The 72,089-nt window shown below is 29.8% G+C and overlaps 6 protein-coding genes and 1 long non-coding RNA gene across 15 annotated transcripts in view; 1 reads left to right on the top strand and 6 right to left on the bottom strand.

Annotated features, from left to right (window-relative positions):
- Positions 1 to 3,340: 3,340 nt before the first annotated feature.
- On the bottom strand, positions 3,341 to 8,491 carry LOC116403791. 4 transcript variants are annotated; one of them, XR_004216627.1, is made up of 8 exons: positions 8,181 to 8,491; positions 7,928 to 7,995; positions 7,710 to 7,744; positions 4,835 to 4,879; positions 4,659 to 4,748; positions 4,433 to 4,552; positions 4,274 to 4,350; positions 3,341 to 3,762 (listed from the first exon to the last, which is right to left on the bottom strand). It is a non-coding gene; the product is annotated as an uncharacterized LOC116403791 (long non-coding RNA). The 4 variants fall into 4 exon arrangements; XR_004216625.1 differs by lacking the exon at positions 4,433 to 4,552 and having other exon boundaries at positions 3,350 to 3,553; positions 3,645 to 3,762; XR_004216626.1 differs by having other exon boundaries at positions 4,433 to 4,748.
- Positions 8,492 to 17,076: 8,585 nt separating this feature from the next.
- Positions 17,077 to 22,989, bottom strand: LOC101221574 (V-type proton ATPase subunit C). The gene is made up of 11 exons (XM_004150691.3): positions 22,767 to 22,989; positions 22,597 to 22,665; positions 22,312 to 22,439; positions 22,106 to 22,205; positions 21,261 to 21,328; positions 21,046 to 21,187; positions 20,702 to 20,818; positions 20,478 to 20,603; positions 20,311 to 20,394; positions 20,145 to 20,224; positions 17,077 to 17,527 (listed from the first exon to the last, which is right to left on the bottom strand). Exons 1-11 carry the CDS (start codon positions 22,878 to 22,880, stop codon positions 17,425 to 17,427), a joined length of 1,131 nt encoding a protein of 376 aa, XP_004150739.1. The 5' UTR covers positions 22,881 to 22,989; the 3' UTR covers positions 17,077 to 17,424.
- Positions 22,990 to 24,928: 1,939 nt separating this feature from the next.
- LOC101221800 (DNA-directed RNA polymerase II subunit RPB7) lies at positions 24,929 to 28,779 on the bottom strand. Of its 4 annotated transcripts, none has more exons than XM_031886450.1 (7): positions 28,374 to 28,774; positions 27,861 to 27,987; positions 26,944 to 27,109; positions 26,822 to 26,872; positions 25,986 to 26,051; positions 25,825 to 25,893; positions 24,929 to 25,320 (listed from the first exon to the last, which is right to left on the bottom strand). In XM_031886450.1, the coding sequence occupies exons 2-7, from the start codon at positions 27,974 to 27,976 to the stop codon at positions 25,258 to 25,260; spliced, it is 531 nt and encodes a 176-aa protein (XP_031742310.1). In that variant the 5' UTR covers positions 27,977 to 27,987; positions 28,374 to 28,774; the 3' UTR covers positions 24,929 to 25,257. The 4 variants fall into 4 exon arrangements, with proteins under 4 accessions (XP_031742310.1, XP_011655125.1, XP_004150740.1 ...); XM_011656823.2 differs by having other exon boundaries at positions 27,861 to 28,005; positions 28,374 to 28,768; XM_004150692.3 differs by having other exon boundaries at positions 27,861 to 27,991; positions 28,374 to 28,759.
- Positions 28,780 to 37,160: 8,381 nt separating this feature from the next.
- On the bottom strand, positions 37,161 to 38,322 carry LOC101221339 (nucleolin). The gene has a single exon (XM_004150690.3). The coding sequence runs from the start codon at positions 38,154 to 38,156 to the stop codon at positions 37,554 to 37,556; it is 603 nt and encodes a 200-aa protein (XP_004150738.1). The 5' UTR covers positions 38,157 to 38,322; the 3' UTR covers positions 37,161 to 37,553.
- A 4,620-nt stretch (positions 38,323 to 42,942) lies between these two features.
- Positions 42,943 to 45,870, bottom strand: LOC101222512 (B3 domain-containing transcription factor FUS3). The gene is made up of 6 exons (XM_011657897.2): positions 45,652 to 45,870; positions 44,516 to 44,605; positions 44,274 to 44,374; positions 44,070 to 44,116; positions 43,724 to 43,800; positions 42,943 to 43,492 (listed from the first exon to the last, which is right to left on the bottom strand). Exons 1-6 carry the CDS (start codon positions 45,868 to 45,870, stop codon positions 43,187 to 43,189), a joined length of 840 nt encoding a protein of 279 aa, XP_011656199.1. The 3' UTR covers positions 42,943 to 43,186.
- Positions 45,871 to 52,340: 6,470 nt separating this feature from the next.
- Positions 52,341 to 55,828, top strand: LOC101215795 (N-alpha-acetyltransferase MAK3). Its single transcript, XM_004151291.3, has 4 exons — positions 52,341 to 52,711; positions 52,802 to 52,922; positions 53,385 to 53,440; positions 55,247 to 55,828. The coding sequence occupies exons 1-4, from the start codon at positions 52,508 to 52,510 to the stop codon at positions 55,454 to 55,456; spliced, it is 591 nt and encodes a 196-aa protein (XP_004151339.1). The 5' UTR covers positions 52,341 to 52,507; the 3' UTR covers positions 55,457 to 55,828.
- Positions 55,829 to 69,224: 13,396 nt separating this feature from the next.
- The window catches only part of LOC101203529 (calcium-transporting ATPase 4, plasma membrane-type), a 6,706-nt gene continuing 3,841 nt past the window's right edge, over positions 69,225 to 72,089 (bottom strand). For all 3 annotated transcript variants that reach the window (XM_011656821.2, XM_031886246.1, XM_031886245.1), the window contains 5 exons: positions 71,764 to 72,089; positions 71,480 to 71,638; positions 70,695 to 70,866; positions 70,092 to 70,390; positions 69,225 to 69,849 (listed from right to left, as the gene is read on the bottom strand). The exon at positions 71,764 to 72,089 is cut by the window's right edge and continues 1,614 nt beyond it. In XM_011656821.2, coding sequence (XP_011655123.1) covers positions 69,541 to 69,849; positions 70,092 to 70,390; positions 70,695 to 70,866; positions 71,480 to 71,638; positions 71,764 to 72,089 — 1,265 coding nt within the window. In that variant the 3' untranslated portion in view covers positions 69,225 to 69,540. The remainder of the gene's footprint in view (positions 69,850 to 70,091; positions 70,391 to 70,694; positions 70,867 to 71,479; positions 71,639 to 71,763) is intronic.

Here is a 72,089-nt window from a genome sequence, read left to right as displayed (position 1 = left end):
TTCCTCTTTCTCCTTCCCCTCTCCATTTGCTATTTTTGTCATGATTCATTTTTCTCTCCTTCCTCTTTTTTTAGTTTATGTTTAAGATTTATATCTATTATATGAATTTACTCTGTTTTGTGCCAAATAAACGATGATAGCCGGCAGCTCGAAAAGTGGTTAAAGTGGTTCATATTGAGATTGACCTAGTGGTTCGTATTGGGATTGACCTAGTGGAATTTGGACTTGGGGTTAAATAGAATTTTCTTGGCAATTTTGTTTGTGAATTATAAGCCATTTCTTGAAAAGCAGAGAGTGATAGAGATGCTGTGTTTGGAGCTCTATTTGATGGAATTTTGTTGAGATTATTGGGTTTTGAATATTCATAATGTGGAGTTTATTGATGGTGAGAAATGGGTATCAAAAGAATTTGCTTTCCTAGGAATTTCTTAGTACAATTATATTTTTGTTTTGTGTAAATTCACATTAATTTGAATTCGGTGTGTACCTATTTTAAATCATTTTTAGTCTGATTAATAAAATGAACAAATGTATAACTAAGTTTCTCTGTGGATATATAGAAGGAGAGGAAACCTTTGTTTTAAGGTATAATTGATGTTTGATTTGTAAGAAGGGAAGAAACAAGGATTATTTTTTAGGGAAAAATTCCTTCTTTGTTGGAGTTTAAGCAAATAAGATAAAATGAAATTTTAAAAAAAATATATGAAGAAAAGTTGAGCAATTTGCAGTTCAATGAATATTCTTAATTAAATATATAAAATTATTTTGTCAATTTAATCAAATGAAAAAGTCTTGCCTACAAAAATTAAATACATAAATAAGTTATGAGAGTTCACTAATTTTAATTGATATGAGAGTTAATTGTTTAATAAGATTGGTTGAGAATGTATTTATTAAAATCACTTCTTAATTAAACCTTCATTCTTAGAAATTATTCTTATTTTCATAATTTGTCGTTCTTTAAACATCTAACCTAAAATTTAAAAATAAACTAAAATATTGGATTTAATATGAGTTTTTTAAAAAATATATATCATAGCACTACCTACATATTAATCATTTCTCCAAACACATTATTATAAAACTATCATAACACTACTCACATAACTCTACCCCCAAACACATATTATCATAATACTAGCTTTATAAATTCTTCCCCCAAACACATTTTATCATAATACTACTTTTATAAACTCTTCTCCCAAACACCTCTTATCAAAAAACTAGTTTTATCATAACACTAGTTTTATCATAACTCAACCTTTCCCCCAAACGCCCCCTTATAAATTATTTTAACCGAACTCCTGTCAATAAATTTTCTAGATCCACCATTGTGTATATCCATATATATGCATGTATATACATACATATGTATTCTATGAATAAGCTAGTTTTTATTACAAACTCGATAAAACATGCATGTATCGAACACTATTGTTCAAAGTGCACGTGTAACCTTTTAATTTTTAGTCAAATATTTGAATTTTCATCTCTCAATTATTGCGATGTAATCTGATTTAGACAATAGGTAATGGCAAGATCTTTTAGGCATATTTATCATATAACAAGTAATATTTAATTTAACTACGAACTGAAATATAAGTTAAAGTAGAAAATAAACCATCAACTAAGCATATCTAATCGTTGTAATATTGTCCTTTACTATTCATAAATCTTTACTATATTAAAAGAAGGAATATGAGAGAATCATTTTTTTTTTTTTTTTTTGCCTTCTTTGTCTCTCCTATATTTTGAAATTTCAATCATACTCATAATCAAACATGTCTATGTAGGTTACATCTTGAAAGTGAATGTTTCAATTAATATTGATCCACCGTATGACTTAATAATAAGTCATTGAAAATGTTACAATTTAATTGATGCATTCTTGTCTAACCCTTGAAGTCAATTGAAAAGACTTATTATTATTATATTATAATTATGTCTAGTTAATGAAATCTCTCCACATTCTAAATCCTCTAAATTTTCTCTCAACTTTTTAAATTGTACAACAAATTGAATAGGGCATATTGTTCTCTTTCATCCCTATAAATAGTTTCACATATCTCTAATAGTTTTATTCCTATGCAAAGAAGAGTTATATCAAATGGCTTTGATTCAAGGTATATCTCAATCTTATATTTAATTTCTTTTTTTAAAAAAATATATATATTTATGTATTAAGTTGAAAGTACACTTAAGAAAATGTCTTTTTTTTTTTTTTGTTAGTTTTATTGTATGAATTTGTTGTATAAAAAGGTTTTATCTTGCTTCTTCACATGGAGAATCATTTTTTTTTATCTATTTTGTCCAATGATCTAATTTCAATATAACACATTTTATATTTTTATTGATTAAGAAGTTTTAAAATTAATTAACGTGTTTCTTAAAACATTTAGGCTGTGTTTGGGCCCCATAGAATTACTGTGGGCTTGGGTTATAATAACCCTAAACCACGATAGGGTTTCCATTATTCCATTTTTGTCCTTGACTCATCGTCTACTTTTCTCAACCATTCACAAATTTCGTATGGTATTCTTAATCTCAACTCGTCTTCACCCTTTCTCCACTCGCCTTCAACACCCACTTCGCCTTTCCTCAACTCGTTTCATCCTTTCTCGATTTTCATACGAAATCATTCCTTCATTTCTTGAATCGTTATCAATCACCTTGTTTTCGGTTTAATGGCTGGGAAGAATAAATCCCTCTTTTTCCCTCAACTCATCTTCAACCCTGTATATTGTTGTTCTTTGGTATGTGTTTCTTGTATCACTACTACAAAAATTAGTTTACTTGACGTTAATACAGTGTCAAGTAAACGTATACTTGACGTTTTTAAAAGCGTCAAGTAATCGACTGTCAAGTATAGTCACATTACTTGACACTAAAAAACTGTCAAGTATACATTTACTTGACACTATATTAACATCAAGTAATCTATCGCACTTGACGCTTATTATCTATCAAGAAAAGTCGTATACTTGACAGTTTTTGCACGTCATGTAAGATCTTATACTTGACACTATTTACACGTCAAGTAAGATAATATACTTGACACTATTTGTCTAGTATATTTGACACTATTTATATGTCAAGTAAAATTGTATATTTAATTCAAATAAGATAGTATACTTAACATGTATTTAACGTCATGTATACAATGTATTAATATATTAAATATGCAAAAAAATTCATTTCCTGTAATGCACGTACATTCATTTCAATAAAACATATATATCAACAAAATAAACTTTTTAACCAGTAGTTGAACAACAAAAAATAACAAATAATTTAACATAATAAGTAAACCAACAATAATTTTATTAATCTCAACAATGTCATCAACAATTACACAATTCCAATCCAATATAGTCAACTAAAATTTTCTAAATGTGGCCTATTTCAAAATCAACAATAATAATAGATATCTTATATAACAAAAAACATGTGTGGTATACTAAAACTAAGGAAGAGATTGCTTGCAAGTGAACAACTGGTACACCAAAGATGTTGACCTCTGTGGCATTTGGATATCTTCCACACACATCCTCAACTACAGTCAAAATTTACAATCAATTGACTAAATAGTATTACAAAGTAACATAGAATAACATACCAAATGAACACGAGATTATAAATGTTACCTTTTAGGAAAAGTTTCATAGCCTTGGAGTGTGTATGCTATATCCTCATCCTCTTGGTCACCAGAGGTCTGAAGTCTTAAAACTGGAATTGTTTCTTGTTTAAACTTCCAGCTCATAACTGAAATGAGGAATGAAAACTTTCAACAATGTACACGAGCTATACCATCTATATACTTTGATATAATGAGAAATTTAAAGTTTTTGATGGAATATGAAGGCCCAAACTTGTAGATTTGAAGCAATTAAAGGGTTAGATTTGAGTATGAAGTTAAAGACAACTAAATAACCATGAATAACTGCAAAACCTATTCAAATACTCAATAAACAATCTAAAACCATGAACAAAAAAACTTACCAAAAGAAATTTAAAATACATAAACCAAGGTTTGTTCATATTGGTTTAAAATGTTGTAGATGTGTGATGTTGACACAAAGGTTTGTTCAATAAATGCAGATGTTGGAATGCATATATCTTTTTACAATGCAGATGTATCAACATGAACAAGGCAGATATCTCTCTTTAAATTAATAAATACTCAAGATTTCTTCATGTTGATACAAAGGTCTGTTAAATAAATTAACATCATTTCATTTTGAACAGAACCAGTAAAAATGGGGAAAAAATAAACCTGCCAGTTCCACCAGATCTGAAAGGCTTCACTGACTTGAAATGTTTCAGTCCTATCTGTTCTCCGCCATCCAAAATCTGTAGCACAGAAGAAGATAACATCAATTCTACTAAATTGACAATGGCAGAAATTCAAGAAAAGATTACACAACGAGCTAACTTATTTTGTATAGGTGCTTCTATGTCTTAGAGAGTGTTCAATTGAACCGTTATCTACATTGCCAGTAGCAGTTTCTATTTCCAAAAAGGTCCATAATGAGCGATCATGAATCATAATTTCCTGCACAATCATAATATGATTTTTCGTTTTTTTCCCTTTTGTTTTTCTTGAATGTCGAAGGTCTGCAACAATAATAAAATATCAAATAGATTTCTCTTCAACATACCTTTAATAATTTTTTGAATCCCAGGGATGTTCCCATCTCTTAGAGTTTCTTATGCATCATTTTCTATTCCAAGGATGAAAAGAGCAGCAGCTTGAACATACACTTTCTTATTCAGTATGCTGATATCTAAATACATTAATAGAAAAGAAACCTAAATATATAAGAAATAAAATTACCTGAAGCTCTTTAGCCACCACTTCATCAAAGTTTGCATTAGTTTCCTATGAAAATAATACAAATACTAGAAGCTTAGTTTGCAAAATTAATGTGGTCACAATATTTCCTCTTAGAGACAATTAATATACGCTTTGAATCCAAAACAATACAGTGAATAAAGAAACAAAACCTTCATTTTCTTCCCAAAAATTTCCTCAGCCTAGTTATAAAGTAATAAATCTCAGTCTGTTTATAAAGTAATAAATGACCAAATAAAAAAATAATTCATTGAAAAACAACATAAATAACATAGAGCTATTGATGTTAATAAGGAGAGAAGATAAATGCACTACAATAAACTGCACAAGTTAAAATGAGCAGGGAAAAAAAAGACAATGTATTAGTAAGAGATTGTGTAAAACCTAACCAATAACAAGAATGAAAATTAATCTAAAAGCATTACTACACGCCACATGCTCTTCAAAAAATTCAAAGTGTGAGAGTACAAATGATGTTTCCAATTAGTACTGTAGATACCGTATTTTGTCCTGCCTTTTTATTTTTTTCATTAATTAATTTATTATTTTTTTAAAAGAATTTGAATTTGAATTTAAATTTAAATCTTAATTTTTAAATTTAAAAAAAAACAATAATAATAATAATAAATAGATTTAAAAATAAATAATAAAAATAAAACTAAAATGTTTGATTTCCTTCCTATTTTTTCTCAACCATCCCCTTTTCTTCGTCATCACTCTCCCACTTTCTCCCACTCTATCAGTTTCTCCCACTCTCCCACTTTCTTCCTATTTCTCTGTAATCTGCACTCCATCTCGTGATCTAAAAAAAACAATGGAGTTTGCCCTATAAAAAGGAAAGAGGAAAAAGAAAGAAGGGGGATCTTTTTTTTTTATTATTGGAGGATTTAGAAAGAGGGGAAGAGTGAAAGAAGATAAAAAAGAATAACCTTTGGCATTGAAGGGCAGACCTGCTGGTAAGTTTTTTTTCTTTTTCCTCTTTTTATTCTTATTCTTGTTTAATGATTTTTTTTTCTTCTTGTTTGATATACTGCTTTTAATTATGAACTATCGTGTTCATCATTTTACCATCATTTAACATGTTAATTTTATTATTTGTATCTTTCTTAATACTGAGCATTCTACCTTCCATTCTATATTAAATTTTTTATTTTTTAATTTTTAAATATTGAACATTCTATTCTGTGTTAATTTCTTTTTAATTGTTGGGTATACATTCTGTATATCCATTCTGTGTTAATTTTTAAATATTGAGCATTCTGTTATGTGTTAATTTTCTTTTATTATTGGGCATCCATTCTGTGTTAATTTTCTTTTATTACTGGGCATCCATTCTGTGTTAATTTCTTTTTAATTAATTAGCATCATATATTTGTATTTGGATACTCATTCTTCATTGACACCCATTTTACAGTTAATTACTTATATCCATATGGCATGCCTTAATAATTATGCATAATTAATCAATTAGCCTTTTGTATTTGGTAATACTCATTCTTCATTGGCATCCATTTTACAGTTTTTGTTAATTACTTTATCCATGTATCCATATGGCATACTCTGCATACTCTGTTAATAATTACTGTTATCCATATATTATCCATGTTAATAATTATGCATGATATAATTAAATTTTGGCAACAACCATTTTTCATTTGGCCTATTAATTAATTAGCAACTTGTATGTGACATTTTCATTCCCTCATTCTAATTATTTGCATGATGTATTAATTAATCAGTATGCATATGTGGCTATAATTATTTGATATTTATTTTGGTGTGATTATTTATTCGCAATATTATTTATTTGCATATTGGGCCAAACCTACTTTAGCATTCAACTGTTAATTATTATTTGATATCCATTTGGCCTCGTTTAATTATGCATTAATCAATTATTTTGCATCCTGCATTAATCAATTATTTTGCATCCTGCATTAATCAATTATTTTGCATCATTTTGAATTAATTAATTATGTTGCATGTGTTGTATTAATTAATTATCTTGCATCCTACATTAATATCTTTTACATTTTGCATATATTATCAATGTATTTATTTTATCTCAGCATATTACACCTAAGTATTTTTCAAATTTCATAATGTTTTGTCATTGTTATTATTTTTTTTTATAATAATGTAAATTGGAGAAAAAGTATTGTTTTTTATGGATTTTATAATTTAAAATCCATAAATACATGAAATTTTTCCGTTTGAAATTTAATTAATAGATTATTTTTTTTAAATTAACACATTTCATATTTTAAATGAAACTGAGTAGTATTTTCTATGAATTTATTAATTCTAGATATATGAAATTTTTCATTAAACACCTATGATAGAGATTAAAATATCAAGTGTTGGTATCTTAATATTCTTAAGGTGAATAAAAATATTTTAAAACAAAAATAAACTTAATTTTTCTAATGGCTCCTATGCCACCCATAATCATCAATTCATGCTTAGGTTTTACTTTCTTCGATATGAATTGATAAACATGGGACATTTAAACAAAACCTAAATAAAAACTTTGTTTTGTGAACCTCTATAATTTAATTTAAAAGATAAAATTGGGTAACCATTTTTTGGGTGTTGTAGGGTGCTAACACCTTCCCTACACACAACTGACTCCCGAACTTAAATCTCTGAATGTACGCAGACCATTTTTTTTTTCTTTCTTTTTTTTGGGTGACCAATCACACCCTAATATGGTTGGTGGCGACTCCAAAACTATTTATTAAAATTAAATAAACGGGGAGGTCGGCCGCTCCGCGTAGCGATCACGTCGCGACAAGTACTGAAGAAAGAAAATTAGAAAAACTATAGCTTTGCAAAATCGATATATCCTTACACGTACCCAATGTAATCTTCAAAAACATATAGCAGTGTAATCTGGAAAAACAAAAAATACAAATTCAATTACTGAAATACGTTAACCTTGGTTTCACACACATAACAATATACTAATCTATATCAATATCTTCTAAAAAAATATTTCCGAACAAAGAACAATGAAATCATAGAAGAAAGATTCCCAACAAAGAAGATATAAATGAGATTGAATTGAGAAATTACATAATATCAGACTCCTCATATCAGTAGTTTTTGCTTTGTCTTTGAATCTTCCTTTTCGAAAGAAGAACCTAATAAATGTTGAAGAAAGAAAAGTTAGAAAAAGCTCAAAAGTACTTCTCCTATAGAGTCTTATGTAGTGCCGCGTAGAAGGACGTAGGTGTTGATGATTTACAAGACTATTACAAAAAACCTATGGCACAAAGAACAGAGAAAGAAGAAGTCTAGGGTGGGCAGTGGCGAATGGAGCACTTACGACGAGTTCGGTGAGCAAGGGAGCAGCGGCCTCCAGCAACGAACGGATGGTAGCAGGTAGCAATGGCGTTCAACAACGTTCGAATGGTAGCAAGTAGCAGTGTCCTTCGAATGGTGGGTGGCAAGAAAAGGAAGAGGAAAATGGGGAGGGTAGCGGCGATGTTTGGATGGTGAGTTGCGAGAAAAGGAAGAGAAAAACCGGTAGGGTAGCGACTGGGTTGCTTTCTATGAGAAGAGGAAGAGGCAAATTGGGGGAAAATGTTGTGTGGGAGAGAAAAATGTAGGAGGGAAATGTTGGAGGGAAATGTTGGAGGGAAAGGGAAAATGAAAGGAGGAAAAAGTAAAAAAGAAATTATGTTTTTTTAAAAAAAAATTATAAAAAATGAAATTATGTTTTTTTTTAAAAAAAACTTATAAAAAATGAAATTATGTTTTTTTTAAAAAAAAAACTTATAAAAAATGAAATTATGTTTTTTTTTAAAAAAAAACTTATAAAAAATGAAATCATGTTTTTTTTATAAAAAAAAACTTATGCCCATGATATTTTTGTTGCTGCATAAATTTGATGTCATCATAAATGCCTATAAAAAATATAGGATCTTTTGCTACGTAAATTATGTTTGCATAAATATGTCTAAAAAACGTGGGGTCTTTCACCACTTAAGCTACGGTGGCAAGCATTTAAAATATTTGTCAATGATACCTAGCCATAAATTAAAATAAACGTTGACAGAAATTCAACTTAAAAAATTTTCTTAAAACCACACAACTTTTTGTCCACGTGTATATTTTTGTTGGCAAAAACAATGATGTATCCACGCAATACACAACTTTTGCCCACATATATATTTTCGTCTGAAAAAACGAAGATGTGCCCACACAATGAAAACTACGTCGACACATCATATCTTTGTCCACATTTTTTTATGTTGCTAGAAAAAATTGTCACCACAAACCAAAATTCTTATAGTAAATTTTTCTAATAAGTTTATTTTAATAAAATTATTTAATGAAAAGAGGGAAATAAAAAGTATTTTTATATTTTTATACTTCATAAAATAAAAATGTTAACTATACTTGATATTGTTTCTGCGTCAAGTAAATATTAATTATACTTGACGTGAAAAAAATGTCAAGTAAAAGTTGCACTATACTTGACGCTAAAACACTATCAAGTAAATTATGCACTATACTTGACGTGGAAAAAAATGTCAAATAAAAGCTAACGTAAAATAATTAAAAAATCAATAAAAACTTTGCTTTCTTCAAACTATACTTGACGTTTTGTTCGCGTCAAGTAATAGTTGGCTATACTTGACGCGAATAAAACATCAAGTAAAAGCTAATGTAAAATAGTTTGAAAACTTTTGTGAAAACTCTGTTTTTTTTTTAAACTATACTTGACGTTTTTCTTTTAAAATGGTCAATATTTGACGTTTTTTTAATAAAAACGTCAAATATATAAAAGTACCTAGTGTCAAGTAAAGTAGATTTTGTAGTAGTGTATATTTCTTTCTTCCACTCGTGTCGGTGAACATGCAATTTCAACTTGATTTTCTCCCTTCCACTTCCCCTTGCCGCTTGGACTCCCATTTGCCGAGCGGATTTCTTTTCCCACCGATTTGGATACTTGCTACATTATTTTGTCCATATGGGATGTTCGAGCAAGGTATGGTTGGAGGTAAGCAGTCGAAACTCGAGTTTCTTCAAAACATAGCCGATGATGAGAATTGATTTATTTTTTCTATTAATTTTGTTTTCATTCATTTTGCTTCCAACATATTTGGCCATATGTAATTACATTGTTGTCTTTTTTGTAATTCTTTCAATCAAATGTTTTTTTTCCTGCTATTGCAATTTTGGGCAATTTTTTTATGGGTGTCCCTGTTATTCCATTTTATCCTTCTGCCATTTGATGCTTCCATGTTTTCGGTTCCAATTTAGTTGCAATAAATATGTATTTGGTTACCTATGAAGTCTGTTCTACCTATTTCCAATGAACTCTCATCCATCCATAACCCTGCAATGTATTTGTTGAATCATGTCAGTAGCTTATGCATTGTCTTTCTTTGACCTCACTGTGGTAGGTTTTGACTATCGTTTTCCTTTTCGTTGTCTCTTTGCAAAAATTCTTTTATTTATTTATTTATTTATTTGTTTGTTTTGGGGTCAATAAAGCATAATTTATTGACCACCTATCCATCTATATATACATATTCATTTGTTGTTTTATGGTGTGCACTTTTTGTGCTATTTTTCTTCTTCCTCCTATGTTGTTTCTTATTTTGCTAGGTAAGTTACTTTTGCTTTCTTTTTTTTCAAGTTCCAATCATCCTTCTACATTTAGTTAAGATCCATGTTAGGAATCATGTGTGTGGCTGCAGTTGATTTCAGTTCTGTGTTTTGTTTAGGGCATAGTATGTGTCATGACTTCCTTTCTTTATGCAATGATATACCATGTTTTACACAGCCATATGAACTTGCAAATCATAATGAACTATTTGTTGCAAACTCTAATTTCATTAGTGGTTCATTTTCTAAGATTGTTTGTAAGCATTTCCATCCCCATACTTCGGTTGTACCTCCATTTCATGCATACTTTATATTGATGTTTCCATAACTAGATCTAGTTCGTTATATTGAACAGATTTAATTCCTCTAGGGCACGATCTTTTTGAAAATAAAATGGTGTCATTTTCTTAATCCTTTGAACGATTTTTTTTTCATTTCAACATCAATATTTTATCAGTTGTGCATCATTCTCATTTTTCATAAATACTTTTAGGAATATGTAGAAAGTTTGAGAATTAAATGGATTTTTTTAGTACATGTCTAAAGTGTAAAACAAATATCAACAAATTAAATATGACTCCACACTTTATTTGTTTGTATGTGTGTGGGTGCTCATTTATAAATTATTTTAAATAAAGAAATAACTAAAAACATATGACAAACGTGAAAAGAAAAAAAGTTAGTGTGTGAAAGGTTTTAATAGACCCAAATAAATGTGTTACAAGAGTGACAGAAATGTTATCTCATCTATTGAATATGAAAATTAAAATATTGTTGTATTTATAAATAAATTAATTGTGATTGAAAATTATTTTATTTGATATATTTTTAAAATTTTAAATTTGTAGATAATAAATTGTTGCTTAAATTCAAAAAAAAAAACATACAAATATAACATATGGTAATGTGGTTGGAAGAGTTATTAAATAAAATAAAACGAAAGAGCAAAAATATTTGATTAAAAAATGTGGATGAGATAGGATTGCACCTTTTTTTAGGAAAGGATAACTGAATTTATCCAATATTGTCATATCCACTCAAAAGTTGGCAAATACCCTAATCTATGTGAATCTACTACTATTCTTTTCTACCCAAATTTACGAAATATGTGTAATCGTTTTAAAATAAAACTTTCGAAATTTATTTTAAAAAATGTTCACCACTATCATGGATATTGCTGATAGTAGTAATATATTTATGAATGTTTTAATTTATTTTGCAATATTTATAATCAATCAATAAACCATTGATCAAAATATCGTTATTTTTTATTTTGAATTCACTCTATTTTAGTTTATGTTCTTTTAACCTATTCGACTTTTTTTATACTTTTAATAGATTTTTAAATCAAAATTAAAAAATATTTGAGATTATATTGTAGAGAAACATATTCGACTTTTTTTACCAAATTCACATGACTAAATTTGAACTTTAAAAATCATATTTACTTAAAACAGAAGACTATGACTTTGAAGAACTCGTAGTTACGCATAGTGCATACACTTTTTAAATAGTAGACTATATCCTAAGAACAAAAAAATATTTTTTTAGTATTCCTAACGCATTAAAAATATTTTCAAGGAACTAAAGGGTTCTTTATTGTCTTTTTTTTTAATAATGGATTTAAAATTTCCGATTTCAGTTACGAAAAAAGTATTATATTCTAAAGCATGCACTGTATGTCTGATAGCATTGTAGTCAGAATAATAGATCATCAATTTCATTGTCGCTACCATCAAATGGACCTAGAAAACATACGCACAATATTAACGGTGTTCATAGTCACCCAACGTCAGTTACTGCTGATTTTGGAGGCACTGAAGAACGACAATAAGCGCGTGACACATACACCCTACGAGACTAGGCATCAAATTAGACAACTTGCCTACTTTCGTATGGTACACGCCTCCGACCTCGTTTGTCGTCAAAGTACTAGAATGGACAAAAGAACTTTTGCCATTTTATGTCACTTACTAAGAACAAGGGCTGGTCTGACGTCGATAGAATGCATCGATGTGGAGGAGATGGTCGCGATGTTTCTACATATACTAGCGCACGATGTGAAAAATAGAGTCATTCAATGAGACTTTGTGCGGTACAGGGAGACAGTTTCTCACCATTTCAACCTATGTTGTTAGCTATGATACAACTACACGATGAGTTGCTGAAGAAACCACAGCCAGTAACAAACACTTGCACCAATCCACGATGGAGGTGCTTCGATGTTTGACTAGTCTTCTAATCCATTCTGATAAGGTATCCCGAGGTCATAGTACTTAGCTGCATTTTTTTTCAATTAAGCTGAATTGTTTCGGGGCATTGGATGAGACTTACATCAAGGTGAACGTGCCCATTTTTTATCATCCCAGGTATAGAACATGTAAGGGCGAAGTTGCCACGAACGTGCTCGACGTTTGAGGCACGAAAGGCGACTTCGTATCATGTTGGTTGGCTGGGAAGGATCGGCAGCAGATTCTTGCATACTCCGTGATGCTATATCACGACCCAACAAACTGCAAGTTCTGAAGGGTAAGTGGTGTTCGTTCTCATACTACATCAAATCTAGGGATTTACATATAGTCAAATTAAGTAATGTCGTTATCGTGACAGGGTTTTACTATCTATGCGACGCGGGGTATCCTAACGTCGAAGGATTTCTTGCTCCATACAGAGGACAAAGATACCACTTGCAAGAGTGGCAATGATCTGGTAATGCGCCAAGTAATGCGAAAGAGTACTTCAACATAAAACATTCGTCAGCACAGAATGTTATTGAGCGAGCATTTGGGTTGTTGAAGGGTCGTTGGGCAATCCTACGTGGAAAGTCGTACTATCCCGTGCAGGTTCAGTGTTGTACGATTTTGGCATGTTGCCTTCTACACAATCTCATAAATTGAGAGATGGCGCATGTCGGTTTTTTAGACGAACTGGACGAGGGAGACTCGACCTTTGCGATGACTGGAGGTAACGACATTCACTTCATTGAGAACTCTAATGAATGGACTCAGTGGAGGGATGAAATGGAAACAGAGATGTTCACTCAATGGCAGTTGTGTAATTAGTAGATTCTATGTGTCCATTTAGTATTGTTGTATTATAATTAAGTTCGATAGGGTTTGTTGTCCTTTTATTTGAATGTATGCTTCCATTAATAATATTAATGGTTACATATGAAATAGACTATTTAAATTGTCATTTTATGTTGTTAATTTTGCTTTTGTACATATTTAATTTACGTATTTGTGTGCCATCATTTCAATTGTTAGTATGGCAACTTCATCACGTGCACCGAAGCATGTGTGGACAAAGGAGGAGGCAACCCTCGTAGAGTGTTGGTGGAGTTGGTCTCAATGGGTGGATGGAAGTCGGATAACGACACATTCAGACCAAGGTATCTGGCATAACTTCTTCGAATGATGGATGCAAAGTTATCGAGTTGCAATGTACGTGCCACTACTGTTATTGGCTGTCGCATTAAGACGTTGAAGCGCTCCTACCAGGCAATTGCAGAAATGTGAGGACCCTCATGTAGTGGGTTCGGCTGAAATGAGGATGCAAAGTGCATAGTTGCTGAGAAAGAATTGTTCGACAACTGGGTTAAGGTATGTGAAAAATATAACTGTACAATGTTATTAATTTTTACTAACATCTGACACTAGTCTTATGTATGCAATTTTTGTTCATGTATGCAGACTCATCCTGCGGCCAAAGGGCTCCTTAATAGGTCATTCCTATTTTACGACGAATTGTTCTACGTCTTTGGAAAAGATAGGGCAATTGGAGCGCGTGCGAAGTCCTTTGATAACGTCGAGTCGAACATTTCGTTCGGGTTTAAGGATTTTGCACACGTGGATCTTAACGATACATAAATTCCTTCCATGTCCTGCCATGGGTTTAACATGTCCCCTGTCGACATCCCACGACCTAGTCGAGCAAGCGATTCTAGGGCATGTTCGAGCAGCTCAAAGCGAAAGCAGAGAGGGCTGAATTTGGAAACAGTTGATGTCATTCATGATGTCATGGCCTGCCAAACCGACCAGCTGAGGCTCATGGCAGAGTGGTCGTGTTTGGCACTCGATGATGAAAGCACTACTCGTACGGCTGTCGTTCGAGCATTGCGTGTCATACCTAAGCTAAGTAGGTTGGACAGAGCGCAATGTAATTGAATACTGATGAACAATTTAGCTGACATGAAGGGTTTCCTCAAATTGGCAGATGACGAGAAACTTGACTATTGCACGGTGATCCTACGAGGCGCTACCTAATTGTTTCGTTTACCTTCCACGGGCTATTGTTAATATTTTTTTATGACTCTACCTGTTATGTTAACTGTTGTTGAATTATGTTTGTAATGAATTTAAACTTTCATGTTTTTAGTTTCGATTATTCATGTTTATGTAATGCAGTTATGTATGGAATAGTTTATTTCCTTTATAATATTTGCAAACATGTTTCCGCTTTGATGTGGTGTCACAAAAAATAAATGAAATTTTGAATATAATCAAACGTAAAAAATAATCGCAAACTAGTTCATATGGACATTACCAATGCACGAATTAGGTCAATTGCTTCACGCAACGTCGAACGATTTGGTAAACAAAAAAATTATTCACTTTGTCTATTCGATTTTAAATATGAATTTCATAAAAAAAAAAAAAAATTAATTGCAAATAATAAATACATCATATTACTACCAACTAACCCTTCCCTCAAACACATCTTATCATAAACCTATCATAACCCCACCCATATAACACTTCCCTCAAAGACATCTTATCATAACACTATCAAAACTACCTAAATAACTCTTTCCCTCAATCACATCTTATTATAACACTATCATAACACTACCTAAATAACTATTTTCCCAAACACATTTTATTATAACACTTCCCACGTAACATTTCCCCCAAACATATCTTATTGTAACACTATTATAATCCTACTCATATAACCATTCTTCCAAACCTCTTATCATTAAACTAGTTTTGTCATAACACTAGTTTTATAATAACCCTAACCCCCCATAACCCAACCCTTTCCCCAAACACACCTTAATCTTAAATTTACAATAGTAGTATTTGTTTTTTAAACATAAAAGTTGTTGCTATTCAATATTTTAGGGTTGGTTGGTCATTTTAAAAAAAACCACATGTGTCCAAAATGCAATGAATCTCTTTTTTAAAACAATGCAATGATCCTCTTTTTTTTTTTACAAATAAAAAACATTACTTATGACATATTAAGGTTTAAATGATTTAATTATGAATCATTATGAAAAATAAAATAAAAAGTTACTTATAACACATTAAAGTTAAATGATTTAATTACTATTAAAATAAAATAAATTATTTATTATTTATTATCTTTTAATTACATTCTTACAAACTTTCTTAGCCTATAAAGATTTTAAGAGCTAAAAAAGATAAAATGCTAAAAAATCTTTTTCGAAAAGCTGTTTTACCCATTTGTCAAAATCTAATTTGCTTTTAGACCTAAATTGTTTCTATTACTTAAGTTTTTCACCCACCACTCAGTAAAACCTTTTTTTATTGCACCTAAAAATTAAAAATGGTTTATTATTGATCTAACTATTTATTTTCTTTTTATATTCTCTCATCCTCACATTATTACTTAAAAATATATTTACACAATAGTTTACATAATATACAAAATGTAATATATTTTCTTCTCCAGATACCAAAGTTTAAATTAGTCTATAAAATGGATTTGATAAAAAGTTCAATAATGTTATAAAAAGAAAAAGAAATTTTTTATACAAATTTATATATTAAAATTGCAACAAAAAAAAAAAACATACATGCTATATAAATAAATACTCATTTAAGCAAATTTTAGTTTAAAACGTAAAAATTCTTTATAATTTCAAATGAAAATTTGAACCTAAAATAGTCCAATCATTCAAATTTCTACTTCATCATATCATATTAGATCTTGATTTTCATCCAAATTTTAGAGAGAAAAAAAAGTTATACACCTACGTAGTTTTGAAATGTTTAGGCAAACAAAGTTCAAGAGTACATTCTAGAATTTAATCAAATATATACCATTTTATTTATTATGTCAATTTAAAAATTTTGACATCCCCTTTGAATAAGCCTAACATTGTGTACATCAGTTAATTTATTATAAATTTAGATAAATTACTTTAAATGTAAAACCACTAAAAAAATTTTCTATGACAAAATGAAAATTTTGTAAATAAGTTAGATATCTTGCCCCGTAAAATTAATCCTTGAAATCATATACAGAAGAATATCAATATAATATATTATATATAGAAAAATAAAACAGTAACATAGATAATTGCAAATATAACAATCAAACTCAAAATATTTACAAATATTGCACGATCCAAAATAAGTTATAAATATAGCAAAGTTTAATCTAGGAGACGTCATAAGTTGAAAAGATCTTCACAGGAAATTTTTGAATTTCACCTCTAAAAAATACCTAAGCATTATTGCCAAACATATTTAAGTTTAAGACCATTCCAGGTGAAAGTATAACCAAAAGCACAGATATCTTTCATATTCTCTTCACTCACCACAATTCTAACTCTTCTAATAAATGACTCCCACGTAAAACATAATAAATCACAGTGCAATAAATTCAAACATCAAGCACGCAAAGACCTTATTTGAAAAAGATCTGTTATATAGGTTGTACATCTTAATTTTTGTCGTACCTTTCCAAAACTGCTGGAGTCCTCGCACAGTAATTCTCGGACATAAGATTATTGACAAAACCTCCAATAAATATGTAAGCTTCATATATTTCACAAAACCCTCACATCAACAAATTGAGATGCAATTATTCATAAACAACCACAAATAGGAAGGAATATGAGAGTAAAATAATTAAATGTAGGGTCTGGTCAACTCCACTATTATTGCTCTATAGAGAGAACAAACCTTCAGAAATTTGGTGGATTAAGCAAGATTGATTGTGAATGAGACATATGGGTGTGCATCAGAATCTCCTCCAAGACCAGCCATCCCTCCTCCCACTTCATCTTCAGTTTTCCAATATGTACTGCCACAACCAAATAAATTTCTATATCATTAAAAACACTTGCAACCATGTCCATAAAATTCATTCCATGTACACAAAATCAGAAGAAACAAGATCCACTCAGTTTTACGTTAATAATCAACACATCCCGATACAACAGTAAAGCCAAGAAGGGTAAGCAGAAGGCTACTCCTCAAGTTCCCATTGCAACAAATCCACACATCGAAAATTTCAATTCATTAGTTATTAAGGGCATCCCGAGAACTTTCAGGTTGAAATATAACTTTCAAATTAAGTTCCAAATTAGTGTTGTGGATGCTTCCAAAGGAAGTCCACAGAACATGGAAGATGGAACAGAGACAAGTGTTTCCCCTTGAGTTAAAAAATGGTAAGGGTAAAATCAAGTCCAAATAATAGGTGTTCTATCCATTGAGTTATAGTCGAATTAGCAAGATAAAGACAAGTTGGTAGAACAGAGAAATGACAAGGATATGTTTATTTGATTATATGCTCAAATCCTACTGCAGTCCCTAAATTTACACATTTCTTTTGTTATGGTTTATCATACTTTCAAGTGATCTATTTCTATACTCCATGGCAAACGTTTCATACATAGAAACCTGAGACTAATTGTTTCCATACCCAGTACTAGACCAAATATATACTATTTTTTGTTTAAGTAACTTCATATTTTGTAAAAAAACAATCTAAAATTATGTTGAGTTTAAGCCTTTTTTTCACTCAAATTTGATCTTTTATATCCAATGTTTATTTTAGGCCCAATAATCTCTTGAATACGAAAAAAATCATCAATAATGTAGTCCAGAACGTTAGAGTATCCAACATATATTGAAACACATCATCCAATCCATGATGTATAGAGTAAAACTGTTCAATGAACAGTAATAGTTGCTATCTAACTCCGAAAGCACAGAGAAGGTAAACTCTAAATCCAACAAGGCATTTAGTTCATTATTGTTACAATGGACAAGGCATTCACTTAATAGGGTTTGTTTGATAACATTATTTTACCATTTTCTTCTAAATTTTCTAGGCAAAAGGATTAGCTTACTAAAAGCTTCTTTCTATAATCAACTGTTCGAAATGTTATGAAAATTCTAACCACTTCAAAATTTTGAAAGAGTAATGTTTAGGAGATAGTTTTTAAACTAGTTGTGTTTTACTGTTCAAGTAACTGATTAATAGAAGTTTTTTCTCGTTTTCTATAAAATTGTTACCATATCATAGATGACCATTTTCTGCTACAATTGTTTCTTCCTCATAAATTCATGGACTTATGAATGGTGATTTTGAAAGGGTAAAATCCTCTTAACCTTTATAAGCAACCGTTAACATCTAATCATAGAGCTCAAAACATGATTTGGAAAGCACAAAAATGCTATGGATATAGTTTTGGAAAACCTACTTTTTGCTTATGAATTTTGGCTATGGCTTCACAAATATTCTAAATGAGTAGGATACAAAACAAAAATATGTTGGTAAACAGGCTTATTATTTAAAAACAAAAAATTATGCCCTCCTTCGATAATCGTTTGGTTTTTTGAAAATTAAACTTAATTTCTTTATTACTTAATGAGTGTTTTTAAAAACTATGCCAAATTTGGAACTAGCCAAAGTAGTTTTTAGAACACTTTTTATTTTTAAAATTCGACAAAGAATTCAAATATTTACTTAGAAAATATGAAAATCACAGTAAAGGAATTGTGAGAGAACAAACACAATATTAAATATCGAAAAGACAAAAACCAAAAACTAAATTAGTATCTAACGAGACCTGAGCAGCCCTTTAACTAAACAAGGATAGTAAACAATGAAAATGGTTTCCATGCATACTGATACAGATAGCAAGGATCCAATAAACGTTAAGAACTCAATTTTTTATAGATATATAGATGCTAAATTACAAATCCATCAAGACATCAGTTAATATGGAACTTCTATAACTCTTTGTTAGGAATTTTGAATTTAATTCTGCCTGAAGTGTCATCATGGGGTGAAGAATTGTCTTGCATATAACAATGGTAACAGGTAGACCTTGTTAATGATTTAACCATCTATTTTCAAGGAAAAAAATCATCTAACCATCTAAATACGGCATTAGCAAGTAGAAAATGCACATCCTTTAACTAAACAAACATGGAATCATAGCACAATTGAGGGGTTATTTGAGGCACTTAGTTGGTTATTATATTCAGTAGTTATTATAGTATGTGGGTCTTAAGACTCAATATTTAGGGTACAAACTATTTTACTCTAGGTTATAACTTATAATAATTTGTATTTGGAGTGCAAACTATTTTAGACTGAGTTACAAATGGAAAAGAAATGTGTTTACAAAATAGCAAAGATTATAGAACACAGAGATTTTAGCTCGTTTTACTGTAGCTTAGTGTGGGTTATAACAATTAGGTATTTCAACTATTACTCTAGGAGGCCCAAACATTGAGTGTACTATATAATAACCTACTTCAACCGAGACAAGTTGAGGGCCAAAGGCCCCCGAACCTTTAAACAGTTACTGTCAGTCAACATAACATGACAGTTGAATTTTACTGAGAGCAAATTCTGTAAACATCCATTAAACGCAAGTTGACCATGAAAACACTCAATAATTTACCTGTTAGCACTGTCGCACAAACCTTCAAGGATTGATCTTACTTTCTTTTCACTTTTAACAGAAGGCGCCAAAACAGATGCCTGCAAATCACCAATGAAAGAATCATCAACTCTGTCGAAAGAGGAAGTGTTTGGCAGAAACCAGGGAACAAATGCAAGATATATACCAGGAACGATGGTGGTAAACCATATCTCAGGATACTCTCAGCAAAGACACGTACGGCACAAAAGTGCATCCAGGAAATGAAAACCTGCAGATTTGTAAAAAACTCATTCAGAGGAAAGGAATAAAATAACAAGCATTTTTACAGTAACACCTGGAAGAAGAAGCAACCTCAGCATAACTAGCATAGGACCACTGCAATAAAGAACTTCTAAAGCTTTCCTGGTCCTGCACCAACTTTTCTAACTCCTGTTTTCTACTCTCTTGTGCTTCTGGACTATATTCAAATTCACGAATCTCCAACACATTAAAAATTAAAAGAAATTAGGCCTGAAAAACTACTGTATGTAATAATTCAGTTTTAAAATATGATTCAAAATGAATTAAATATTCACCTGGAACCCTTTTTCACGTGCACTTGTTTTGAAATTGTCTGCAACGCGATTAAAGAGTGTTACAGTGTAAAGGGCATATTCATTATCCTCGTATAACTTCTTGGAAGACCTGGGAACCTAAAAAAGCTTAGCATAATTATGAGAACATAGAAAGAACAGAACAAGAAAAGAGAAGTAGAAGCATTATAGTCCCAGCTCAGCCATTTCAACAATGTGAAGCTACAGTAGTTCATTTCACCTACTCTAACATATTCTAAGTCAGCCATTAAAAAGTGACCATGCAAATCATAATCCCATTAAAATGTTGTACCAGAGGGAGTTAGAAGATAAAAACACAAACTTACTACATAGCTAGTCAGTGTCTCATAGCTAGAGAGCCACTCTTTCTGAGAGTACTTGGGAATAATCACGAGAAGGGTTGCTAGATGCTCTGAGGTAATTATGTCCTCTGGTTTTACAAGATTGGAAATATCACGGACTGCCAAGCTGATGAAAGCAAGATCAATTAGAAATATCAAATTAGCCAAATACAAAATGTAAATATTATGAGCATTCATACCTTCCACTTTGCTTTCTGTTAATGGCATTAAGTTGACTCCGCACATTATTATACTCAGCAACACGAATCTAGCAATAGAAATAGCTTTTTAATGAAAAATTCTACTTGAAACCCTCAAGGATCCAAAAATTGAATGAAATACATAAAGTAGGTAATTAAAAAAGGCTTCAGTTATTTTATTTTTTTGGTTCGTCCAATGCACATGTCTTCAGTTATATGAACTAGTTCTAATGTGAAAATCAAAATCAATTTACTGAATGAAAATATTCAAACGTATTTAGAATATACAGTGCAATACACATGTCTTCATCATGTTCATTTCTTAAATTTCTAGAATATGAAGTATAAACGTCATGTCCATGTCCATGCTTCTTAGGATATAACTACTGAAGCTCCAACACTTCTGTTTCGTAACGAATTGCAAATGGAAGTATCTGCACTTGTTCGTTGTCTCAAACTCTAGTAAGCCTGCTGAAGTGTCATGGTATATATGTATTTGATGTATCATCCTACATCAATAGCTACAGCCTTGCTGTTAAAACTAGGTCAAGAGACAAAAATGGAAGTGGCGGAGCAATGAACGGATACAAAGATCAAAATTCACAGCAAGCATGAAGAACAATGGCAAAACAAATACTTACTAAAACAAAAAATAATACAATGGTAATAAATGCTAAGGGAGAAATCCTAAATGGAGGATAATAGATCTCTTCCAATTTTCCTCCGTGCTGCAATAGGATTATGAAAACCTTATGGAGAAAATTTTCCATAATTTCAACAAGAGTTTCAACAAAACTTATGATAGCCACATCAACCTAGGCATCACCTAAAGCAAAGAACGTTACCTTGAGGTCATCCTCAATCTTGGCCACTTGGCTGTGAATGCTATCTACAATGTCTCTCAGAGGCGACATTGTTGGGTACTTGGCTTCATCCCACACAAACCTTACATTTTCAAACACAATTCAGCAAATCATATAGACAAGCGAACACAAAATCCAAACCTAATTTCCCAAATGGAACTGAAATCTTTAGAAAACGCCCATTTTACCTAGTAAGATACGAATCAACGGGGACTCCATCAACCGTCAAAACATTGCTCTCCACACCTGAAACCTTCTCCAGTTCCTCGATCTGCCGTCTGATCTTCTGAGAAACTCCTTCCACAAAGGTGTTCGACTGCACAAAGAAATAGAATTTGAAACAGGAAACATACAGACCGCAAAGAATTTTGGCCCAATTCTAACTACAGCACTAAAAAAAAACAAATCAAATCGCATTGGAAAATTCAAAAGACTTCAAACTGAATTCAACAAAAAAAACAGGAAAGAAATACCTTTAGAAGATCGTCGCTGAGGGAAAGAAGCGAATCCAGCGTTCCAACACGGAGATTAGGAATATTGAACTTAAAAAAAAAAAAAAAAAAAAAGGAAAGTCATAAACATAAAAGATTGAAAAAATGATGGAAATCAAGCAGATTTGAAGATTTGGCGGTGAAATGAGTACTCTGTAAAGAGGAGTATCGAAAGAGTGCTTAGAGATTTGTTCTTGAAGACGATTCCATAGAGAGGAAGCGGAGCCTTGAACAGGTAAAGAGACCATCCAGTATCGGCTCGCCATTACAGCTTTGATTACAAGCTGTTGAAGGAAGTATCAACTGAAAACGAGAGAAGAAGAAGAAGAAGAAGAAGACGAAGATCAAATAGTTTCTCTCTCTTCTTATTTCATTGAGGAATAACATTAAAACATCATCACAAGATCTGAGATCTTCAACGGCTCAGATCTATTTACATCATGCACGTGTAAGGCCACAAGATTAGATTCATGATCCATATATATTCCTTCTTTTTATTTCTATTTCAACATTTTCTTTCTTTTCTCCTCCATTTTATTTTTCCAATTGGAGAATAACAACTTTCAATTGTACTCTTTGTTCGTTTCAAGAATTTCTAAGCATATCAGATTGTAGCATTCTTTTATTCAAGTTTGTAAGTTTTGAAAAAGTTGTTTGAGAATTCGTCGAAACTTAAATATATACCGAAATTGAATTGATTTAAGTTTTTTCGTGTGACCAATATGAGTTATACACTTATATGTACCTGAGAATAAGACGAAACATGTTCTTTTGCTTAATTTTAAACAACTTAAATGACCTAGAATAAGATCTCACATCGAGGAGTTGTTTTTCTCAACGTGTTCTCATGCTCAAAGTACACCAATATGTTTGTATATCTTAACATGGATGGGGGAGAGAGCTCTATATTTATATTTGTTGTGTCTAACACTATTGGAAGAGTTATACAATGAATTAGCAATGTCAAGAGGGGAGGAGATGTGTCAAGATCTTTGCTAATCAGTTGAACAACGTAATAATTGGTTCAAACCTTAGTTCAACTTCACATCCTAAATATCTCTCATCTCAATTCATAACTCACAAAATCATCGGACTGTGATTTAAAATGAATGAATATCCTTTTATTTGATTTTTACAACGCTTGCTTTTCATTTAAATTAGTAAGGCAACTAACAAAAATTGAATACATGGTAAAACTTAAAAGACTCATCTAAGTTTAGGGTCCATTTCAAAGAAAAAAAAAGTGTTATGAATTTAAGAGATTACCAACCATAGTATAGGGATCAATATTTTTTAGAGTTATTCCTCCTAAAAGTTATATATATATAAATATACACATATTTTTAAGATAAAAGTTGTATTTTATATTTATTACTAATTATTTTAATTAGTTCATTATATCTAAAAAAAATAGTTACGTGTTATAAGTTAACATTAAAACTTTTTATTAAGTGTTATAGGTCGAGAGATTTAAAACACATATATGAATGACAAGATACCACATATGAATGACAAGATAAGTTATACTAGTAGTTTTGTTTTAATGTACTGCTTTTGTCCCTCGAGTTCAAACTTGATGAAAAATATTAGATGAAAATTTAAACTTAGAAGGTACAAAATAGGGTGGAATGGACAAGAAATTGAAAGAATTATTTAGTTATGATTATTACAATTAAGTGCAATTATTTATCTTCTTAAAAAGTGTGCAATAGCTTAACTAATTTTGGAAAACTAAAGTCAAAATGACTGGAATTACTCTTCTAATGCATTACTTAAAAATCATTTTCATTCACAAGCATAGTATAGGAAGGTAATGAGATACATTAGTCTATGAACATCCCTTTTTCGTTTTATACACATATATATACATTACATATGCTAAGAGATTACCACCTTTTTTTTGTCATTTGATAAAAAGGACTATTGAAATAGAGTGAGTAACTAAGCAAACCTATTCACAATTTATCCAACACACGTAAAACGAATTAAGATGTGAGGTTGAGATAGCAACATCATTTGTTTGTAATTTGGTCAATTCGATGGTACCATGGGTGGGAAGGTGACAAGGAAGGACGGGGCTGGCAACACGAGAGACTCAAGATTTGTAGAGATGGTTTAGAGGAAGACGCATCAACGAGCTTGGATGCAAAGGTGTTGTAGTGGCAATGGATGAGATGGCGCTAAGGTCGAAGAGGCTAGAGAAAGTGAGGTTAAGCAACACCTCATTTTGACTTCTAAAACTATGTACTTTGTCCATCACAAGAAAGAAAAAAAATAATAAAGGAACTCATTAAATATATTTAAGATATAGTGATTTGTAGAGATTATTCATGAAAGTTATATCCAACAACAATAGCTATTTATAGAGTTTATGTCAAACCATGAAGGTTTAAACTTTCAAAACTACATAGAGTACATTCTAGCCTTCCCCCAAACTATAGAGTTCAAATTTATAATTTAACCCTAGGAATATACTTCTCATTTCAAATACCACCACACAAGTATTGAGGTAAAAGGATCCCTAGAAATAAATGGATAAATAGTTGAAAAAACGCAGAGCCTATACAGCAAAATTAGATTTTTCTTTTTTCAATCTCAAGGTTAATACATAACAATCTACAAACTTGCATCAAAGATGAAGACCTAAGCCGCTGAAGGGTCATTGATCACACCCAAGAAGTCATCTTTTATGGTTCCAATACAAAACTGCAAGCAAAATAATAGTTAAATGAGACACGCCAGATTCCAGAATTTGATAGTGGCATACAGATTCTATCAATGTCACAAAAACAACCAACGTGGAGTTGCTAAGTTTTGAGCATTCTCACCACTTGGGAGAATATATGCTAAATAGATCAACTAAACTTTTCAACTTTCTTGTAAAAAGTTAAAAAGAATCTCAAAACTATCATTCAGGTCAGGCTAATATAATATACATATATATATTATATCTTTTCTGTCATTAAAATATCAACTTATACACCCTACTCCACAACTGAGATAAAAGGGAAGACGTTTTAAATTACTCAGAATCTTAAAGACTTAGGGGCCTTTAGACCCTTTGCTACCAAAGGCATCCTTTGATTTTTAAATGGTAAGAATGAAGGCAAAGTATATTCGCATAGAAAAGAAAAATTAACTTGCACCACCAAAGAACAGCGCAAATAAATTTTAGAAAAACAATACTAAATAAGGAAGAGAAGGCAATACAATTTCAGTTGCATCTACTCGTGTGCCAATTATCTTTAATCGAACTTCACTGTCCTTCTGAATCTTAACCTACAAGAGAACAGAGATAATTCAGTAAATTTAACACATCAAGAGAGCATTATCAGTCTATGCTAGAGAATGCATGTAAAATAGAAATATACCGATCCATCTGATGTGGTATAGTTTGGCACATCTCCAGACTGAAACTCCATATCATCTGGTATCAACTGAAACAGAAGATGTGAGTTAGGTTTAGTGAAGGTTAAGCACATTCATAGGAGAATAATATATAAAAGGAATAAAAGCCAAGATGTTGGTGCTGCAAATTCAGTTTGGTAGGAGTAAATTCAAGTAGGACGTGTTTGAACCATTTAGATTTAGTACTTTGGTATTGATCGTCAGCCAAACATCTTGGAAAGCTAGGAAATAAAGTCCTTACAAATAGAATAGTGGTTGCTTGAAGTCAAGACAGAGATAGAATTTGCCATATGAAAAGCATGGAAATGAAAATTTTGTTATAGGGTCGCTGAACATAATATACATGAGTTTGTATAGCTAAGAAAAAATTTGTATCTTATGGATAAGCCAGCGTGCTGATTTGATTTAACATGGCACAACCGTGCTGAGAAATATCAAAACAACAAACTAGAAACTTGAGGAAGTGTTAGTTTGCTTAAATACTTGACTGCACAGTGAACCAGTTACAGCATTCATAACAAATTTCTGAATCTCTTAGTACTTTTAAAATCCACTTTTTCATATTACTTTTCTAGTTCTCACTAAATATGCATTTCACAATTTTGTGGACAACATGACAAAAGTTTCATTGGCATAAGGAACCACTTTAACCATCACTACCATGTTGTCCCACCCCACATATATTTGGTAAGGAGTTGTTTCATAAATGAAGCTTCAAGATACTTCGTGGCTTGTAACATCAAAGTGAGCCAAAGAGGAAAAAAGTGATAACTGAAATGAGCTACAAATATGTACTTACATGGTTTGAAACAAAAATCTGAACAGGTCCAGCTTCAGCAAAGAAGCCCATCTACAATAGTTGCAATTATTAATGTTTTAATTTTTTACTTTCTAGACAGCAAGAAAGTGACATATACTTACCTTGTTTACCATAGTAACAACCGCTTCTAAAATTTCTCCCTTGAATGGTCGAAACACCACACATTGGTATTTCACGGGAAAAGTGACAAAGCCAGTCCCATCGCGAATCAATCCTTTCCCAATATTCTCAATTCCTGTGATTGCAACTACAAACCCATGTCGGCCGCTGTGACAACGTATAAAAGTTTTTCAATAATGAACCCCTCTAACCACTCACTAGTTGAACAAAGTATCAAACATTCAAAAGAAATATCATCCATCAAACTATTTTTATTTACTTTCATATGTTCATGAACTGACATGCTATTTTGACATATAATGACGAACTGACATGCTATTTTGACATATAATGACGAACTGACATGCATATGCATCATAATAGAATTATGTGATATCATACCAAACAAGAAAAATGCAGCGAAACAAGGATTAAACCACCATCAGCTAATATTTTACCACCAACATCAAAGGCCCAATTAGTAATACAAACTTCTTCGGACTCTGTTCATCACCCCATTGGAGTTTGGATGTTTCATTGATTCAATGGGAGTTGAATGTCTATTTAAACAACTAATGTAAAAACCTGAGATGTCTATTAAAATAACTATCTTTTCTCACATGTTTCTCAGATGTCTCATGTCCGAACCCTCTCTATAAACATATTAACAATATGTTTGAACATTATTGAATCATCCATTAAAAGTACTACGAGGAAAAGCTAACTAGAATGAAAGAAATCATATAATGGACAGCCGTGAAATAAAGCTAATGGGATGCCACCCAACAACTTCATAATCCAAGATCAAATCTAGCAATTCATCGTATCGCAAGATATTTTCTCCAAAATTAACAAACAGAAGATAACAGCAACATGAATTTTCTAGCGTACAATTAGGTAGGAAACACAGTTAACAAACCTGCAGGTGCCCTCAACATCTTTCATCAGTTTGGACACCAGGTTCTCACGTAGGTTACGGCCAAAGTGGCGTGGATGTAGCTGCATATTCCTCTCCAGAACTATGTGGAAAAACATATTGGCTCCCTCTAACTAAATGAAAACCACTTGAATTCAATGAATGCAACACCCATGGCGAAAAAAGTTCAACATAAAAGATTAGAGTTAGGAGTGAAACAATAATCTGAGAATGATAGGTTAAAGAAAAAACAAGACTGATGTGTATTACAACAGCAAAAGCGAATGGCAGAATAGGGTTTTGTCCACTCAATTTGGGATCGTGCGAACCGATATTATTGGTATATGATAATGGACGAGAATCAAATTTACAGCCTTAGACAGAATCGATTCTCAACCAAGAAAATCAGAGCAGCATTCGATATTAACATCAAACCCAACTATAAGCTGAGATTGTTCCGATTAGTTTCTTTCGTTACACAAGTTCTAACGACATAGATGGAGATCGAGAGAATACCGGTAGGAGGCGGCGGTGGCGCTGAAGGGAGAGAGATGGCAGAGCGGCAAGAGCGTGAAGCAGGGAGAGGGCAAAGGGGAGAGTGAGATTGAAATCAAAGGGAGGGGAGTTTATGTTATTCCTTCCAGTATTGTTATTTCTCTTATTATGCAATAAAAGATGTTAAATGTGTGAAATCAAAGATTTCAATTATGAAAATCTTATATAATTATATATAAAAGTCGTGTGCCTATTGGTATGGTGAGAAAGTCATGTATTGAGCACACTACTTACTCATTTCTTCCCCCTCTTTTTTGTTTCTCTTAGCTAATTTCCTCGCCTCTCTCCACTCCCCATTGTCAATCTTTTCTTGGGCCTCTTTGGTTGTGTGTGTGTGTGTGTGTTTCTTATCTCATGCCCTCTTTCACCGTCTTCCTCTGCTCTTCTATTGTGTAACCCTCAAGTCGTCGTCCATGAGATCACCACCGATAAAGTAATTTGTGGAGATGTTAGTTTTTAATCTCATTTTTATCTGTATAAACCTTCTATAAATTGATTTTGCTTCCCAAACAAAAACTTTCTCAAATTGGTTCAATCATTATCTTTTTCTTTCAATTAATTGAATGATTTTCATTTTCATTTAAGTAAATCTTAAACTATCGTTTCTAGTTTCTAAACAAAACCTACCTACAACATAATCTTGGTTTTTCATATGACTTTGTATTAGAATTTTTCTTTTCAGTAATATTGTTTTTATATAAATAATTTTAAATTTATGTCTGCAAATACAATTTACAGTATTTAAAAAGTATTGATTAAGTGACAAAGATACAGATATACGTTTAAAGATATTGTCAATAGAGAACCATATATCTCTTTTACCATTATGATAAAGTTAGATAACTCTAATGAACCCCAACGTTTGATTGGAGCTTTATGCATGTATTTATTTGAAATTGCCTTGCCGCTACTTGTGAAGTGATAGCACAAGTCGTTTTCACGTAAGGGAGAGTGAGTGACTATTGAAGATTGAAGACACTCTAATGATTACTTTGAAAAGTTTTGTTAGAAGAAATACACAAACCGTTTATCACTTATCAAGTAGCACTCAAATGAAGTTCTATATAATTAAAAAAAAATTGATATTTTTATGGAGATTTTGTATTAGAAAAATATTGAATATTTATTATTTTTAGATAAATAATTTTAAATTTTAATATTAAGTAGGTAGCAAAATAATCCAAACAATTTAGAGGTAAATTTACTTCCGAAACAAATCAAATTGAGAGCATTTTTAAAAAAATTTATTTTGATTTTTGTGATTTTACTATGGGTGTAGACTCTAGCCTATTTCCGTAAATTCACATTTTATGAGAGTTGTAATTATAGCAATAAGAAGTATTAGGTTATGCAATAGTTTTTTTCATAAAAATTATATCAATAATAATAGAAACCTAACACTAACAAAAATTGGTATATATGAATTTGTTGTATTTATATATATATATATTTTAAATGGAACTATACAGTTTCATAAAATTGTTATAAATTATAATTATCTAAATTTTATACTATTTCTAACACCAATTCCTTTTAAATTCTTTTTAAATATTGGATTGGTCTCCAAAAATTTAACGATTGGGTTTAATTGTTTTCTAAAAGTAAAAATTTTAATTGTCAAATTCAAATTATTTCTTTTCACAAAATTATATTAGTTTTGTTGTAAAATTGAGAAGAATACGAAGAAAATATAATATAAGATAATAATAACTAAAACAACAATTTTTTTAACAGTGTTATTTTTAAAAAATATGGTAGAAGGAAAAGTATCAACAAAAAAAAAAAAGAAATAATTTAGCTTAGTTGACAATCGAAGTCATGACTGAGTTTACGACTTCAATGAGTTGACGGTGGAAATCCACGCCTTTTTCTCTTTTAATTATATTTAAATATCCTAATTCAGATTTTAATCCTAAATATATGTTTCTAATTTTAATTTGGTTGTTTTTTTAGTAACAAATATTTTTCTTTTTTTCTTTTTTTCTTTTTTTCCTGCGCATATATTAAATATCTCATTTTCAATTTTCTTTATTAAATTCACATTTTCTATTTTAATTTAATTATTTTTCCGATCTCTCTTTTTTTAAAAAAAAAAAAGTATATTAAAAAATTAGGTTATTAAGCAAATATTTGCCATCTACGGATATTAATAAAAATTATCTCAAATTTTTTTAATCAAAATGAGATGAGCTATGTCAAGATTAATTATATCAAAATTAGCTTTCAGTCTTATTTCTTTTTTTTTTTAAAGAGTTTGGAATCCACCCAATTTTTATTGAATCGATATATCCATATTTTTTGCATTCATGTGAGTGTGAGTTTATAAGATGAAAGATTTGGTTGGAATTGAGGTTTGTTTTATAAATTATGTGTCTTAATCCAATTAAAAGAAAAGGTACCTGAAAAAGTAAGGAATGGTGTGAATGTAAGGATAAAAATGTGTTTATAAAAAAAAGTTAGAGCAAAGGGTGAAGTTAAAAATTATCCCGTCCTTGGCCTGTTTGAATTTTTAATCAATTATGGATTTGTTTTGAAATACTCAAACACATTGTAGTATTCAATTAAAATTATAAAGTTTTTATTTTAAATTTTTGAAAATGTTAGTTTTTAATCTAATAACCTTCTATAAATTGATTTTGCATCCCAAACAAAAATTGATATCTTTCAAACATTTTGTATTATAAATTTCTTTTGAATAATATTGTTTTTATACAAATAATTTTAAAATTATATCTCAATTATAGCAAATAGAATTTTTAATATTTAAAAAAGAAATCTCGATATTCAAGAAGTATTGATTAGGTGGCAAAGATGCAGTTACACGTATAAAGAGAACCATATAACTCTTTTACCATTACGATAAAGTTAGATAACTATAATGAACCCCAACATGCTACTTGAGAAGGGATAGCACAAGTCGTTTTCACATAAAGGGAAGTGAGTGGCTATTGAAGATTGAAGACACCTTAACGATTACTTTAAAAAGTTTTGTCAAAGAAATTCACAAACCGTTAATCATTGTTAAGTAGCATTCAAATGAAGTTATGTTCCCTCGTTCTTTTTGTATTAGCATCCAAATGAAGTTCTATACTATACTATTAAACTATTAAAAGATTGACTTTGCAAGATTTTTTATTAGAAAAATATTGAGTATTTATTATTTGTAGATAAATAATTTTAAATTTTAATATGAAGTAGATAACAAAATAATCCAGATAAATTAACTTTTGAAATAAATCAAATTGAGATTATTTTTTTAAAAAAATTATTTGATTTTTGTAATTTTATTGTCGTAAATTCTTAAAATTGGGAGTTGGTAATTATAGCAATTAGAAGTATTAGCTTATGTAATAATTTTTTTTCATGAAAATTATATCAATAATATAAACCTAACACTAAAAAAATTGTTCAAATTTATTGTACTTATGTATATATTTTTAAAATATAACTATTATTTCTAAAATTGTTGGAGATTATAATTGCTCCAAATTTTATAGTATTTCTAAAACCAATTCCTTTTAATTCTTTTAAATATTGAATTGGCCTTTATAAATTTAATCCATTGGGTTTAATTTAATTTTTTTCTAAAAGTAAAAATTTTAATTTTCAAATTCAAATTATTTCCTTTCACAATTGATGATTTAGGTGGGGATATGGAGAAAATATAATATAATAAAAAAAAAACCAAGAAAAAACAACTAAAATAATATTATTAAAATTTCAAAATTTTCCAATATTTCAAAGGTGTTTGAAAATTCAACCAATAATACTGTGTTTCTTACAAATCTACTGAATACCACTATTTATAGGCAATTTGACAACCAATAAGTAGATTATATACCCATTAAGAATGAGAATCTTTGAGACATTTTGACAAGATAGGTTGATGTGTGGGAGTGACATATAACGTATAATCAACTTCTATTAACAATATGTATAATAAGTTTTTGGGTTTAACTTACTAATGGAAATCCAATGACTTTTCTCTCTCTAATTTTTCAATTTTGGTGGATGAAAGTGTTATCGTGATGATAGATTTTAAATCTATATAATAGATTAATTTTAGATATTCAGTTAAATTGTAAAAAATAACAATCCTTGAGCGTGATCTTTCTCTTGATGAGATTGACGAAAACTTATTGTTTTCTGTATATTTGAGACTATAGCCTATATTGGTTCAATTAGGTTATCATTAAACTCTAATCGATCTAGAAAGACTTCTACCTATTTAGTCTATACACAATTAGGAATCTAGAATCTTAATTAAATATTCTCAATCTAATAGAATAACCTAATGTGATAAATTATTATTTCACCTACATTACTCACTTTAAATAAGTCTAATAGAAAGATTTTTAATTTTTATAGGATTTTTTCAATTTTTTATGGGAATTAAATTCTAAAGAAACTTTTATTTTTTGTTTAGAATTACCTTTAAAGCTACTTTGTTTGCTTTGTTATTTTTATTTCTCGTTTTTTTTTTATAAGAAACTATGGCTCTTTGATGACTCCGAAAAAAAAAAGAAGGTAAATATAACTTGGTAACCAACATATAACTAAAGTTGGGTTCGAAGTTTTTCAAAACGGTCTCTCCAATTACGTAAAATGAATAGTATAATATACTTTCAGAAAAAGAAGTGAGTAACTATTAAAGAGTGAAGACACCTTAAATATTGATTTAGAATTTATCGTGTAAAAAGAAATTCACCTATAATATATTTTACAACGATGAAAAAATCAACCTCGATTACAAACTAGCATCAAAGTTGAGTTTTAGGTCAAAGAGAAACTATTTCAAAATTATCCCACCACTTGAGAAGGGATAGCAAAGAAGCACAATTCTAAGAGCTTCGCAGTGTTATAATGTTATGACTTCCTTTTTTTTTAATCTTTTTGTGGGCTCAATTGTGGGCCATGCGTTCAACTCCAAATGACTGATGGGCCAGGGGTCTCTTTCATAATCAACCATATAAATTTTGGGGGTTTTTTTAAGAAATATTTTTGGAAATTCTATTTTAAGAAGCATTTGTCATACCAAATTTTGTACAAAAAAGAAAAAAAGAAAAACAATTAAAAAATTATTTGTTTAAAATAATAAAAACATAGTTTTTATTTTTTCTAAAATTGGACTTGTTTGATGGTTGAACTCTTTCATAATTACCCGCCATCAAAAGGACATGGATCGTTTCTAACTAATTAGCGTGCGTCTCTTAAAGAGTGAAGTTATATATCACCGTAGAAAATGTATATAGTTATTTCACAATGATGAAAAAGCTAGATATCACTTATTAACTAGTATCCAAATCAAGTTATATGCTTGAATTCTTTCAAAATTATATATTGTACCATTACTTGGATTAGAATAATATATAAGTAATTTCTAACAAAGGAGTAAGTATATCTCGAAAAGGAAAATCACTTTATCATAAAAGATGTACAAAACCGTCTTGCAATAATGACAAAATTAGATATCCGTATTAAGTAGCATTCAGACTGAATTTCGCTCTGCTCCATAAAATAAGAGCAAAATCACCGTATAATAAAAGATCTACTAAATGATTCTTGACGACAAGCTATATATATATATATATATATATATATATATATATATATATATATATATATATATATATATATATATCACTTGTAAGCTAAACATTTGAAGAAATGAGTATACAAATCAAAATTCTTTAAAAAAAAACACCAAATGAGGGAAGGGAAGGGAAGGGTTACTAAAAGCATGATTGTAAATAGCTTAGCTTGAGAGAGTTAAAAGCTATTATATTGAAAATGTATAAACTTGAAAAGGCTTTTGTGGGCCGTGGGTTCAACTTCAAATTGATCACTGTTGAGGAGCCCATGGGTTTCTTTGTGGAAGATGGAAGTGAATTTTGGTGGGGTTGTTTTTTAACAAATACTTTTTCAATTTTATTTCCAGAACTTGAGCCTTAACACAAATAATATTTGGAAAAGTGATTGTTGTTATGTTAGAATTTGGAATGTTATTTGGTGATAAACAAAATATAGACAAATTCTAAGATTATGATTAACATTTTAATTTACAGAATGTTATTAAATTTAAATATATTCTGATGATATAATAAAAGGAATGAAAAATAATATACTATTAAATAGGTTTGAAACAAGTAAGGCATAAATCCTACCTTGGTTACCGTTGTTTTTGTCTCAAAACTTTCTTTTAAAAAAGTAACGACCAGTCTAGATTCATTATATTAATTAAATCCATAAATAATCAATAAGTTTTGCTTATTTGAACCTACAAACTATTTATTTTCTTAAAAATTCAAATCTCTCACATCTCGACTCCCCTATCCTTTACTACCATTCAGTTGAACTATGAATTCTGAAATTAATATATTAGAATTAGAAAATCGGAAGAAAGATTTCTCAATAAAAAAAACTTGTGAAGTTGATAGGTCAAACACGAAAAGGATAATTTACAAATATAGCAATCAAGCCAACAAATTATCAAATATAACACCATGCAAGAGATTTTATATTTATATATAAAGTAAAATACATTCATTCCCATGTTCAATTAAAGTCTATCGATCAATGATAGAGTTTCTCCCTAACAAAAAAAAACATAAAAAAAATTCTATATTTGTAATCTCCTGAAAGAATTGCAATACACTTAATTATTACTTTTAATTATATGAGATATAAATATCAATAAAAACAGAAGTAACTAGAACCGATATAGAAATTAATTAAATTAAAAAAACAACTCTATAAGTTAAAGATTAAAAAAGAAAGGAAAAAGAAACATCTGTTTCTGTTCATATATCTTGATATTAAATAGATTCCTGGTCGGTGTACAGACATACAAGAGAAGGGAAAGAGGACGAACCATATTGTTGAACTGCAAAGAAAAAGAAAATGCATCGAAAAGTGAATCCAAAGTCTACTCCATTCTGATTTCAGATCATTAGACTTTTCTTACATAAAAGAAAAGATTCTCTTATTTTTCTAAACCCACAAAACACAGTAAACATCTGATACATCATAACATTTATGGTTCAAATCCCCCCTCCAACTCCCAAGCTAAACAGCTAAAATGGGATGACCATCCCAGCAACACATATAGCAATACTAACTGATTATGATATCCTAAACATTTTTTCACCCATGTTATTTTAAACTCTTGAAAGGGAAAAATGTAGGCATTGCTAGATCCATATGATTCCAGGGAGATTCTTGATCACAAAATCATAGATCAGAAAAGCACACTTAGGATCTAAATTTTATATTATAGCAATGAAATGATCAATTATCAAAGAGGTCATATGCTTCTTAAAAAGATGATTGAATGCAACTTCTATTCTTTGTGGCTTTCCTAGAACATTTTCTTCAAACAACTTCTTGTGTTATCGAGTTATACAAGTCTTAGGGTAAAATCCAAGTCTGATAACTTCTCAAGCTCTGTGAAAACTAAGAACTTGCAATATCCAAGAGAGGAATCTGGATATTTGAGATGTAATGTTTAGGTGGCAAAGGTGGAGTTACACTTTTAAAGAAATTGTCAGAAAGAACCATGTAACTCTTTTACCATTATCATATAGTTAGATAACTCTAATGAACCCCACCATTTAGTTGAAGTTTTGTGCATGTATTTATTTGAAATTACCCCACCGCTACTTGGGAAGGGATAGCACAAGTCGTTTTCAGTGGGGGTGGGGGGTGTTAATGACTACTTTAATCCACAAACCATTTATCACGTATTAAGTAAGTTCTATAACTGCATTCTTTCAAATTTACCCCACCGCTCCTTGAAGTGGGGGTAGCATAAGTTTTGTCTAGGAGAGAGGCGAGTGTCTCTCGTAGAGGAAAGACACTTAACCAAGTGATAACTTCGAGGACTGAAATGTCCTACACTTTGGAGTTGTTTAATATGGTTGAGGATTTTGTGTCTTTTCTGATCATACCAACTGAAGAATCTTTTTGCAATCTCCCTCCCTAGTCCCTCCCCCGTGGCTTTTGGATTTGGTACAATATCCTTCTCCTCTTATCTTTAACGTATTTCCTACACCCCATCAGTACATTGTTTCTTTTCTTCTGATGAAAAATCAGTACATTGTTTCTTAACTTCCAACTCTACACCCCTACGCCCTACTTCATACTCCCTACACCCTACTTCATACTCCCTACACCCTACCCTACTCCCCCTACCATCTCCCTAAATTGAGTATATACTCTAGAACAACGAGAAGAAAAATGTCAAAGCAGTTACATAAGGATAAGGAAACGAAAAACTATACTATGTTAGCATACCAGCATCTCCATAACATACCACCACAGATAAAGTTGTACCAGATAAACAAGCTCAACCGATAGAACCAAGAATGGTGATCACATCTAAACTGACGACTCACATAGTCACATGCATATATAGTCAAGCGCACTGATAAGCAGAATATAACAACATCCAATATAAACTCCATAATTGACACTTCCTTCTCCATCAGATAAACACATATTTTTTGCTAAAAAGAAAAATGTAAACACAGTCAAACTGAAGATGAAGAATGTGAAAATGTATATGCAAAAGTTAATTCTTTCATTCAACAGGATTTCTCCCTCACAGATTGTCAAGTTATTGTCATCAAGTTAGTCTTTTTCCAGGACTTTTTTCACTCCATGGATGCAAACATTGAACTTTAACAACGCATTTTATTGTTCTCAAGGTATTTTTACTGCAATAATGCTTGGTGCTTGGAAGAGATGTTCTAAATCTCAAAAAAACTGCTTTTCAATGTGCAAGAGTATTTGGCATCACTAACATATCCAATAAGTGAAGAATCAAATGTTACAAACTCCATTGCTATCCATTACTTTTGGCTTACAATTAAGATTGGATTGATGAGTACAATCCCCCTACAAAGAAAAACTTCTAAGAAAAAGGCGTATTAAAGAAAGCCATAGATGCAAGCGATCCTCAATGCTACCGATATCAAAGTGGAAAAACAAGAAAACATGTAACCTTAAAAATCAAATTGTTGGAGTAACTCATTACATTGCTGCATTATCCCTAAAGAAGATAAAACTGAGAAACATCAACTCATATCAGTTGTACTAACTCCAAGGTTCGATTGCCGAATTTTACTGACCTTCTTGAACGTTTCAAGCATCGCTATCACTGCTATCATCGTCGTCGTTCCCCAGATCCGTAGCGAAATAAACTCCAGGGTGAACCGTTCGCCTCCTCGTCCTTGAAGGAAGGATGTTGTCCAAATCGACCTCCGCAAGCGGATCATCCGACAAATCGCTCTCTTCAGAATCCAATTGGCTTCCATCATCACTGGAATCTTCATCGTCGTCGTCGTCTTCCTCTATCAATTTCCCTTTTCCTTTGTCATCCTTCATAATCCCCTTCCCCTTCCGATCCTCAGCCACTTTCGCACTCGATTTTTCATCATCCTCACTATCGTCTTCGTCCTCATAATCCTCCTCCTCATCTCCCGCATCTAAACTAGCTCCATCAACTCCATCGTCACCCTTCCCTTCCAGAACCGTAGAAGAAATATTATCAACCTGTTCATCACTTCCCTTATGGTCACCATTCTCAGCATTGTTGTTCACATAATTACAGGATTCTTCACCCTCAACCACTTCGAGCTTCTGAATTTTGTTGGAACGCTCCTCTTTGGGTTGGAAGCAAGAATCAGTAGGTTTCCGCTTCGCATCAAATGCGACCTCTTCCTCTCTATTGGTAATTTCCGCCATTCAATGTGGCGCAAAACCGGTAGAATTGAAGAAGCTTCGAAAACTAACTGTTGAATCAATGGAAGAATAAAAAATTAGGGTTTTGAAGAAGAAAGTGAACGAGAATCAATGAATTCAGGAAACGAAAGCAGGATCATAATTTCCCAGTTCCAAATTGTGTTCCATTTCAGTAAAAATTCAAATTTCACCACATGTATTTATTGTAAATTCCATAAAATTTTACCCTTCTTTTCACAGCGTTAAAACTAAAATTGAACAAATTAATTAAATTGTTATTTTATTTTTAAAGAAAAACTATATGGTTCTTTTCTAATTTCTACAACTCGAATATCGCGGGGATGCCGCAATTAGCGAACACAATTTTCTAATGGATTTGATACGTTATTAGTTTGAACAATTTTTAAATCTATGAACTATCGATTTTTCTATTGGATTCTACATAACAAACTGGAAATTTTCTACTTCATTCTCTTGTGTTTATGTTAGATTTGGTTATCTTATGTTTATATTACATTTGGTTCTCTTATCTTATCATTAGCAAATTCACATCAAATTTTCTCTGCAAAAGAGAGAACAAAATAACATTACCAAAACAATGAATAATCATAAAAGAGAGAACAAAATAACAGTAGCAAAACAATGAATAATCATAAGAAGATTTAGGAAATTCACACCAACTTTTCTCTTCAAAACAAAAAAACAAATTAATCATTAAACAAATCATGATTAGAAAATTACATATTTTCTCTCCAAAAGAGAAACAAATTAATCATTAACCCAATAAATCATGATTAGAAAATTTGATATTTTTTCTCTAAAGAAAAAACAAATTAAAATCATGATTTCGAAATTCTCTCCAACCGAACCATGATTAGGAAATTCTATATTTTCTCTCCAACAGAGAGTTTTTTCTCCAAAAGAAAGAAAAACCAACTCTCTCGAAAAGAAAAAAACAAATTAATCATTAAACAAATCAATGAGAATGATAAATAATCATGATTAGCAAATTCTATATTTTCTCTTCAAAAGAAAAACCAGAGAGTTTTTTCTCCAAAAGAAAGAAAAAAAAAACAAATTAATGAGAATGATAAATCATGATCAGGAAATTCTATATTTTCACTCCAAAGAAAAACCAGAGAGTTTTTTCTCCAAAAGAAAAAACAACTCTCCAAAAGAAAAAAAAAACAAATTAATCATTAAACAAATTAATGGGAATGATAAAGCATGATTATGAATTCTATATTTTCTCTCAAAAACAGAAGAGAGTTTTCTCTCAGAAAGAAAAAACAACAAAACAACGCTCTCTCCTCTCCAAAACTCTCCTCTCCAAAAGAAAAAAAAAACAAATTAATCATTAAACAAATTAATGGGAATGATAAACCATGATTATGAATTCAAATTAATGGGAATGATAAACCATGATTATGAATTCTATATTTTCTCTCAAAAAAGAAAAAGAAAAAACAAAATGAGAGTTTTCTCTCAAAAAGAAAAAACAACAAAACAACGCTCCCTCTTCTCCAAAAGAAAAAAAAAACAAATTAATCATTAAACAAATTAATGGGAATGATAAACCATGATTATGAATTCAAATTAATGGGAATGATAAAGCATGATTATGAATTCTATATTTTCTCTTAAAAAAGAAAAAGAAAAAACAGAAGAGAGTTTTCTCTCAAAAAGAAGAAACAACAAAACAACGCTCTCTCCTCTCCAAAAGAAAAAACAAACTAACAGGGAATGATCTCCACCTGTAAGGCATGCGGTCAAGACTATAACGGGAGCAAGCAACAGTTCTTCCAGTGCGTCAGGTGAGATTAGCATGATGTGTCAGGTGGTCAGATAAACGTGATACGGTTAAAATCAAGGTGAAAGTTGGTATTTATGGGAAAAAAACAGGTGTGAAAAGTGTGTCAGATAATCTGAATCAATATGAAAAAATCATGATATTTTGCTGAGATTTTGGTGAGATTCACATTTAACGTGTGATTTTGTTAGAGATTTCAAACTACAAGGGAATAATGCCACATAATTTGTGGCATCTTGTTGAAAAGATGTGGTTATACTAAGAGAAATCAAGTGGTAGGTTGAATCCCTAGTGAGAATGGATTCATTGTTTAGACCTTAGTTTATGAGCAACTTTCGACCTTAGTTTTTGAATGTTGTAATGTTGTTAATCCGATTTTATGTTTCTTAGTTGTTTATCATTTGAATGGAATTCTTAAACTAAGATTTTTCTCCATCAAACGTCCAACTTTCATAGCCTTTAGATCCTAGAAGGAAGTAGGCGAACCCAAATAATATATCAACTCTACCTTTCAATTTTCAATTTTTTCATCTTTTTTAAATGCTATATTATCTTTTAACCTAAATTTTTTGGCATAGTTTCTGTTTCATAAATATCAAAACGGAAAATCGTTAAATTATTTTTATTCCAGTTCAATTCATTCTGATTTTTGTATTAATATCTTAACCATTAAAAAATTATAAACAAAAAAAAAGAAATTTGTAGATTAGTGATTTGTGAAGGCCTTTTGAAAAGTATTGTTGAAATTGTTTGGACAAGAATTTTAGGGATCTATAGAAGCATGAATTTTAGGGTAGAAGTTTTGTGATTTAATATTCTTTTCCAATGAAAATTCATGTGTTCTACAACTCACGTGGTTTCACACATAACAAATATTACCCATTGTTTCTTCTACATTTTTAATTCAAACTTTATTTTAATTTTTTTCTGGGAAACAAAATTTGTTGGCATCCACTCTAAATTATGAAAAAAATACTCTAATGTATTTGTAGCATTATCATTTATCATGCGCTAAATTTTGTTTTTTTAGAAAGATAATACGTGGATAAATCTAAATATTATCGAACGATGTATAATTCGTGATGCAATACCTTTTTTTTTTTGTTAATAACAATAACAAGATACTTGAGTTGAATTTCGTTGAACCAAGTTTACTTTAATTACGATTTCACACGTGACAATTAAAATGATAGTTATATTATAGTTAATCCTTAATAATGTCAACCATGGTGAGTGAATTTTTTTATTTATTTATTACCAAATTACTGCTATACATTTGTATAGTTGAAAAGAGGTTAATTAATTAGATCAATAATGATTTTTCATAAATATGGTAATAAAATTGAATGTATTTGATTTTGAATTTTTTAAAAAAAGTTACAAAAAAAAAAAAAACTGTGTTAAAATTTAGTGGAAGGTAGAACTTAATTTTTAATGTTTGACAAAATTTTGTAATTAAAATTAAAAGTCTATATAGTTTTACTTTCTCTAAACTATATGATTAAAATTTACCAAGTTAAACAAGAATTGAAAGCTTTTAAATTAGAAAAAGTTATAAAAAAAGATGAAAATTAAAAGGAGAAGAAGAGAGAATTGATTGACACATGATACTATGAGAAGACAATAATAATAATAATAATAAAAAAAACAAAAAGATAAAGATGGAGGAAAATAAGTGAGACTATGATAATTATTTGAGGGGCACAAGAGGGTGTCTCAACCATGTAGGTAGGGTTCTTCTAATTTTAGGGTAAAATGCATAGATGATGTATTAGGGAGTATTAGGGGCAATCAAAACGTAATTTAAACCTATCATAGTGGTCAAAAATTTTTTTTGGATAAAGTATTAGAGAGTAATAAAAGATAAAAAAAACATAAGTTAAATATATGAGAGCACTGAAGATCTTCACTTCGTAGACATGCTGTCAAGACTATATTGAATTTGAACACCTGAAAGCTTATCGTATAAAATTTATATGATGAATAAAAGTTTTATATGACTAAAAGTGACCAAGGAAAAAAAAAAAGAAATTTAAGCATATCTATAATAAAATTAAGGTAAAAGTGATTAATTTAAACTCTTGAGTAGAATCCCTCATTCACTTGAAGGGTAATTAATTATTTGTTGAGTTTTTTTTTCTTTTTATTATTACACATCATTATACTTTTCCAAAATGTTTTTAGATAGGAAGGTTTAGTGGATGGTTATGAAAAAAATGTTTAGGGTACAGGATCTTCAAATTTGTCATTAAGGATTCAACAAATTTGAGGATTCAAACAAATTTCTCTTAAAATTAAATTTCTCAGGTATACTAAATATTTTTCATCAAATTCACTAACCTACGGCTAGTCATCAAATTTCAAAACAGTTATGAGTTTCAATTAAACACAAAGTGTTAATTTTTTTTATTTTTTTTTAAATCTTAAATATACCAAAGATTTACTTAGACACAAACGTGAAAGTTTAAGAACATCATAAAAATTCATAAATTTAAGAGCAGTATACTTGGATGAATCTCAAGATGCACCTATCTCTATGTTTTCTTCAGGATCATTCATACTAAAGATGCACCTATCTCTGTGTTTTCTTCGGGATCATTCATACTAAAGATGCACCTATCTCTGTGTTTTCTTCGGGATCATTCAGATCATTCATACTAAAGAATAAATTCCTCAAATCATTCATATATGATACTAAAGAATAAATTCCTCAAATCATTCATATTAAAGAATAAATTGATTTTTTTTTTAAATAAATAAAGATGATTTGTGACAGAATAAAGATGATGGAGTGAAATTATGAAAAAAATTGGCAACTGATGTATATCAATATATGATCACCTTCTCAACATCTACTCCTTGGGATTAACTCAATTGAAATATATATACATAATTGACCAAATTAAGTTAAAAATCCAAATATCTGAGACAGTAAAAGAAGCTTTTATTATGAAAAGAAAGTTAAAATAAAAGTATGTATAACACACAATGGCAACAACTTAGAGCTTGACATTCTTTTATTATACAAACTTGCATGGGTGACATTTTAGCACCGAAATAAAACAGTGTATTGTACCAAAATAGACAGTACGAACATCAAGTTAAGCCTCTTCACACGTCCTCCAAACGATTTTTTTTTCTAGCTAAATATTTGATCATATGTTGTGAAACCCATGCTTAAAGCTTCTTAAGCTTCTTTTATTATGTAGCTGTGCAGTCTCTCTCAGTAGAAATCGTCGAGAGACAAGTTCTCGACCGATCCAAAGCCCTCGAGAGCTCCCATTCTTGAGTAGTTGGTCATTGATCCAGTCATAAAGTCGAAAGGGGAATCATTGTCAAAGGCACAACTAGTGTCATAGATGAACGACGACACAGGATGTTCCATGCTTGGACTAGGCACATATATGGAGCTAGCCGCTTTGCTAGCATCGAAGTCTTCAAACACAATGTCATCGTTGTTGATCACAATATCATTTGTTGTTATGTCGGTGTATACTTCTTGCTCGGAAGCCTTCTTTGCTTGAATCACCTATGGAAATGCATTGCCAAGAGAGAAAAAAAGGAACATTATCTGAAAACTTATAACCCTCTCAACCCTAATTATTTTGCACACACTTTCAAATTATGTGCAATGCATTAGTGTGTTTTTAATTGGAACGATTTGAAACCAAATGTTGTAAGAGTGGTAATCTCTTTAATTGTGGACAAAAACTTGCTATGAGTTTACTTATTAGAAAGAATATATATGAATTTAACTTACATAGTTATGTTCTTCACAATCTTGGTAAATCATGATGAAATCTCCTAGATGCAAGCCATGAGCATTGACAAAGTCTCCTGTGAAAACCCAATACCACAACAAAGAAAGTACTTAATATCTATATATGTTAGATTATGATATTTTCCGATTCTAATAAAAACCCAAGAATTAAACAAAACACATATATATAGTCTTGTTTTGATTTTGTCAACTGCCTTATAATTTATTTTTTTTTCGAGAAAAGTAATGAAAAAAAACTAGAAAACAATATTCATCCTTTTCTTTTTCTTCAAAATGTGTGTAGAGTTAATTATAAGTAATAAATTGAAGAATCAAGAAAGCTTACCAGTATTTTCAAGTACATACATTCTACTGTTGTTATTTGGCCAAAACCTGCAAAATTCATCACCAAATAATTGCAAATAATTGCATATTATTGAGTACATCATCGAGTATCATTATTAAAGAAGTAAAATCATAAGCTAAGAAGATGAATATATTTCAAAAGGAAAATAAAAGGGAAATAAAATCTTATTTATAAGTACAAAACCTGTATTTAAAGTTCCAGACATGCACCCCATCCAAGTCATCCATGGTGATCATCATTCCTTCTTTAGACTCCAAAGCAGGAAGGTGAGTTTCAGCTGCTTTCTGAAAAGTTAAATTAACTAATCAAAACTCTAATTAATATTTATAGCTACGTCTTAATTAATTATATATGTATATATTTATCTAAATTAATCAAATGAATATAAAAAATTTAAAAAAAAAACAAAAAACAAAAAACAAAACCTTTGGGAGTATCATTCTCCTGAGAGAGCTAACATCACTGTTCTTAAGCTCCTTTTGAAAAAGAAACTTCAGCTTCCTTGGGTCAATTACCTGTTCATTTAAATTACAAACACCAATTTTTCTTTTACAATCAAATTATTTAATTTATTTACATCATAGATAGCTGTTTAAAACAAAAACATGTTATTTTATATATTCTTTTTCTTTAAATTTCTCAAATAAATTACTTGAAGGTCGATTGAATCAAATAATGAAGTATAAAACTTGAAAACCATATCAAAATCAAATTTATTACTTTTTTTTTTTTTTCTAGAAGAAACATGGTGTTTTGAAATAGCAATGACACTGCCCCCAACAAGACCATCTCAAAAAATCCAACATTAGGATCGAAAACATAACCAAAAGAAGGAAAAAGTAGGAGAAAAAAAATTAAAAGAAGAAGAGAGAATTAAATTATTTATTAATTAAGGAAACAAATTCACTTTCTTCGAAACTAGATTGTCTGGGACATAATGTAAATAAAAACAACATTTTTAAAAATAATAAGAAAGGAAGAAATAGTGAAAAAAAAAAGATGTTTGGATTATTGTAATTAAAATAATATATATATATATATATATATATATATGGTATGTCTCTTTTTGTTTGTTTGGTGTCGTCGTCTTCAAAAACTACTTTATTTAGGTTGCCATACAAAATCTCAAGGCTTAATTAATTCACCTCCATATTCTACTTAAATTACCAGCTTACCCTAAGCCACGACCTTTTTCTTTTTTTGCACCATGAAAAATATAATAAGTAAATAAAACGAGAAACTTTGTATTTTTCATTTGATTTTTGCTTCTAGTTAATTACTTTTCCTATACATAAATTGATGGATGAAGTACTCCAGCTTGCTAGTTGACATTAGTAAAACAATCTATACACAACTTAAATTTAGTAAAATAATTTAGTGTATTAATAAAAAATAATATTGAGTTAAAAATTGTAAGGTTAAATGATGATGATGATGATGATCTTAGGTATGTGGTAAATGTGTAGGGCTAAGTGAATTGTGAGATAACCCAAAAAGGGTAGAGTAGAAATAAGTAGATAAAGAAATAAAATTAGAAAAAAAAAGAGAAGAGAGAAAGTACCCGAGGAGAAGGGAGGTGGGGAGTGGAGGAGGAGGAAGAAGAAGGAAAGGAGAAAGTAGGAAGATTGGAGGAGGAGGAGGAGGAGGAGGAAGAAGAAGGGCGACGGTTTCTGGGCATACGTTTCTTGCGGAGGAGAGGGGTGGAAGCGAAGGCGGGGACGGCGGAGGAGAGATCATCGACGGCGGGGAAGAGGAGAGGTTGTTGATCCAAAATGGGCATCATGATGAGAGAGAGAGAGGATAAAATGTGCTATTTTTGGAAGTGAAGGGATGATGAGGAGAGGAGAAGGGAGATGTGGGTGAAGAAATATAGAGAGTTGGGGAATGGTTAAAAAGAGAGAGATGGTATATAATGAGTGACAAATGTGAAGGGAAGGGTTGATGATGAAGGAGGAGGAAAAAAGGAAAAGATGAATAAGTTGAATTAAAAATGAAAATATATAGTTTAGTTAACCATGGTTTTGGTTTGGTTAAGTGAATTTGAAGAAGAGAGCAGGGAGAAAAGAGGGAGAGTTTTCGTCCAGAAAATGAGAGACGGATGGACGGTGAAGAGGGATGAAAGTTGGGAAGAAGATGAGGGTTACATGTGGAACTAAACTTCTGACTTTGCATGCAAATACCACTTACCACTTACACCACTATTTCTTTTTTAAATTTTCTTTTTATTTATTAATACACTTAGTTACGGTAATAATACTCTCTCTACATTTTGCTTCCTTCGTAACACACCACTTCTACTCATCGCTTCTTCCCTTCATCAATGCCCTCTTGGCGCCTTTCACTTTGGACTCTCCGTCATCTCTCTCTCTCTCACCCCCTCCCCCTCAAAATAATATTCACTATTTAATTTTTTTCATCCTCGTCTAATTTCTATTTACTATATATATTGTAGGATGTTTAGCTTTTATATCATTCTTTCATTCAATTTAATAATCAATAGTTTCAAAATCTAGCGTTCCTATATATTCCAACCTTTTACATTTTTAATCTCAAAATTTTGTTAAATACTCTCTTTCAAATATTTTTATTAATTGATTCAAATAATTACGAACTAAAATTTTAAATTCCATTTTAAAAGTATGAAAATAACTTAATTTAGGAGAATTTTTAAAAATCAAAATTTTTACAAAATATTTACGATCTATAGTAAATTTTATCACATATAGTTATTGGTATGTTATAATGATAAAAGACTATCGGTGATAGAATCTAAAATTTTACTATAACTTGTAAATATTTTAATTTATTTTGCTATTTTTAAAAATGTCTTTTTAATTTAATTAATTATATATCATTTAATTATTTTTAATTTATTAACAATTAATACATTAACGATGATGATAGAAAATAAGTGAAAATTTGAAGTCATAAACGTGAATATTAAAATCTAAGAACCAAATTGAAACAAAATTCAAATGTCATACTTAAAATTGTAATATTTTAAAACTTAAGAATTTAATATGAAATTCAAACTCAAAACTTAAACAACCTTACTCAATAACCTTATAATGTGTAATATTTTAAAATTTAAGGACGACGAGCTAGATCTAAAGTTTAGAAACTAAAAGGATATTTTTCTAAAATAATATAGTATGAATAATACTTGGACGTGTCTTTCACTTTCCTCACACATATAAAATATTTTTTAAGTGAATTTGGATGATTTGACCGAAATAAGATTTAGTCTTTTTCTTTCTTTTTTTTAATTTATGTCTTTCGTTCGTTTTAGGAGAATACAAAAATAGCAACAAAAAAAAAATTATGATAATAAAGACATTTTTAAAATTGTAAAAATAATAAATTTAAAAACTGATTACCATTATATTTGCTAAAATTGTAATATGAGAAAAAAAAAAGTGTTATGAATTTTTTTTCTAAATATTTTTTTTGTCATCTAATGTAATTTTTTTATCGTGTGACAGTAGACAATTGAATTTGTAAAAACTTTTAAATTTTTAGTTTTCAATTTGGGCTTTATTGTTTTTATAAAAGTTTCTTAATAGTAAACAATAGGTGACAGTAGACAATTGAATTTGTAAAAACTTTTAAATTTTTAGTTTTCAATTTGGGCTTTATTGTTTTTATAAAAATTTCTTAATAGTAAACAATAGAACATATTGTTTTTAAAATATAATTGATGGAAGCAATATTTGTAGGCTCAGTTTTTAAAATATAAAAGCCAAACCAAAAACCAAACAACTTGAGCTCATGGATTAAAAAAAATTGTATTTGTTTTCTTATACCCTTTCTATTATGGTTTTAATCTTTCTTAATTACAAGATTTGAATTCAGTCAATTTTAAAAATAAAATCTATAATTACTTCGTTTTTTTAAAACACTTCTAAAAAGCAGATAACAAAACAAAAGAAAAAAAGGTGGAAGTAATGTAAATATAAAATCAAACAGTTATTAAATCATAATGAACTTATTTAATATATATATTATATTTTATATGTAGGTATAAATTTGAATTTTACATTTAATAGAACGGTAAACTTTTCATTTTGTATGTTTATTCTTAAACATGCATGTATCTTTGTTTTGAAGTCGAATAACGAGGGACAAATGTAGAAGAACAACGTCTAACTCGCTTAGAGTTTAAAATACCGTTTTAGTCTCTACTTTCGAAAACAATATTTTAACTAGTTTTTTTTATATTAAAATTAGTTGAACAAGGATGATATTAAAATAACATAATATAAATATGTTTCTAAAATTTGTTGAAATTAGAAAAGCTAACATATACTAAATGTTAACAAGTAACAAATCCAATAAACTAATTTTTAAGATTTGTTAAGGGACAAAGATTGAATTGGGCATCATTTTTCAAAGAAAATTGGGACATTCAAAAGTACTTTAACAAAAGTAATATTTTAATATTTATTTATTAGTATAAAAGAATAAAAATGTACTTTTGAGTTTCTAATAGGATCTTTTTTAACAATAACCCCATCTCTTCTATTTTTTCTTATTTTTATATATATACTATACTAGGTCCCACATTTTTTTATTTCTTTTTATCTTTTTTTATATTTAAATAACACAATCTTCAACTTTTCTTATTAAATTCATTTTTTTATTTAATTTAATTATTTCTTAATTAAAATTATACATATCTGTTTTTTCCAATTTTCAATTTTTTTTAAAAAAATTCATATATTAACACAAATATGTTATTAAAAATATATTAAACAAATAAAAGTAGTAACAATAATAATTGAGAGAAGTTGAAATTACTAAAAATAATAATAATAACACTTGTAGCCACCAATGCACATGGGTAATTGAATAAAAAAAGTTAATGTTTACGGCAAAAGAAAAAAACAAGAATTAGTTCGATTACAAATTAAAGACTTAACGAATAATTTTCGATTGCAAATTTGTTATTATTATTATTTTTAGAGTAAACTTCAACTTCTTTTGATTATTATTATTATTTTGTTTTGTTTAATATATTTTTTAATAACATGTTTTTGTTAATATATGTGTTTTTTATATCGAAAATCAGAAAAAGATATATAATTTTGGTTATGAAATAATTAAATTAAATTAAAAAAGATGAATTAATAAGAAAAATTGAAGATTGAGATATTTAATATATATACATTAATTTTTTTTATTCAATTAGTAACGCGCATTGATTGATTATTATTATTATTATTTTGAGGAACTTCAACTTCTTCTAATTACTATGTTCATTTGTTTAATATATTTTTTAATAACATATTTTGTTAATATTTGATTTTTAAAAAAAATATTGAACATTGAAAAAAAAATGTATAATTTCGATTAAGTAATAATTAAATTAAATTAGAAAAAATGAATTTAATAAGAAAAATTGATGATTGAGATATTTAAATATAAATAAAGAAAAAAATAAAAAAATAAATTAATTTAATAAAGAAATATATTTTTAGAATTTGAACGTTTAATATATATATTATTATATGTGAGTATATATATAAATAATAGAAAAAATGGAATATGTGGGACCCACATATATAAATAATTAGAAAATAAAAATATGTGAGGCCGAGTGTAGTGGTAGGGTCCACTTTATGGAAGTCGTGTACGGGTACACGATTTCACCTCAAATCACATATTTTTAAAAATAGTTTTGCAACAACCTATTTTTGAAATATCTTTCAAATTTTACATTATATTTTAAAAAAGTGGATTTTATGTTTAGGAATCTTTTCGCATTTCTTTTTAAAATAATATCTAATAGATGTTTAAGCTAATTTGGATATTACGTCTAATCAATTGATTTTAAAGCATTTATAAGCTTTCAATTTTGCATCTAACACCTCATATAATCATTATAAATTTCACAATATAATATTTATTAGATACATATAAAATTAAATTAAAATTTTAATAATAATTAAATAAAAAGTTGAACACTTATGAACCCTTTGCCTCACACTAACTCTAAATTTAAACACAATTATCAACTCCAACCCATATTAACCTCAACCTCGTATATATTAACTCCATTCAATAGATGAAACGTGTTTACCGATCAACAAAAGACAATATTAAAAGTTAAATGATAGTAAATTTCAAAATCTCCATATATCTAAGTATTAGAACAAAACTGTATGTAGTTTATATTTTGTAGAGGAATACATAATTTAAGTTTTATTCCACAATTTTTACGTAATCTTCTCTCTTTCCTACAAAAAGATACATGGGCCGTTTTCTTTCGGGTACAAATACATTGGCCGTTTAAGCCCTATTTAATGATGTTTTATATTCTGTTCCATTTTTTAAGCTGAAATTTTAATATTTTAATATTTTATTTTACTTTTCAATATATAACAATAAATAAATTCTAATAATGACATAAAAATGTAAAACTAAATATTAAATTAATTCAAAACTGATTAAAGACGTGATATGAACTGCCCAAAGATCGAACTATTATTTATATTTTATTTAATTTTAGTATTTTTCAATTTTATCCTTCTCTATTATTACATTTTAGTTAGGGCTAATTATTTATTCTTTACAATGCAATGCTATTAGCTTGTTTTAGTCCAATTATAATAAATTGAGTTTTAGGGTTATTAACATTCAAGTGGGACTGTGGTTGAGAAATACATTTTTTTTTGTTTAAGAATATTTGATTTTAACACAATCTACACTCTAACATAACTTAATCTTTAGGTTGAAACCATATTGATTTGGAGATTAGTGACTAAGAATTAGAGATTTACGTATTCAAACGAGTTATTCCAATTGCCTACCTACCATTTCATATCTAACATATTTTAGAAAAATTTCAACTACGACAAAATTGATTATTATAACCATTATATTGTAAAATGTTTAGAAAACCTAAAAATAAACGATAATTATAAAATGTTTGTTTACTTATTTAAATCTATTTTTAAACTTTTGTTTTAATAATTTTGTAGATATGGATATTTTCATCGGATTTCCTAAAAAGTAATTAATATTTAGATTGTGATCAATATTTTAAAATGTTGTTTAATAAATATAGAAAATGTTGTTTTAAGAATATTTTCAATCTAAAACAGGTATTATAAAAGTGAAGAGAGAATTAAATAGAACAAAAGTGAAAGTATGAGTAAAAGCTAGTATTATGAATATTATAAATAATAATTAATTTCCTTGAAAAGAAAAACTAACAAAAATATAAATTTATTGACTAAATTAAAATGAGATTTGAAAATATTATATATATTTGAAGTTAAGTGGGAGTTGTTTGTGTTAGAAGTTCATGAAATGATAGATCATGTGAGTTTTTGAAATGTGGAGAGGAACAAAATTTTAGGTTGAGAAGTGTGATTTTATTGGACATCCTTCTGGAATTCAAATCTCTTCTCTTCAACTATAAAAATAAATAAATGACCAATTCTTCTTTGTGTAATTAAATGAAAATTACAATATTTTCTTTTTAAAATCTATTCAATTAAATTAATTTATTTTTGTCATACTTGGGCCATATGAAAAGTTTAAAATTATTGGAATCATATTACATCACAAATTAAATAGCAAATTAAGCTAATAGAAAGCGTGAGTTAACTTGAACATTATGATCGTTGCTATTAGCCAGGTCTATTTTAGTTTTTAAAATACGAGTACAAACTTTCTCAATTATCAATATAAAATGACAATTATATTGATTTAATAAGTTAATAAGTGTTTTAGAATTAACATAAAACATAAATATAATAAAAAAGAATATTTTTTCTTTTTCCTTTTTCAGTGTAAAAGTTAGAAATAGGTCGATTTGATCTTGTTGATTTAATAATTACAAAGACGTAGATTGAATCATTTGTCTTAGAGATGAAATGGTTAATTAGTTTAAAGCTTTGCTTAGACAATACGACTGAGTTCAAACATAATTAAAAGAAAATGTCAATAAATTAAAATATTTAGTTGAAAACTAATGTTAAACTTTTATTTGATAATTTTTTTTAAAAATATATTAAAAATATTTACAAATATAACAAAATATCATAACGTACGTTTAAAATTGTAATGTTTTGAAGTTATTTAAAAACCTAAAATGTAATCGAGTTCGTGTTGAAAAACGTCAATAATCGATAATCGAAAACGAAACGGAGATGTGAAGAAGATTAAATTGAAATAAATGAAATGAATATAGCAATGAGATGACAGATTTTGGTACATTTAAAAAGGGTCGCATTATAAAATAGAACAATTTGGTAATTAGAATAATTAAAACAAATTAATCAAATATCTTCGGGGATTGTAGGCTCCAATATTTCGCAGGCCATTCAAGTTTAATACCCCAAAATTCCGCCGGATTCCTTCAGGCGACGCGGCAGTCTCCGGCGAACTCCTCTGCCGTGAAGGAACAGAGAATGGAATCGAAATTGGATGGCGTGGTAGAAGAAGAAGAAACCAGGAAAGTTCAATTTGATGCATCGGAGATAGAGTACGTAAGCTATGGCGGTGAGCATCACTTACCTCTTATCATGAATCTTGTCGATCAAGAACTCAGCGAACCCTACTCCATATTCACTTATCGTTACTTCGTCTACCTCTGGCCTCAACTTTCATTCCTGGTATTAATCTGTCTTTTGTCTCAAATCTCTGACCAATTAGATCATGATCGTCGCCATTCCTTTTAATTTCCGTTTTTGCTGTTTCCTCAGGCATTTCATAGAGGAAAGTGTGTTGGGACGGTGGTTTGTAAGATGGGGGAGCATCGGGGGACTTTCAGAGGGTACATTGCAATGTTGGTTGTCATCAAGCCCTATAGAGGAGAAGGCATTGGTAATCTTTTTGTTCTCTGGTTTCTGTGAAGAGATTGTTTCTCACCTGTGTTCGAGAGTGGCTCATTTTTTGTGATGTCTTATAATTGAAGTTTATGGTTAAGTTTTTCTTTGTAACATGGATTTATCAATGGCCCCATTTATTTGTTGCTGTAATTTCTTTTTGGAAGATTCATTTGTATTACTTACTCTTAGATCTCAATGTTATTAGATTAGGATTACATTATTAGAATAGCTTCTATTCAATGCTCTTTGTCAAGAATGCCTGATTTACTCTTGGGGATAATCCCAAATTTATATTTCTTTAGTTTTGACTAGAACATCATTTATTTATATGCGTAACACTGATATTACTTCATAATGTTTTTCCATTTTAAATTGGTTTTTAATACACTTTCTATTGTTATAAACCTATTAGAGTTTGTAGATCTTCATTCTCATAACTATTTTCTCTGTATTGTAGCTTCAGAGCTAGTCACGAGGTCTATAAAAGTCATGATGGAATCAGGCTGTGATGAGGTATGTCGGCATCAACTATGGTATTTCCTCTGTCATATGTGTGAGCCAATATTTATTTTCTTTCATTGAAGGAGTTAAAACAAATAACTTATGAGTTCTCTTCTCTATATTATTGTGATTGGTTTCTTACTTTCTTAGTCAAATCACTCAACTGTAAGTTAGTAGTGGATGGCTGTACAGCCTGCATAATCAACTAATTTCACATTTTAGAGAGAAAGAAAACTTGAGCATGCACTTGCTCTGCATCATCTACATTATTATACTTGTTATGTCATCTCCTTTAAATCCTAAGCGCTCTCTTCAAAATAAGATGCCTTTCTATACCCTGTGCGTATTTGGCAATGCTTAGTAAGTTGGATTTGGAAACCTCTACTTCCATCAAGCCTAGTTTCAATCTCAGCAAATACCTTTCATATGACAGTTGGAAAGAAAATTGCCTTTATTCCTACCCATGATATTAAGTCATTAATTCATATAAGATAACTACAATATCATTTACTACGGAAATTTTAATTGTTAACATGTTTAGTAATTGAACCTTGTATATTTCAGTATTAAGTTGGCCTTCGTTTGGTGATAATGGATAAAATGGAATATAGGAAAAGGATTTAAAGGTAATTATTTAAACTTTAAAGTAGTGATGAATTTATTTAAACAAAACCCAAAGGTTGGGTAGTCTATGGGTAAAAGACCTTTAAATTAAGACCTTTGAAACTCCTTGGAGCTGCCTACTTTGAGTTATTGAGCATTTTTTTGAATGTCCTAACTATCAAATACTTTTGGTTAAACTGTTATGATCTTGATTTCTATGTATTGAATCAAATATAAGATCTTTCGGAAAGGGACCATATAAAGAGTTGGAAAAAAAAATGCAACGAATAATATTGACATGAATACTAAGCATACATATAAACAGCTAAAGCATTGGTAATATTACAAAGGTATGAAAGAAATCCAATAGGTGAATTAAAGAAGTTAAAATGTTTTGGGTGTTAATGTGCTGGTACAATTGATCAAACTAGCAGAGAATCTGTTTTCTCTCGTAATCTTAACGAAGAAGGTTTAAGGTGTGGAAGAATGAAGGTCACCTGTTTATGAGTCTCTCCATTCTAATGATGTAGATTAGAGCTAGTTAACGATCACGTAGGATTTGTTGATTTGATAACTTGTTCTCAACACTCTCGGTTTAAATGAGAAAAGGCAATCAATTTAGAATACTAAATTGTTTTCGATGTAGCTCAAATTTACCTACCCGAGTCTTCTTTGGGAGTTATCTTTATGCTGAATTGATGGTATGGAAATAGTGGAACTTGACCTGACTTTGAGCGGTTGACGGCTTCTGTTGAATATTTACCTGCAGTAATACTTTCTTGGGCTGTACATTTCTTTTTTGTTTACTTGACAACTTGAACCAAGTGGTATCTTGTTCAGTTTATTTCTGTAAAATAGTTTGGCTATCGTTTTCTTTTAATGTTTTGAGTTGTTCAAGTAGATGCTAACTACAATGATTATTCTCTCACCCATTCAAATGACAATCAAAGATCTTTTGAACAAACATGGTTAAAACTTAAACCTCATTTGGTGATGTTCTCAGACTTTTTGTGTTACTTTTCTCATTTTATTCAAGTCTGCAATCACTCTTCTTATATTAGCTTCACCATTTGGAACTGTTTTCTATAATCTCTTCGACCTTGCAAGAGAGGATTACTTGTTTGCTCTCCTTTCTTATCTGTGTTTTTAGTAATGGAATGTTCTGTTACAGAGAAAGTTGACATATACTAACTTACCACCTGATGTTGTCTTTAGGTCACATTAGAAGCTGAAGTTACTAATAAAGGAGCGCTTGCTCTATATGGTCGTCTGGGGTTTATCAGGGCGAAACGGCTCTTCCATTATTACTTGAATGGAGTTGATGCATTTCGTCTAAAATTATTATTTCCACGCATGGAATCACACCCATCCTTGCCTTTGATGGCGAACGCAGCGGATAATCAGAGGGATAACGATGGTTTATGATGATAATGTTATGGTATCCGTCTAGACTTAAAACTAAGCAATCCATGTGAACACTATTCAGCCTTTCTACTTCTATAATTACTTTGTCCATGTTCATCATGTGATGTTGTGCATTAAACCCAAGTTGTTTAAAATTTAAATATAGTCTCTGGTCTCTCTTGGTCACAGTTGTTAGAAGTCAATAGAGCTTTAGAAAATTTATGCTGTAAATTTAGCCATCTGAGTTCAGACTTTATGATGTTGTAAACTTGTAATGAAGTCAGAAGCAGTTTTGAGTTATTTTGTTTATTTTGAGATGGGGACGTTATATATTCTTGAATGGAAATTATAACTTATAGGTGAAATGGAAATGGGAATGATCTTGTTTTGTTATTATTACTTAGTTAAACAACATTTTAGTGGGACTTGAAACCCTGTCCTCTTAATTGTTGACATATGCTACAACAAGTCGAGTATGATAAGGTTGGTTTTATTGTAAAGATAATCATGGAGATATCTATAACCTACAATAGATTACCAATCTTCTTATAACTCTTCCTCAATTCCATGTTGTAACATTCATCCCATTGAATTTCATAATGTAACTCCACACCATGACATGTCCTATAAATAGAGGTATGTGGTGCCTTTGTAAGATACACAATAATTGAGTTTAATTGTTATCTACTCTTTTCTTCGTTCTCTTTTCTTCATTCTCTTGTTTAATTGTTCTTATTTAGTTTCTTTATTCTTTATTTTATAACACATTATCAGCATGAGTCTCACCACTTTGGAGATTATGTAAAAATTGATTTTGATTCATGTTAAAGATCCATTAGAATCTTCTCTATAGTTTTGGGGTATCTAGAATATCGGTCAAGTATGTTAAGTGTTTTAATTTTGGTGACTTTGCATATGTATGTATTTGGTGTATTCATCATTTATTTTCTCACCACCATCATTCATCTTTCTTGAGCTTAAACATAAAGTTTAATTTCAAAGAATGTGGGTACTCTACTTTAATCATATATATAAAGTTATTTGTTTGCAAATTAATTGTTAAACTATATTTATATTTTACACTTGATCTAATAACGTTGTAAAACTCATACGTGTTATGCGAGCATTAAATATTGAGCTGTGGTTTAAAAGACATTGTGACATTTTAAAAGAGAGTTTTTTTAGAATGGTTACTTTGTATTTGTATTTAAATGAATTGATGTCTCCAAGTTTCAATCATATTGAATTTGTTTAGGCATATACTTGTTAGATTCCAAACCTCATCTTCCAAAAATTTAGACTTTTAATTAGCTTATTACATATTGTATATGTGCATGAGTCTTCATCACAATCTTTTCTCATTGAGGATAAGCATTTCATAAATTGTGGAGAAAATATCTGTACATTGTTGAGGAATAAAATTTATGTTTGAAAAACTCAAATAACCTTATTTTGAGTGGTTTAAGATAGAAAAATATTGAAAATTAAATCAAGTATTTTTTAGCTTTAAATTTTTAGTTAATTAATCTTATAAATTTGTCAAATATACAATATCATTTTAGATGTATGTTCTAAATGTTATTTAAATTAAAAGATTTGATCTAGATGATTTCTGAATTAGTTTATATTTTCATGTCTTTGAATATGATTGTTTTATATGACAAATTTAATTAGCATATTTATTTTCTTAATTGGATCGTTTTCTATTTAAAAAATATCGTGGTAGTGTTTATCGTTTATGTGTTAAGATTACTTTTCAAACATGAGAATAAATTTTCAATATTGTTTGTTTGTCATGTTTGCGTTGAAACTTATTTGATTGTTGAATATTTAAATTATTCTCACGTGAATTTTGTGAGACTTAAAATTTTATATATAGTAATTATATATATTTGATTAAATTCTCTTATAACAACGTTTATGAAAGTGATGTATAATAGTTAACTATTTCTTAAACCTAATTTTGATTTAATGCACTCATAGTTGCACATGTCAAAACATCTTTGCTCTTGGCAATAACAATTTGAGAGAGAAATTTTGAAACATCCATTTCGATCAAATAATTTAATAGCATCTCCTGAAGTGAATGTTACAATATTTAGTAGGATCAAAATTATGTTAATAAAGAATAAGTGTTTATTTGATTAGAACCACATATATTAATAAGAGAATTTTATTTTCCAAGTATGTTTTGGAAAAGATACAATAATCTTGAACTTAATATTCTTATACTATTAAGAAAAATTCAAATCCTTAATGATGAAAATGAGAGCGATGTGAAAGCAAACATCGTGAAATTATTTGATCTCTCGAAGAGAGCATAACTTTTATTTTAACCTTATAAATATAATATTATTTGGATATCACAAATTACTTACAATCTCATAAAAAGATGATTATTCTTTTTACTCATTTATATATGAATGAAATATTTGGGTTTTCTTTTAGTCTCTTGGAGAGAATAAGAATAATAGATATTTATGTGTTGCATAAAGTACATCTATGAGTATTATACTTAAAAGTAAATAGTACGTCTTCAAGACTTGATAGTCTTGATTTGATCGTCTTGATATAATTTACTATCTTTGTAAATCTATCAAAGAGAAGTTTAGTAAATTGGGATGTAATTGATGTCATCTAGAGAGATTGATTATAAGAATAATATATGGTATGCATATATTATATAAATAATCTTATGCGGGTAGTGCATATAGAAAATTTGTCTACTTTTACTCAATTATATTATACACATTAGAAGTCAATAGAGCTTTAGAAAATTTATGCATTTACAAAACATTTACAATTGTAAGAAAGTGATCGAGTAATAGTGGCTACAAAGATACTATCTAAGAATGATATCTCAGTGCAATAAGTTGTCAATACTACAAGCTTGAAGCGTGATAGGCAAATGCAAGTTTCAAAGAGAAAGATCCTTGAAGAAGAAGTAGTCAATTAATGTCTCGGTTAAGAATACTGATATTCTAGAAGAAATCTTGAATATGAGTACTCATAAGAATCTTAAAGTAAATAAGGATATTAAAGAAATCTCGTTAAAATTATATGTCATGCCAAGAAATGAAATCGTACTTAAATAACTTGACAACATTTTTGCATACAATGTTGCTCACGATATTATTTATGAAATAAGCAATATGTACTTAGGCATATTGAACTATCACGACGATACAAAAAGGATTGACTTATGTGAAAAGAAGCAACCCAATCAAAATAAACTTATGTTTCAGATTGTGATAATTAGTAGTTTACACATTTATAGAATGTCAAACATGCATAATACAAATAAGTATTTGTAAGAAAAACAAACAGAAAGTGTGACAAGTTTCATAATAATTATCGCAAAGAACTGATATTGGTTATATGAGAGAGACATATTCTCCTATGGTGGATACAATGGCATGAGATATCTAACATATCTTACCGTGTATGGAAAACTTAACATGCAACTTATGAATGTAGTCATTATACATTTATATGAATCTATTAATAATTCTATCCTCGAAGGATTAAGTGTTCTAAAATCATATGATTCAACAATAAGAGAGATAAAATATTTCAGACAAATGTATTCATCTTATTACATTTTTGTTGATACGAGGGTATAAAAATAACTCCTATTTGTCCATATGCTTTTAAAAGAAATCACAACTTGAGATTATACGTTTTGTCTCAGCTTGCAAATAAAGCATAAAACAAATGAAATTGGACTAGTTAAATCATTGAACTTTCCTAGGGTGGTTCATTCTCTTGGTCTTGTGAAAAGCTTAACATACATCTTATGGATGTAATTACAGAATACATGTGTATGGATCGTCTTTGAAAAATGAAATCTCTCAAGAATTATATTCAATCATATTACAATTATCATTATATAGATTGAAGCAATCAGGACGAATGTGGTACACTTGCTTAAGTGAATATTTGTTAAAAGAGGTTATCAAAATAATCCAATTTGTCCATGTGTTTTTATTAAGAAATCGTAGTCAGAATTTGATATTATAGTTGTATATGTTGATGATTTAAACATAATTGGAACTTCTGAAGAGTTTTCAAAGATAATAGAATAACTCAAAAAGAAATTTTTGATAAAATATCTTGGCAAAAAAAATTATCTTAGCTTACAAATCGAGCATTTAGTGAATGAAATTTTTATTAATCAATCGACATATACGTAAAAGATTTTAAAAAGATTTTACATGGACAAAGCACACCCATTGAACATTCCAATGGTGGTTCAATTACTAGATGTGAAAAAGGATATCTTTCGATCTCAAGAAGATAATGAAGAATTACTTTGTCCTAAAGTACCATACCTTAGTGCAATATAGGTGCACTAATGTATCTTGCTAATAACACAAGACCATATATAACATTTTCAGTAAATTGATTAGAAAGATATAATTCTTCTCCAACAAAAAGAATTGGAATGAAGTTAAGCAGGTACTTCGTTATCTTTGAAGGACGATTGATATGAGTTTGTTTTATTCAAATAAATCAAACTTTGATCTAGTTGGTTATGCAGACGATTGATATGAGTTTGTTTTATTCAAATAAATCAAACTTTGATCTAGTTGGTTATGTAGATGCTGGATGTTTATCTGACGTACACAAAGCAGAATCTTAAACAAGTTATATGTTTACATGTGGAAGAACCACTATATCTTGGCAATTTGTAAAGAAAATCATTATGACCACTTCATCAAATCAAGCATAAATTCTTGTAATTCATGAAGCTAGTAGAGAATGTGTATGGTTGAGGTCATCAATGACTCATCATATTCAAGAAACATGTGGTTTATCTTTCAGTAAAAATTTACCAACAATATTATTTGAAGATAATAACACATGTATAACACAAATCAAATGAGAGTAAATAAAAGGAGATAGAACAAAGTACATCGCACCAAAAATCTTCTATACACATGACATTGAAGAAAATGGTGACATCAGTGTTCAACGAATTTCTTCAACTTGGCGAATTTATTCACAAAAGTATTACCCACATCAAATTATGAAAAGGTGGTGCACAATATTGGAATTTGACGACTTAAAGAACTCAAATGATGTATTCACAAGGGATAATAGATATATTGCCTTCAAGGAAAAGAAATATTGCACTCTTTTTTCCTTGACTATAGCAAGGTTTTTAATGAGGTAACTATTAATATATAAAAAGAGTGTACTTTTTTTCCTTCATTATGATTTTTTTCCATTGGGTTTTATCTCAGTAAGATTGTTGAATAATAAATTTTGAGACCAATCACAAATTGCCCACATCATTTATTAAGTTAATGATGAAAAGTATAAATAATTAAATTTGAGACTAATTAAAATTGACATGTGCCCCAAATTAAAGAATTGAAAAAGAAACATAAATTTGGTCATTCTAATAATGCCACATGTTTTCATCTTAATCGTTGGATTAAGTTAATCATTTTGATTCAATTAAATATTATTTACTTGGACTAAGTTCAATTAAACTAAAAAATAAGCTTAATTGAGCCCAAAGACTAAATATAACCTAAATCCATATGGTTAAGCCTATGGGTCTGGTCCATGGATCAACCAGGTTTAAGCCCATAAAGCCCACCAGTGAACTCTATAAATAGAGGAATTCTTCTCATTTGTAGGGGTTGAAATTTTTTGACTCTAGAAGGTCTAGAGAGAATTCTTCCAAAAAACTAGAAGACTCCCTAACTCCTGAAGTCGACCACCCTCGAAGATTGAAGCTCCTTTGAAGATACAAACTTTCTTCCAAGACTCCAACTTCAAGAACATTATGTGCTCCGCTTCCCCAAATCAAGCGTAAGCATTCAACCAACTTGAAGAACATCATGTGCTCCGCTTCTCCAAATCAAGCGTAGACGTTCAACAAACTTCAAGAACATCGCGTGCTCCACTTCCTCCAAATCAAGCGTAGGCATTCAGTCGAGAGAGAATCAGAGGATCAAATTATAGAGATAGAATCACATCGCATCAATTCAACAAAAAATACAACATCAACACCAAGTTCAAATCCACGAATCAAATTTCTCCGGAAATCTCGTGCGAATAAAGGTTTTAACGAGACATTTATTTTATATAATATGGATATCTAAGAGGGAGTATTGTAAATATAGTTATGTAGATATCCATAACCTACAATAGACTTGTATGATTATTAATCTTATTTATTAAAATATCCATGGTAGGTGTGAGATGCATGTGTAAAAGAAAAATAAAATGATACTTTTTTATTTTTCTTTTTATAATCTTAAAAAAATTAATTTTCATCCAATCCACATTTGGAGAGAAGTATAAAAGATTTAGGGAATTTAATCCAATAAAAGGATTAACTATACGGTGAAACAATGCATCATTTTGTGTATGCCTTTGATTGTGAAAACATTAAAATAAAATTTATTGCATTATCTACGTTACAATACTCAAATATGAACAAGTTTATCCAATCATTTTTTTACTAGCACAAATTTCTCTCTTTGTTTTATATAAAAATATTTTTTACACGATAGGCGTAAAAGAGCACACTAAAAAGGTTTGATTCGTGAAAATTCAAGATTCCCATAAAATAGACATATAGATTACCATATTTATTGTGCGATAATATAAGATGTTGTCTTTGATGTCCTCTTGAAACATGAGTTTTGAGCACATGCATGACATGCTCCATGCAAAAATCCTAGCGAATATAATAATAAAACTAATTAAATTTAAACCCTAACCAATAGAATAACAAAACTTTAAGCCAAAAATTTTGACTAATTAAATTCCACCACGTTATCACAGCAAACATTGTGATAATATAATTTGATTGGGTTTGGGTAATTAAATTTTAACATATCCTATATATAAAAATTGGGCCAAAAAGGTAAATGAGCCCAAGCCCACATCCAACAGGTACAAAGGACCCACCTAAAGGTCATGGAAAGTCTATAAATAGAGACCTTTCCATTTATTTTGGTTGTATTAGAGAGAAAGCATCAAATGAAAAAGGAGTAAATATCAGAGAATCCACTATATCAATCAATTTACAAAGTTGAATTCCACGAAAATCAATATACAAAATTCAATTCCACGAATTACATTTCCTTGGAAATCTCGTGTGAAGAGTTTGGCACGCCCAATGGGATCGTCTCTACTTTTTTTTTTTTTGAAAATGTAATATTATTATAAAACAACGAGGACCTCACAGCCTGAGGCCAAGGCATAGGGGCAGAGAACACTCACACATACATGAAGAAAACAATGAACTAAAAGACAGAACATCAATGAAAGCAACAAAATTAAGAACAACAAAAACACAAAAAGGAAAAACAACACTACAAAATAAAGAAAGGAACCAAACAAGAGGAAAAGCATCCCCACAGCCGAGGAACAAGCAAAGAAAGGAAAGACGAAAAGAAAACAAGCTAAATAAGATCATGAGCATTCTCACACCAAGAAGCAGAATGGGCATGAATACAAGAACAAATGAGTTGGAACAGAACAATGGGCTCACGAGCCTGACCATCATAGAGACGTTGATTACGCTCTTTTCAGACAACGTAAATCATAGCACACCATAGAACACGCCACAACTTCCTCCTCACACTCTTCCCAATACCCTGATGACAAATCCAATACAACTAAACCCTCCAATACCCAATCCTGTGAGAGGAAGCCATAACCTAAAGGACCCTAGACCAAATTTCACATCCAAAAGGACACTAAAAAAACAAATGATAGCGAGACTCACAATCCCCCCACAAAGAATGTAAGACAAAGGAACCGACCTATTCCACTGACTTAACCTATCTCTAGTACCCAATCTATCTCTGATGGCCAACCAAGCGCAAAAGAAATGCTTGTGAACATTCCCCTCGCTCCACAGTAAACCCGACCAACGAAACCTAACACTAAGAGGACAAATGGTATCCCATGCACTAGCAATAAAAAAACCACCATTGCGACCAGGAACCCAAACCCACATATCCTCATCACTAGGACACAGACTAACACCCTGAACCCTATCCCATAAATCAATCAACTCCCTAGAAACCTTTGAATTTATTATGGCTTAGTAGTTTCCTTTGATCTACTAACAACTCTTCTTAGAGGTATCATGTCGTTTCAAAATTTCCTACAAAATAGCTTAAACACTTAAATCCAAATACATATTTTTAAACCACCAAGTTTCTCAAAATCATGCTCTGACACCAAATTGTCACACCTCGATCCGCAAAACAACCAAAATGCATGAAATAATGCAAATAGGATGCGATTTAGCTTAAAACCTTGAAACTGGTCTTATCGCCTAGCTCAAACTCAACTCCTTTTAAACTACCAAGCAAAAAACATAATGTAATGGAAGTCAACTTGAACGCCAAATACTTGAGCATCTCTTATGCGATTAAACGCCAAAGACACTCATTTTTTACCTTATTTAAACGTCAAATACATTAAACAAGATGCTTTAGGAGATAAAGCTTAACAAAGTTAACATAATCAATCAAAACTTAAATTTTATTAGTAACGGACATTTCGTACATATTATACAATACAACTTAAACTAAAACTTAAAAGACCTGGCAGCTTCTCATCTGGTAGGCCCTTTCCTTCCCTTCCTCTTACTCAGCCTTAGCGCCAAATCCTGGATGATAAAATTTTAAAACATAAGTCTAAAAGACTTAGTGAGGTTTTATGAAATCCTTTTCATCAATCATAAATTTTGACACAAATCAGTTTATCGATAAACACATCATTTTGCAAAACATATCAAAACGCATGTAACCATTTTTACAATAGAATTATATCAACTCACAAATCACATCAATATACATGTACATTTCACATAAACATCCATTAGTCACAATCATTCCTTTCGCCAAAGATCCCGAATCGTTCTCTACACTTGGTCTCATTACCTCGCATTTAGACTACTGTGCCAACAGCATCTGAGAACATACAGATTTGTTCTTGTTGCTTAGGCTGCCTAACACAATGCAGAACTTTTCTACATTGGTCAACTTCAATCCACCATGCAGACCTTTTCTACATGGCTGCCTTTAACTTTATGTGCACATAATAATTAGCTCATTCAAAAGAAGTAACTAATGGCTTGAACACCATTTCTTAATCAATATCACAGTCATCAAATCAAGCTTTAATAATTAGAAAACATGTTTGAAATCATATAAATACTTTAAAAAGAAAAGATCACTCACCAAACTTTATCAAAGATCCTCCTCTTTCTTCTCTTTTCGCAGAGCCTTCTCGCGGAGCGACAACAATTAACACTTTGTTTTTCTTCTATTTTCACAAGAGCAAAACAACAACACTTAATAATCAAATCATCTATTTATACTTTTCCTTAACCTAGATTAGTCATCTTTAGTTCTTTGTCCGATTGCCAGCTCTTACTTAAAATCTCACACGTGTAAAATTAATATTTATCTTAGCCATGCTTAAATCCATGTTAAACCCTATCAAATTATATTTGACATTTTCTCGCCAAACATTTCTTTTGGCCTAATTCCATTACGCGAATAGCTTTAACTGCTTAACATAGCTTTCGAAGGTCTTAACGCGTAACTCTTCTCGCAGACATACCCAACTTTCTTGGGAAGACTCTTTCTCATGTAAACACCTAGACTTCATAGCTCTTATCGCAAATCCTTCTTTTCACAAAACTTCCTCGCGAACTAACTTCTTAATTACAAAACTTATACTTAACCATATAAGATTTTATCACTTAATCCTTTTTCGCAAATTGAATCAAACACTAACTTCTTATCGTGAAGTCTTATTTCTAAACACCTCCTCTTATCCAAAACGCAAAATTCAAAACACTTAGCTAAATTTTATTTCTTATACTCAAATTAAAAGTGAGTCTCACAATGCAAGTTTCTTCTTTTACATTCAAATTCTAAAGAGTCCGACAAGTTGTTTCGTCAGATTAGTTGAGCTATGCATAAACTAGCTTGCCACTCACATCTATCAAAGAAAAAGTCGACCAAATTATTTGTTTTACATATACACCCTCATTTTATGTTGACTTTAGATTATCATTTTTTTCCATATTTTTAAAGACATTTTCTATTGCCAATTAGTACAAAGAAGCATTTAAACATGATTATAAAATTTTATAGACTAAGTTTAAGTTGAAACAATTGCAAATGTAATCAACTGGGTTGGATATGTTATTGGACTTCAAAAAATAATCATATATGTATCTAAGACATTTGGTTGTTTACTATCAAGTGTGTATAGTGAATTTTAAAACTTTTAATGAAAGATTTAGACAAAAGACATCAATAGAATAAAAAATTTTACAAACGTTCTAATTTAAAAATTATTTTCTTAAATATGAAAGATAATATTTTATGGACAATTCTAACATTTCAATAATTATTATTTAGATATTACGATTATTAATTAGATATTCTATTCATAATATTATTTGAAATATTTCTTTTTTGAAAATGATTTGAATTTAATATGAATTTCATAACTTCCTTAATATAATATTATTTGAAATATTTCCTTTTTGAAAACGATTTGAATTTAATATGAATTTCATAACTTCGTTAATTTATTGTGATTAATTATTATGATAATAAATTTTAAGTATCTTTTCAATTAACTATAAATCAAAATATATTATAATATGAGTAATTTTATTCTAATTTGTAATAACCTATTTATATCTTCTTTCCAAGATTATATTTTGACCTATTATTCTCCATCTTCGGTAACCATTATTGTCCATCACTTGAAGCTTTTTTCGTTTCGTAATATATATTTCGGTTATGTTCCTCCTATTTTGTTTAATTTTTTATTGTTCAGTTCATCTTTCTGTCATGTTCGACATATAATTTTTATTATTAAATGTCCTATTGTTCGTATATACTATGATATACCATTGAATAATAAATTTATGTTATGTGATTTGTAAGATATATATTACTACATATATTCAATAATACATACACATGTTCATTTTCATATTCTGTGAATTTTTTAGTGCGTATACGTACCAAAATATACACAGATTATAATTCATTCCTTATCTTTTTTATATTTCTTACATATATATTACTGAATAATTCATTTATATTTTGTGATTTGTTACATATATACCATTGCATATATTCAATAATACATACACATTTTTTTTATGTTCTGTGTTTTTTTACTGCATTTAACATTAATTATATTTCTTACATGTATGTTACTGAATAATTCATTTTTTTTCATACAATTCCCTAGATCTTCAATTCTTTCATCAAAGTCCCTACATTACAATCATATTAAGTTTTTATAAAACAATTAATGTTTTAATGACATATATTACATATACTCATCATAATTATTTCTCATTCATGTTCCTGTAGCCATAAACAATTTTAATACATAATTAATATTATTTCAAACATAACGTATTATTTACCACATAATATATAAATATTTAAATAAAAAACATAAACAAATTGATATAAGAACTTTTCACTAATAAAATATACACTTAATTTATATATGTTATTTAATATATAGACCTCATATTATATACAATAATACCTTATACATAATTCCTACAGAATTTGTGTTTAAATTTTTTGTTTGTAGAATAAATATTACTAAAACAGTAGTAAACGACATGATCATACATACATATTTTTCCTTTATAAATGTATTTGATTACATTATACTTTAATATATCCACAATCTATAATAGTTATGTTCTATGTTTTAGTATATATATACCTCATATTATATACAATAATACTATATACTGACATATAGTTCTATTATTTTTTTGATAGGATGACCGTTCTTTTTCAACGTTGAATTCTTAATAAACTCTAGAATGTATCACATTCGAAACTAAATTTTCGTTTGTTTGCCTGTTTAATCGAATATTTAAAATATACCTAATATACCAAATGTTTCATACGTTTTGAATATAATCTAAAATATACCTAATATACCGATTGTTTCATTTGTTTTGAATATATATAATATTAAACACAAAATTTCTAGCTAGTTTCTGTCGGATAAGTTATGTATTTTTCGGCCATCGAAAGTTTTCTTTTTCACCACCGGAATCTCAATAAACCCTAAAATGTATCACATTCAAAAGCACATTTTCATTTGATTGACTATTTAATTGAATATCTAAAATATACCTAATATACTTAATGTTTCATATGTGTTGAATATATACAATACTAACCTCGAAGTTTTTAACTAGATTATGTTCGAGAAGTTTTGTATTTGTCGGTCGTCGACTGTCTTCTTCTTCACCTCCGAACTCTCTAAAATTTCGAAGTAAAAATCGTAATCCACGTTGGAAGGAGTAGACAACCGTTTTCGTGGAAGGAAAGCATGAAAAGTTTTCCACTTCTTTCCAAAACCGTATCTCATTATTTTTCCCATTTAGATATTTGTTATAAATCAATTAAATAATAGAAATTTGTATTAAATTATTTTGGGTCCCACTTATTTCCAAAACGGCATCCCACCATTTTTTCCATTTAGATATTTGTTGTAAATCAATTAAATTAAATAATAGAAATTAGTATTAAATTAATTTGGGCCCCACTTCTTTCCAAAACTATATCCGAAAAAATGGGTATTTATGTAGTATACTAGTCCATTTAAGACTTTTATGAAATTTATTAGTAATTTGGATCCTTCATGTAATATCATATATCAATTTAGGTTATATGAGTTAAAGACTCAACTTTTAATTTAACTTTTATAAACTTTCGAACGTTGACTTAGATTTTATATATAAAATTCAACAATACCAAATAAGCTTGGCCTAACAACTATTGGTTTTGTGCTAAACATATATACACCAATTTTAATAAGAGTCCGCCAAATATCTATTAAACATACAATTAAAAAGTTTGCTCTAATTTGGTATTCAATTTTTCTTTTTATTTTTTGTTATTAAAAATTGACTAATAAGTCAATGTTTATATAGGGAATATGAACAATGTGATCAAGGATTTGTAAGAAAACAAGTACAATTTTAAAAGTTAAAACTCAAATATCAAACCATTACGAAATAAAAGTGTTAGAGATCAGTTGGACATTTTGTTGAGCCTATTTAATCCTTCTAAAAGTTTAGAGACCAACAAAGTTTAAGAACGACACTTGCATTTTAATATGATGTCTATAATCTAACTGATAATTTCTTTTGTAAAAGTTCAAAAACTAGTTCAATAATTTAAAAGCTAAGATGGAATATACTTTAGAAGATAAAAAGAATCGCAAAAGAATCTCGACCTTTAAATTATTAATAACATTGACATTACATAATTGAATAATTCAAACTAAAATAATACTTGTAGAATAAAATCCCCATTGTAATTCATTTATGGTTTTCCACTGTCGAAATTTGAAGCAAAAAAGAATTGAACGAATAGCATGTGTGAAATAAATGAAAACATTCCTAGTAATTCAATTGTCATTTAATTGTTGCAAACAAATTAAGACTATTCTCTCCAATATTTTGTCACTTGATCGAATAATTTCACGATTCACGTTTAATGAAGTATGTGTTTATTTGAACCATAAAAGTGTTAAAATAAGTATAGTTCAACTTAGATAATACTGAACTACTTTACTAAAAACAAAATATCTAATAAATAGAAATTGAATCTAAAATTTCAGTTTTTTTTCCTTGTTTGTGTGGGTAGGGCAGTTAGACATTTAATGACGAGTTAAGTGGCAAGTATAAATCTTCACCCTTATTTTAAAATTTAAAAGGAAAAAAAGAAAAAAGAAAAAGTAATATCATTTGAGCTATTATTATACAAGAAGAAGAAACAGCAATTAAAATGTAGAATAAAGACGGAGGGAGGGGGCTATTTAAATAAATACATACCCAAATATGAACAGTTAATGTGTGTGTGTATATATATATTGAAAAACAAAGGTTCAGATGGGAAAATCAGAAGCATAAAGCAGATAAAAAAGTGAAGTGTTAAAAAAGAAGAAGGAAGAGAATATTAAAGAAGAGGGGAGGAAAATATATGATTTGGGAAGAGGGAACGACTAACCTGAAACTTTGAAATGGAAACAGTAGTTTGATGAATGAATTAAACGAAGTCAGGACCAGTAGGGAGAGGCTCATAACCATCATGGAAGTGGGAAGTTGTTTTGGTGTTTGAAACAGGAATGCATTTCAAGACCATTGCGATTGGCAAACTCAAAGCTCCAATTACAATGCTGGCTATCCATAAATTCAAGCTTAATCCCACTGTTTCTGCAAACGTCCCAAGAAATTCCACTATTATGATTTGGAATCCTACTGTTGATGCCATCACTCCAATGAACACCCAGCTCCCAAATATCCCTTTCAACACGTTTATCTTTTCCATGTCACGGCTGTTTATTTCATTGAACACCTGTCAATTTTCGCACCCAAAGTCAGTGCCCCTCTTCCTAAACTTTTAAACTTAAAACTCCATACCATTTAGATCTAAGTCCCTAATCTTTAGTTTGTAATTACTTCATCCAATTTAATCCTTCAATTTTATTATATAACAAGTTGAAAGAAGGAGGATTATATTGTTGTATGCTAAAGTAAGTATATGATTAAGTAGGTAGTTGAAGTATGGATTTTGGTAGGAGAGAGAGAGTGACATGCCTGGCAAAACACGAAGGAGTTGAAAATGAAGGTGTCGAGAATGATGCTTGAATCAGAACCAGTGAGATTCAGCAGGCGTTTTCCTTCAAATCTGAGGATTAATAACACTGTGATTTGATAGATGCTCTGACCAATGATGTTCCTCCACATAATCCCAGTGATGATATTAACGTTTCTCCCAATCGGTTTTCTTTGCATCAGCCCCTCATTGGGAGGCTCTGTGGCCAAAGCTAGAGCTCCAAGAGTGTCCATTATCAAGTTCACCCATAGCATTTGAACAGCCGTTAGTGGAGCAGATCCTGAAACACTCAATTACTCTCTAAACTTCATATTCCCTTTTACTTGAGTTTATAAAACAACTCAAATCAGTTGACTAAGTTAACTAATGTAGTGCATTATATAAACTCTTTATCTATCATATAATATTTTTTCAGAATAAACTGCTCTTCATTTGTCTCTTAACGGCTAATAAACTATGTAAATATCTAGGTCAATCCTATGTTGATTTTCAATTTCTTGACAAAATGTTTAAAGAATCCAAGTCAAGTTTTATAAACTTTTGGATATGATAAAGAAGGTAGAGAGATGAACTGATTTACATACCTGAAGCGCATGCAGATATAAAATTGAGCATGAGAGCGACTACGTTGACTGTAAGCTGAAACTGAACGAACTTTTGAATGTTGATGTAGACTGCACGTCCCCATCTCGCAACATTAACAATGGTTGTGAAATTATCATCCATTATGACTACGTCCGCATTTTCTTTTGCAACCTGCATCCATTTTGCAGACAAACGGAAGTGTCAAAAATGCTTCGAGTTTCTAAAAAGAAAAGTATGAAGCTTCCAGTTCCCAGGGCCCAATGATTTAGATGACTTAGCTCTTAAAATAATATTTAAATCAATCAAGAATTTCCACCTTCTTTGTCGTTTACTAAGGTCTACGATGTAACTTTATATGTTGAATTCCTTACCCAGTAAGCCTTTTTCCCCTTCATTTTTTTCTCCTAAACTGACTCAATCTTTTGGAGTGAATTTCCGATCCAAGTGTTGCCAATTCCATAAATTTTGAGGGTAATATAAGAGGGGAATATTGTTTTTCCAGAAAGATGTTCACATAATGAAAATAATATAATTAATTTCTCTAGTCAATTCTGTTAATGGGCATTTAATTCTAGCTAACCCATCCATCAATGAAAATATGAACCTTCAACCACAAACATCAATTGTCCGAACTATAACAAACGAAAACAAATGAGTATATGTAGATTTGAATAATCTCTAACTTCAAGAAAAAGATTACATATCAAGTATTGCTAAGCTAAGTTCAGTTTTAACTTGGGTCCTGGCAGTACAAAGCTTGCAAGTATATAATTTGTAAACAAACCTCTGTTCCCGCAATACCCATGGCCAATCCAATGTCTGCCTCATGCAAAGCAGGGGCATCATTAGTACCATCACCTGTGACAGCCACCACTTCTTTGAACGTTTTCCTTAACTGACCAACCAACATGTGCTTGTCAAGAGGAGATGATCGAGCCATCACCTACAGATACAAACAAACAAATAAAAATCAAAGACAAGGTGGCAACATGTCTTTTTTCTCTTTTCTTTTCTTTTCTTTTCTAATAATGAATATCAGGTTTTTTTTTTGTTTATAACATGTGAAACCTGGAGTTTTGGTATTAACATCTCCATTTCATCTTGGCTTTTATTGCGAAACTCTGGCCCTTCTATTGCTAAACCATCTTCTGTCAAAATGCCACACTCTTTGGCTATGGCTCTAGCCGTATTGATGTTATCCCCAGTCACCATCCTTACAGTTATTCCAGCAGCCAAACAAGCCTGAACTGCCTCCTTTACACCTGGACGTACAGGATCTTTAATCCCAACAACCGCTATTAAAGTAAAATTACTATCTGGAATTTTGTCAGGTGCTGAAGAAACTTCTATATCCTTGTAAGCGATGCATAAAGTTCTAAGAGCACCGTTGGCAA

This window comes from Cucumis sativus, chromosome 5 (genome assembly GCF_000004075.3).
Source record: "Cucumis sativus cultivar 9930 chromosome 5, Cucumber_9930_V3, whole genome shotgun sequence".
In the NCBI taxonomy this organism is placed as follows: domain Eukaryota; kingdom Viridiplantae; phylum Streptophyta; class Magnoliopsida; order Cucurbitales; family Cucurbitaceae; genus Cucumis; species Cucumis sativus.
This window is presented reverse-complemented; position numbering and strand designations above follow the sequence as displayed.

Excerpts from the sequence above, each read along its gene's own strand:
- LOC101221574 (XM_004150691.3), bottom strand. The coding sequence starts at position 22,880 with ATGGCGAGCCGATACTGGATGGTCTCTTTACCTGTTCAAGGCTCCGCT. Across the intron at positions 22,666-22,766 it reads TCGATACTCCTCTTTACAGA|TTCAATATTCCTAATCTCCG; the intron begins GTACTCATTTCA and ends TTTTTTTTTAAG. Across the intron at positions 20,225-20,310 it reads GTTTACCACCATCGTTCCTG|GCATCTGTTTTGGCGCCTTC; the intron begins GTATATATCTTG and ends GGTGATTTGCAG.
- LOC101221800 (XM_031886450.1), bottom strand. The coding sequence starts at position 27,976 with ATGTTTTTCCACATAGTTCTGGAGAGGAATATGCAGCTACATCCACGC. Across the intron at positions 27,110-27,860 it reads GATGTTGAGGGCACCTGCAG|CGGCCGACATGGGTTTGTAG; the intron begins GTTTGTTAACTG and ends ACGTTGTCACAG. Across the intron at positions 26,052-26,821 it reads AGATTTTTGTTTCAAACCAT|TTGATACCAGATGATATGGA; the intron begins GTAAGTACATAT and ends CTTCTGTTTCAG.
- LOC101221339 (XM_004150690.3), bottom strand. The coding sequence starts at position 38,156 with ATGGCGGAAATTACCAATAGAGAGGAAGAGGTCGCATTTGATGCGAAG.
- LOC101222512 (XM_011657897.2), bottom strand. The coding sequence starts at position 45,870 with ATGCCCATTTTGGATCAACAACCTCTCCTCTTCCCCGCCGTCGATGAT. Across the intron at positions 43,801-44,069 it reads GTATGTACTTGAAAATACTG|GAGACTTTGTCAATGCTCAT; the intron begins GTAAGCTTTCTT and ends GGGTTTTCACAG. Across the intron at positions 43,493-43,723 it reads ATTGTGAAGAACATAACTAT|GTGATTCAAGCAAAGAAGGC; the intron begins GTAAGTTAAATT and ends GCATTTCCATAG.
- LOC101215795 (XM_004151291.3), top strand. The coding sequence starts at position 52,508 with ATGGAATCGAAATTGGATGGCGTGGTAGAAGAAGAAGAAACCAGGAAA. Across the intron at positions 52,712-52,801 it reads GGCCTCAACTTTCATTCCTG|GCATTTCATAGAGGAAAGTG; the intron begins GTATTAATCTGT and ends CTGTTTCCTCAG. Across the intron at positions 52,923-53,384 it reads CTATAGAGGAGAAGGCATTG|CTTCAGAGCTAGTCACGAGG; the intron begins GTAATCTTTTTG and ends TCTGTATTGTAG.